At 42.4% G+C, this 72089-nt stretch overlaps 1 protein-coding gene across 2 annotated transcripts; it reads left to right on the top strand.

The window, feature by feature from the left end:
• Positions 1-16444: 16444 nt before the first annotated feature.
• Positions 16445-52723, top strand: LOC147611791 (mitochondrial pyruvate carrier 4-like). Of its 2 annotated transcripts, XR_015263593.1 has the most exons (6): positions 16445-16622; positions 31025-31123; positions 31324-31376; positions 51183-51256; positions 51430-51595; positions 52510-52723. XR_015263593.1 is itself a non-coding variant. In XM_086783622.1 (5 exons), the coding sequence occupies exons 1-5, from the start codon at positions 16568-16570 to the stop codon at positions 51479-51481; spliced, it is 333 nt and encodes a 110-aa protein (XP_086639748.1). In that variant the 5' UTR covers positions 16445-16567; the 3' UTR covers positions 51482-51757. The 2 variants fall into 2 exon arrangements, 1 of the variants encoding a protein (XP_086639748.1); XM_086783622.1 differs by lacking the exon at positions 52510-52723 and having other exon boundaries at positions 51430-51757.
• Positions 52724-72089: the final 19366 nt, after the last annotated feature.

Here is a 72089-nt window from a genome sequence, read left to right as displayed (position 1 = left end):
GCCCATTCTGTATCCTACACAATATTTGCAGAATCTGCATTTGTAGAAGCATCCGCTATTGTGGCTGCATTTGACTCTTTCTTCTTTGCCTCTTTAGCCTTTAGCTTAGGGCAATTCTTAATGACATGATCATTTGCCTTACAATAGTTGCACCTGGTCTTTTTCTTGCCTTTATCAAGAGCCTTCTCAGACTTATTGTTGCTACCTGTGGAAGGAGAAGAAGTTGCAGACCTACTAACAGGAGAAGAAACAGTGGAAGGGGCTGCCTTACCACTTCTTCTCTGCTGCTGGGCAGCAATAAATGCTTGATCAACTGCACGCTGCCTGGCCCTGTTTTGCCTAGACTACGCTTCTTGTAAGAGCTTGTTGACTAAAGTATCATACTTGACAGCATCAGGTCTGTCCTCATTAAGAAGTCTCCACGTGGAAGCAAAAGTCTGATATGTCTCAGGTAAAGCATCAAGAACAGTCTGCACAAGAGAATGATCAGGAATAATCTCACCTGCAGAAATCAACTGTTCTTTGAGATCTTTAATCTCAGCAAGAAAAACATTCATGTCATCATCTTCTTGCATAATCTTCAATTCTAGCTCTTTACGTAGGTAAGCGATTTTTGCCTCGTTACGACCTGCATATAAACCAGCTAGAATATCCCAAGCCTGTTTTGCTGTTTTAGCTGAACGAATATGTGGGGTGATGTTACGTTTGACAAAAAGTGTAATCAAGGCATGAGCATGTGCATCTTTACCATCCCAACGAGCTTGTTCAGCAGTGGGTAAAACAGTAGCCACAGTAGAGCTGCTAGAACCTGCAACATCTTCAACAGATCCTACATCCACAGAACCTGGACGTACATCCGTACCCTGCACAATGTTCCACACTCCTTTTGCAACCAAAACATGCTGCATCATGTATGCCCAAAGTGGGTAGTTGCTGTCTCCATCCAGTTTGTCTTCAGCAGACAACATGCGAAATACATCATTGCTGTTATCAGCCATGGCCACTGACTGAAACTGATGCAAAAGCTACCTATAATGAAGCAACGACTGAACAGAAGACAACTTGTGCTATGTAGCACGGTCCACAATAGAGCACGTATTGCAGAAAATTGCACTGTCGAAATTTCTGCAGAAAATGACGAAAACACCTGTGCAGAACTTGAAATGCAAAAACGGAGCCCGAAACGACCTCAGATGCAAATTCTGAGAACGCCTAGCCCTTCGGGATTATTTGTAGAGTATAGGGACCTGCAAGCGCTCGTGAAAACTCACCTCAATCGGAGAACGTGAGTCGGAGGGTGCTGGCGGCGTAGCCCTGGGAGCCGATGCCTGCTCTGATACCAATTGTTAGAATTAGGGTTGCAGGAAAGCACACAAAGCTTGGAGAAGAAGAAGCAAGAATGCACACAACACAAAGTGTATTAGATTGTGTCAATGTACAAAAGATAAGTTAGCCCTAGAGTGATGGGCGTATATACAAGCCGGGGGGAAAAAAACTCCTAAAGAGGGAAAAAGTGCCCCGGCGGTCCTAAGTGTGTTCACACACATCACTGCCTATATATATATATGGCAACAATATTTGATTAAAGATGCAAATTTGATGTGTATATATATTGTATGTAAGCCCTGCCACCCACAGATTGTTAAACATTTACAATATTTAAGAAGCCCATTTTTCCCATCACCAATGTGACATACTAAACTCGTCAAATTAGTGAGTGGTGGTTATCTAAGATTAATGGGTCACATGGATAAAGTGCACCATCAACCCATAAGTCTACATGTTTCTTTCCTTGAGTCCTAAGTAAAGAAGTGGATGCATTATCCAATGGTTGTCTTATGTAAGGACATTTGATTGATGCATATTCCTCTTCTACACAAATATGAAGATCTATCTTATGATTTTTTGTCTTAGTAATATCTTCTAAAAGGAGGCATGGTTTAGACTAAGGTCAGCAATGAAAGAAGGATTAGAGTAAGATAAAAGGATGATTAAAAGAAGATGAGGTAGTTATTGTTGAAGATAACCTTAAAATGATACTTCTAAGGGTTATATATGATTGAGGGACCCCTTTTTTATTAAAATTTATTAAAATGTCAAAATTTCAAAAAAAAATCCAATTTCAGGGTCCCTTATACCTGTGTTTTCCAAATTTGGGAAAGAGAGAGCTGTGGGAACACATATATATGCATGAGATATGATGGAAAAGATATGGGGCTTGAAGAGGTAGTATTTTGACTGAAAAATCACCTTGAAAAGGTACTCTTGGAAGTTACATATGATTGAGGGAACCTTTTTGATTTAAAAATGTTAAATTTTAAAAATTAAAAAACCCTAATTTTAGGGTCCCTTACATCCGCATTTTTCAAATTTGGGGAAGAGACAGATGTGGGACCACATAAAAAAGGCAAGTGGTCCAACAAATCTCACACAAAAATTTCAAAAATGAGAATGGACTCTAGAAATAGTGGCAACTTTTCAAAAAGTGAGTGGACCCTAGAGTAACAATAGGAGAGGATCTAGGAGTTACTAGTCTAAAAAGGGACCCAAAAGTAGGGTATTCATTAGCTTGTCCTCTACTATGGATCCAAGTTTAGCATTCTAAACCCAAAAAATTAGCAACTTAAGCTAATCCTTACATGGCCCTTTTTGTACTCCATATTTTCCGTGATGGAGAAGGAACACCTTGAGGTGCTGAAGATGCCCCTAAAAGTGCTTGGCAAATATGGTGGAGGGGATAGGTAATCCCAAGCTCAACAAATTTGAGCCACTTGAGGAAGTGTGAATAAGCTTAGAGTTAACTGAGATAATGAAGTGATTAGTCCTAATGAAGTAAATATTTGGCTAATGTGAGCTAAAAGTAGTGGTTAAGCTTACAAAATGGAGAAGCTCATGAGAGGAGTTTCTCTAATACCATGTTGAAAAACATGAGTGCCTATGGCTATGGAAGTTGTGAACAAATGTGATAATGCAAAACGCTAGGCTAAGGTGGATGTAGCCTAAGTACACTCATAATCATGAAGGATTAACACTCATTAATCTTAAACTCAAGTTTAGTTAGGTTAAAAGATTGAGACTCATACTCATAGAAAGACTTGAGAGCTTGATTGATTTGATGGCTTGAAAATGACCCCTTTTATATGAGGTGAGTACAACACTTGGCTTTGTTAGCTCATGTGGGATATTTTATATTTGCTCATGTGGTTGTTTGCTAGACTGACACTCACTTCTTACCTTCCTTGTACTCCATGGCACCATATTTCTCAACATAGGTCTCTATATCAAAGAGAAAAAAGTAGCCAAATGCTCTCTTTTTATTCTGATGCAAGTAGCCTACCCAACATTCAATAGAATGGAGGGGGATGAGATCCTAGACACACTGTAAGTCAAGAGGACTAGGTCTTGGAGGATCTTGCAAGGATGTTGAGGATGCTAGCAAAGATGTAAAAGAGGGTGACAAGGAGCCACCCTCGTGCACTGTCACTGACAAACAAAAAGACACTGAAGCATTCCAGAAAGCTGGAAGAGAACATGGAGACAAACCATTTATATGGTTGTCATGCTAAACTTGGAGCCATGGCAGCCATATAAGAAGGCAAGAGCGACAAGGAGGAGGTTGAGGTCCCACTACAACCAGATCAGAGAACCACACCACAATAAACGTGAAACCCCCTGCATGCCCCCCCCAAACTTGTTTTTTAGAGTAGAGGATAGATTTTCCAAAGAGATTCCCAAGCACCTACCCGTAATTCATGAGACTATGATGAAACCATTTACAGATTAGCCAAAGAATCTTCCCCACAAAGAGCCTATTCATGGCATTCATAGACTTGAGGTCCCACTCTGATGCACCTATACCTCGAGCAACCCTTCAAGCAATGGTTGGAGAACACCCAAATTGAAGAACCCCGATCAAAGAGCAAGGTGGATACATGAGGCTAGTGGATGGTAATTAACAACACAGAGATGAAGAAACAACCCAAGTGGGGGCTTTGCTACCTCCTAAATCCTGACTGCTAGTTAGGCAACCTACATAATAGTGGGAAGCCAATCCAAAGCTTAAAAGTGGTGCAACACTTCTACATGACGATGTCATCTCGTGAAGATATGCTAAATTTCCTCTCATTGACAAAACCCATCATTCATAGCTTCCAAGGACAGAAGCAGGTCTAGGCAAGGGGGGCACTCATTCCATACATCTAAAATCCCTACTTCTATCCCAGGAATATTTCACATTCTATATAGTAATGGGCTCAATGATGTGTATCAAAAGCCAGCCATAAGCCTTGTATATATGGGTAGAGATAGGCAATGGGAACCCACTTAAGTTAGGCAGTTGGGCAAAGCCCACTTGTATATATAAAACTTTTGATAATGTAAATGGGAGAGTTTAATCATTTCTCAAGTTCAAGGCTTTCTTCTCATCTTGAGCTCTTACCTTCTAGTTTGCTTGGTTGCAGGATGCATGCTTGTGTGTGTGATTGGAATGTGTTGAGTGTGCATGCCTGCTAGCTTGAGTAAGAGTGGAGAAGAGGGTGGTCCAAGCTTTCCAGCTTAACCATTATTTTGGAAGGATTACTTGGGAGATTGAGAGTAGAAAAAGGGCTCAAACAAGAGAGAGGGATTGACACACCTCTTAGCCTCTTTTGCCTCTCCAATAGAGACTTCCACAATCCAAGACAAGAGATCTGACCACTAACACTATGGCCTATGGTTCCTTCCTACAGAGCAAGAAGGTTCTTGACATGAACACAACTGCACTTGCCTCTCCAAGACAACCATAGAATGACAACTTTGATGTATACAATCTGTTAACAAATATTTATGATATCCATAGAGCAACAAGCTCACACAAATATTAGAGCTATCCTAACTGTGATTTATGGAAATTGGTGGCATCGTGGACATCAAAAATATGCAATTTGTAGAAGAATGTAAAGGTCTAGTCTAGCCCACATTGCAGGAGCATATCCCAAGCCTTTACTCAAAGCCTTCATTAAACTATGTGTATTGAGATATGATAAAATGAGGACAAAGTGGCCCCTTTCACGAGACCTTATGAGGGTGTGTTATACCTTTTTAAGAGTTGTATATGTGTTATACCTTTGTAATAGCATCATGAAAGCCTACATGCGACTTAAGTAAAAATTAGACATCTATCATAGGGACTGTTATAGAAGCTTGTTTGGTACCCGTTTTCAAATAAGGCCAACATATCAACACCATCACCCACTACTTGCTGCTCTTTGTCTAATTCTTTTGCCCCATCACTGCTTTTTCTCTGGTTCTACATGATTTCTAACATTTGATAACTCTATACAATCCAGTGCCTTAACACCCAAAGTGACAAGGGGCATACTTGGACAAAGGGGGGAAGAAGAAGGTTGTGGCAACACTCCTGGAGGCGTTCATAAATCTAAGCCCCTATCTTTAGTAGGTAGTAGGGTATATAGTGTTGGCACCACCCTCTTTACTTTTTCAAAAAAAGAAGAAGCCCCATATTCACTCCCATCACTTATTCCTTTCTTACACTTCAACTTTATTGACATAACCTCGGGGAAAACGGCTCTTAAAAACATCATCAATGTTTGTTTCACTAAAACTATACAAGACTAAGGTGAAAAAGAATGTAGATGCTTGTTTCACAAAAATAATACAAGACTAAATGGAAAATAGAGCCAATGCATTGAGTTCCAGCCAAAGAACTAATAATCTACACTATTATTCTCACTATTCTTGCCCTTGCCATATCATTCACCCACATGTCACTTTGTGGCCATATCATTTTACCATGTGCAAGAAGGGAGAGTAAAATAATGGACAAGCTTTATTCCCATTTCAAATTCAAATTTTAGTGTAAAGAGGGGACAGTGTTGTAGGTAGAGTTAAAGAATGAAGGACAAGCTTTATTCCCATTTCAAATTCAAATTTTAGAGTAAAGAGGAGACAATGTTGTAGGGAGGTCACTTAAATAATAAATCTCTCTCTCTCTCTCTCTCTCTCTCTCTCTCTCTCTCTCTCTCTCTCATTGTTTAAAAATAGAACACCCTATAATTATATGTAAGGTGCATCTATTTGAGGATATAATAAGTGAGCACACCTCACCACACATCTCCACTATCTGGGTCACGAAAAACGCTACAGAGGTACTTCTGAATTTACCGAATCGAATCACTAACATATATATTACGAATATTACTCAATGTTATGAGAATATCCCCCTGGTGGGCCAATATGGCATGATTAATATCTTAGAGAAAATCTGTAATATGGTTATTAAGAAAAGATCATGATATGGCTTTAACAAAATATCACTTTAGAAGACGAATCCTACATGGGTGAAAAAATATACTTGTAGCTTTCCCCTGATTCTTGATTACTTTGATCTTCAAAATACTATGCAATGGCTATTTAATAACATTATCATCCAGCTTGGAACTTGCTACTTCAGACAAATGAAGGGCATACCTATGGGATTCTCTTGCTCTCTTGTAATGTGTAATCTTTACTTTGCATTTTTTTAGCATAACTTCTTTGCCACACATGCAGACATTAAACACAAAGCAACACTAGAAAGGTTATTACACTCTTTCTGCTATATGGATGATATTCTTAGCATCAATAACCCAAAATTTAATCACATAATAAAGGACATTTACTCGATGGCTGTGATAAAAATAGAACCGACATTGGCTGAAACACTAATGATTGGAAAGGAATCTTTTGTGGTTACAACTACGTATCTTAATCTTGAACTATAACTAAGACCACCCTTTACAGGACAATTCTTAGTAAGGTACTCTTGGAAAAGGGATAAACTTCCCATTATCCCTATTGAATTCAGTAAAAGAAAGAAAAATAGACCATTTGTTCAAGAAATTAAGACAATAATTGGAACGTTCCATTTAATTATTTACTCTTCTTATTATGACCCATTTGCGGCATTCGAAGACTCGATTAAACTTATAAATAAATTTTGTAACAATGAGTTCATAAAGAAGGATGCTATAAACTTACTAACAGACACCCTGTCATTTATAAATAAATTCTGTAATGGGTTCAAAAAGAAGGATGTTATAAACTTACTAACTGATACCCTAGCACTAAATAACTGGCCAGGTCTTAAATTTAATCTGTCTTTACTCATCACTCTGATGAGGCTGTATGTCCATACTCGTGTGGCCTACTACCTCTATTTGAGTATGGTGCCTGGGTTGGGGTGGGCACACACACACACACACACCATTTGTGCTCATATGACACAAGTAATGGCACAAATGGAATAATAGCCTACTTTGCTAGGGTTCTTTACTTCTGTAAACTCTTTCACATTGGACCTATTGGATGTTGCGACTTTGTCGCGTCTCTGTGTTCATCATAGCCTTACAAGAAGGGGTGAGGAGACGGGCAATTATGTTTTTGTGGCACCGGCTGCATACAGGTTGCTGCGACTCTGTTGTGCCTTTGTACATGATTGTTTATCATGATCTCACAAAGGATGGTGGTGGGTAGTAACATTCTTGGTGGTACTTGCTGCTATGATGGAGATTCCTCCGCTCTGCCCATATATTATATTGGAGGTGGGTTCTTTCACTAACTTAGCATGTCTACTTTCTTATTGAAACATTGTGCGATGTCTCCCACCCTTGCCTCTGCAGGGGGTCCTTCTGTGCCCAGGTACATAAGTACTTTTTCATACTTGAATAAGCCAAGTTTTTGCAAGAAATTAAACTAATATATGGAACTGTATTCATGGGCATCATTATGTGTTTTAGCTATGAGTACTGCTAGATTAATACATTGTTTTAACTATTCTGCATGGTAGAAATGAAAGAGTGTTGCTTAGAACTATGAATACACATCTTTATGAACAAAGGTTTATTATGGCCTTGATCATCACTTTGTTTAGGCTACATTTGCTACAGATGGGTATGAGTTGCCCAGCCTAGGGCATACAACAGATTTACAATCTCTGTTGATATAGTCCAACACCTTACCCTCTTCAACTTAAGTCAACTGATCCTCTGAAATGTCTTCTTAGGTCAGATTTGACTCTAAGCAACCAAGATCTTCAATCATATCTCCTCAGCTAGCCTTCTCTGATAACCTGCTGGCTTAAACTAACTCCAGCTAACTCCCTACCTGACTGAAATCTAATTCAACTAAATGCTATGTTGACCTATGTCACACTCTGGTCCTCAAGACCCTTAGATTTTCCTCCAAAACTAGCAATCTTTAATCCCCAAATCTCTAGCTCTAGAACCCTATTGAATATGTCAGTTTTCCTCTATTGACTCTTATTTGACAAGTCTGAATAAACTGATTCAGCTCTCCTCACCTTTGTGTCCTTTGACACTCACAGACCTTCAAACACTTCATATCCTATAAAGATTAAGCACTATAGTCTCTTACCTCACTTTAGCTGACCTTCAGATATCCTCTGAATCTCTACTAATACAGTTCGACACCTTACCCTCCTAAAGTTAAGTCAATTGATCCTCTCAAATGGCTTCTTAGGTTAGATATAGCTCTGAACAACCCTGATTTTCAACCCCATCTCCTCAACTGGCCTTCCCTGACAACCTACTAGCTTAAATTGATGCCAACTTACTCTCAGCTGACCACTACTTGATTGAAATTTGATTCAACAAACTACTGCATGCTGACCTCTATCAAACTCTTATCCTCAAGACCCTCAGATTTTCCTCCCAAACCAACAATCTTCAATCCCCAAATCTCTAGCTCTAGAACCCTACTGAAATTGTCATTTGTCCTCTACTGACTCTTATTTAACTCAAGTATGAATAAACTGATTCAGATCTCCTCACCTTTGTGTCCTTTGACATTCACAGACCTTCAAACACTTCAGTTTCTACAAAGATTGAACACTATAGTCTCTTTCCTCACTTTAGCTGACCTTCAGATATCCTCTAAATCTATGTTGATACAGTCTACCACCTTACCCTACTAAAGTTAAGTCAACTGATCCTTTAAAATGGGATCTCAGGTCAGATATGACTTTAAACAACCCTGATCTTCAACCCTATCTCCTCAACTGACCTTCTCTGATAATGTGCTGACCTAAACTCACCTCAACTAACTCTCTGATGACCACTACCTGACTGAAATATGATTTAGCTAACTGCTACTGAGCTCTGTCAGTTTCATGTCCTCCAGACCCTTAGATTTTCCTCCAGAACCACTAATCTTCAATTCCCAAATATCTAGCTCTAGAACCCTATTGAATATATCAGTTGTCCTCTATTGACTCTTATTTGACTCTAGTCTGAATAAACTGATTGAGATATCCTCACCTTTGTGTCATTTGACACTCACATATCTTCAAACACTTTAAATTCTACAAAGATTAAATACTACAATCTCTTACCTCACTTTAGCTAGCCTTCAGATATCCTCTGAATCTACCTTACCCTCCTCAATTTAAATCAGATGATCCTCTCAAATGGCTTGTCAGGTCAGATATGACTTTAAACAACCCTAATCTTCAACTCTATTTCCTCATCTGACCTTATTTGATAACTTGCTAACCTAAACTGACCCCAGGTGACTCTCAACTGAAATCTGATTCAATTAATTGTTGTGCTGACCTCTATTAGTTTCCTTTCCTCTAGACCCTCAGATTTTCCTTGAGAACCAGCAATCTTCAATCCCCAAGTATATAGCCCTAGAACCCTACTGAAAGTGTCAGTTGTCCTCTACTGACTATTATTTGACTCTAGTCTGAATAAACTTATTCAGCTGATTCAGATCTCCTCACCTTTGTGTCCTTTGACACTTACATACCTTCAAATATGTTGGATCCTATAAAGATTGAACAATACAGTCTCTTACCTTACTTTAGTTGACCTTCAGCTATCCCTTGAATCTCAGCTGATACAGTTCGACACCTTACCTCCTCAAATTGAATCGGCCGATCCTCTAAAATGTCTTCTCAGGTCAGACATGATTCTGAAGAACTCTGATCTTCAACCTTGTCTCCTCAGCTGACCTTCTTAGATAACCTACTGACCTAAACTGACCCTAGATGACTCTCAACTGACCACCTGATTGTAATCTGATTCAGCCAATTGCTCCTAACCTCTGTCAGATTCTTGTCCTCCAGATCCTTAGATTTTCCTCCAAAACCAAAAATCTTCAATCCTCAAATCTCTAGCTCTAGGAACCTACGGAATATGTCAGTTATCCTCTGCTAACTCTTATTTGACTAAATTAATCCAGCTAATTCAGTTGGTTCAAATCTCCTTACCTCTGTGTCCTTTGACACTCATATACTTTCAAACACTTCAGATCCTACAAAGATTGAACACTACAGTCTCTTACCTCACTTTAGCCGACCTTCAGCTATGATGGCTGCATGAGTCTTATCTTGTTCAATTGATTGATCTGACTCACATCTTTTCATTTATAATATAAGTTCTGTACACACAGTAATTAAACATGGTGACTAGTTGTAGGAACTTGGTCTGATGCTACTTGGGCTATTGGTTGAAGTACTGGTTATGCTATTGATTACTTAGGCTACTGGGTAAAATACTGAATATGTTGCTATAGGTGTTGATTATAGATTTTTTAAAAACAAAACTACAATACTGTAGTAGATGGGGCTATTGACCTTGGCTTAAAATCTGTATATTGTTCTTAAAAAATTATGCTTATTGCTGGACTGAATGAGCGATGTTTCCATATGATGGTTGGTCTTAGAATAACTAATGTTGAAAGCATTCTGATGTTGCTCGGCACCATGAACATAACCTATGAGGTAATTTAGACTGGGCTGTTTTGGCTTCTAATCTGCAGACAGCTGAACACTGAATAATTAATCTATAAGGATGCATTGGTAGGTTTTGCCTCTACATAAATACCACAAGATATGTGTGCATGGCACTATAATGAGTGGTTTTGGCTTGCTAATTGGGCTGGTCCCATGTGCTGTGTTCAATACTATGACTTATTGTATATTTAGAGCACATACATCCTCATGAACTCTATAGGGTGTTACTCCTGAGATAAACAGCTCATCACAAATCAATTATAGCAGGGATGGCTGGATATCTTGGTCAAACCTGCCTCATATGATGTCAGCTATTAAACATGATGACTCATAAAATATTCATAAAGATCTTGATAATTTTGGGTTATTACATAACAACTTGATCTACTAGAGGTCATAGTTACTTAAACTTACATAATCATGCTTGGTTAGGTTGGTTGTTTAACTGTAAGGATAGGGTGACATCTATAACATGGGGATAGGTCCATTGACACCTGTAATACACATTCAAGTTAATAAAATGTTTTGTTTGTTTGTATGGATGCAGGTAATAAGACCTATCCTGTCTTCTCTTGTAGTTAATTTCAAATAAGCTTCCCTAGCTATTTTAAGTTTATTTCCACTAGATGTGTAACTTGTCATCATTGGCCCTAAATTGTACATGACTCATAGTTAAACTTGTTTCGTGTATAACATTTCTCTAAATCAAGATGGTATGGGTTTATGAATAGTTTTGTCTATTAATCTATGGATACTATATATGTTTTAAAACTAGCAACACACATATGCATGTATGCATGCACACAGAAGTGTTTGTGCATGCGCACACAAATATATACATATACACACACATGCACATATATATACATGTGTATCCACACACACAAGCACATACCTCACACAAACACGTGCACACACACTATCCACACATATACTCGCATGCATGTGCACACAAAGTTGGTGCACACACAGTTGACACACACATGTATGTCCACGTGTATCCGTGCATGCGTGCGTGCACACACATGTACATTATCTGAGCGCAAAGGTCTATACCTATAGTAGTATGAGAGAGAGTGTATGTGTGTGAGAGGGTGCACATGCGGGTGCATACGTGTGTGTGTGTGTGTGTGTGAGAGAGAGAGAGAGAGAGAGAGAGAGATGTGTGAACCTACACACATGAATGTGCACACATATATACATATCTATACAGGATTAAGGGAGAGTGGCCCTCCCTCCACGTGGGCAAAGGAGGGGGGCCTATTTCAAAATGGCCACTCCTCCTTCAAGCGTGAGGAGGAGCCAAATCTCACATCTTCCAATGCAATTTTGAATTTGAATCTAAGAAGATCTCATCTCACATCTTTCAATGAAATCTTTGTATACATGCTTACATACCTATAGATACACACACTTATATATATTATGTATGTATGTGTATCTATAGGTATGTAAGCATGTATATATAAATAGTGTACATGTGTGTGTGTGTGTGTGTGAGAGAGAGAGAGATTACATGAAAGATGCATTTATTTGAGAGTGAGCACACCTCACCACTCATCCTTACCATTAAAATTTAATCTAAAATTTAATTAATTAAAATTATATATGTGTAAATCTATTTAAGTGTGTGTGTGTGTGTGTGTGTGTATGAGAGAGAGAGAGAGAGAGTTTCTATGTGAGAGAGTGTGCGTGAAGAGAGAGAGTATGTGTGTGTGTGCATGAGAGAGAGAGTATGTCTGTGTGTGTGCATGAGAGTTTCTATGTGAGAGAGTGTGCGTGAAGAGAGAGAGTGTGTGTATGTGTGCATGAGAGAGAGTGTATGTGTGCATGAGAGAGAGTGTATGTGTGCATGAGAGAGAGGGAGAGAGAGAGAGAGAGAGAGAGAATTTCTATGTAGGAGATAGTTTGTGTGGGAGGAGATAGTGTGTGTTTTCATTAGTGTATGTGCGGTGTGTACATGTGTGTGTGTGTGTGTGTGTGTGTGAGAGAGAGAGAGAGAGAAAGAGAGAGACGGCAGATAATTTCTACGTAGGAGATAGTTTGTGTGGGAGGAGAGAGTGTGCGTTTAGATTAGTGTATGTGCGGTGTGTACATGTGTGTGTGTGTGTGTGTGTGTGAGAGAGAGAGAGAGAGAGAGAGAGAGAGAGAGAGAGTATATGCATGCATGTGCGTACATTTGCATCTATGTGTAGAATGTGCTTGAGAGAGAGAGTGAGATGGGGTAGACCTGGAGAGAGAGAGAGAGAGAGAGAGAGAGAGATGTAATGAGGGAGGGTGAAAAGAGAGAGAAAGAGAATAAAAAGTATCTTTTAATAAAATATATATTAAATAGAAAACATATATGTATATGTGTGTGTATGTGTTTTTATTTACATTTATATATACATACATACATATGTATGTATATATATATACATATATATTTGTGTGTGTGTGTGTGTGTGTGTTTAGATGTGTGTATGATATATCTATCTATATATTTAAAAGTGACCACAACTTATCACCCATCTCCGCACATTAAAATTTAATCAAAAATAATTAAATTATGTCGATGTTTGTATTTATATTTTTAAACACATGTATATATGTATAAGTATATGTGTCTATGTATAGGTTTATGTATCTAAAACATAATATTGTAGGGGAAAATAGTATTTTTAGAGATAAAATGAGCGTGCTTTTGAGAAAAAAATAAAATATTTGATCATTTAAAAATTTCTCTAAAAAATGAAACGCTGTTTTTCTTTTAACAATTATGCCTCAACAAGATCAAAAATAGTTAATTACGACGAAAGATTTTCTTTTTTTTAAGGTATTTAAAGAAAAAACATGTATATATAAATAGTGTGCATGTGCATGTGCATATAGGCAGCAGTAGTAGCCATTAGGGTTTTTGAGTGTTCAAATTTATAGGCAAGCATTAGGCCATTAGGGTTTTATATCTTAACCATGGACATTAGGTATGAAAACCCTAATATAATGATTAGCTAAATGAATTTTTATTTATGTCTACACCTATATGTTTTATACATTTTCACCTATAAGTATTGGCCATACGATAAAAATATCATAACATCAACTATTTACATGAGATAATTAACAAAATGGACATTGAGTCATATACAGGATTAAGGGAGAGTGGCCCTCCCTCCACGTGGGCAAAGGAGGGGGGCCTATTTCAAAATGGCCACTCCTCCTTCAAGCGTGAGGAGGAGCCAAATCTCACATCTTCCAAAGCAATTTTGAATTTGAATCTAAGAAGATCTCATCTCACATCTTTCAATGAAATCTTTGTATACATGCTTACATACCTATAGATACACACACTTATATATATTATGTATGTATGTGTATCTATAGGTATGTAAGCATGTATATATAAATAGTGTACATGTGTGTGTGTGTGTGAGAGAGAGAGAGAGAGAGAGAGAGAGAGAGAGAGAGAGAGAGAGAGAGAGATTACATGAAAGATGCATTTATTTGAGAGTGAGCACACCTCACCACTCATCCCTACCATTAAAATTTAATCTAAAATTTAATTAATTAAAATTATATATATGTGTAAATCTATTTAAGTGTGTGTGTGTGTGTGTGTGTGTGTGTGTATGAGAGAGAGAGAGTTTCTATGTGAGAGAGTGTGCGTGAAGAGAGAGAGAGAGTGTGTGTGTGTGCATGAGAGAGAGAGTGCGTGAAGAGAGAGAGTGTGTGTGTGTGCATGAGAGTTTCTATGTGAGAGAGTGTCGTGAAGAGAGAGAGTGTGTGTATGTGTGTGTGTGTGCATGAGAGAGAGAGAGAGAGAGAGAGAGAGAGAGAGACTGAGAATTTCTATGTAGGAGATAGTTTGTGTGGGAGGAGATAGTGTGTGTTTTCATTAGTGTATGTGCGGTGTGTACGTGTGTGTGTGTGTGTGTGTGTGTGTGAGAGAGAGAGAGAGAGAGAGAGAGAGAGAGAGAGAGAGACGACAAATAATTTCTACGTAGGAGATAGTTTGTGTGGGAGGAGAGAGTGTGCGTTTAGATTAGTGTATGTGCGGTGTGTACATGTGTGTGTGTGTGTGTGTGAGAGAGAGAGAGAGAGAGAGAGAGAGAGAGAGTATATGCATGCATGTGCGTACATCTGCATCTATGTGTAGAATGTGCTTGAGAGAGAGAGAGTGAGATGGGGCAGACCTGGGGAGAGAGAGAGAGAGAGAGAGAGAGAGAGAGAGAGATGTAATGAGGGAGGGTGAAAAGAGAGAGAAAGAGAATAAAAAGTATCTTTTAATAAAATATAAATTAAATAGAAAACATATATGTATATGTGTGTATACATGTGTGTATGTGTGTGTGTTTTTATTTACATTTATATATACATATATACATATGTATGTATATATATATACATATATATGTTTGTGTGTGTGTGTGTGTGTGTTTAGATGTGTGTATGATATCTATATATTTAAAAGTGACCACAACTTATCACCCATCTCCGCACATTAAAATTTAATCAAAATTTATTAAATTATGTCGATGTTTGTATTTATATTTTTAAATACATGTATATATGTATAAGTATATGTGTCTATGTATAGGTTTATGTATCTAAAACATAATATTGTATATACTATATATTTACATATGTGTGTGTGCGTGAGAGAGAGAGAGAGAGAGATTGAAAGAGAGAGAGAGAGAGAGAGAGAGAGAGAGAGAGAGAGAGCACTTCTATGTGTGGGAGAGTGTAAGAAGAGAGAGGGAGTGTGTGCATGTGTGTGTGTGTGTGTGTGTGTGTGTGTGAGAGAGAGAGAGAGAGAGAGCAGGTGTGTATATGTGTGTGCATGTGAGAGAGAGAGAGAGAGAGAGAGTTGCAACGTTTGAGAGTGTGTGTACGTGACAGAGAGAGGGAGAGGGCATGTGTGTGTGTGTGTGTGTGTGAGAGAGAGAGAGAGAGAGAGAGAGAGAGAGAGAGATGGTTGTAGAGAGGGAATAGTTCTTTTCTGGAACCTTGGTCGGCCGCAGCAACGCGCGGGTGCAATACTAGTACATATTTATAGTAGTGTTCATCTTAACAAAACATATGCACATCTCACACTGTGAGTGTATTTGCACATACAGTCACTCACATTCGAATATAAGCTCACACATATAGGCACTCACATTCGAATAATAAAAGCTCACAAGTTGGTACATAGTGCAATTAAAATATTATTTCGAGGTGATTGCTAAGTTTTGTTTCTATGTGCAGGTCCATAACTTGCGTGCTCTCTCCTGCCACATGCTCTCTCTTCTGCCAGATGGCAGTAGGAGGGCATGGCCTAGGGGTGCATGAGCTACCACGTGGAAGCACTATAGGCGGTAGCCGCTCGAGCAACCATGCAAGAAACTAATCCGAAATCTACCATGCACGTCGGAAAGTTCCTTTGTAGCCTCGTGCTGCATGGCAGTAGTGTAGTATCAAGAGGGCAGAGTGCATGGCAGTAGTGTAGTATCAAGTCAAGAGGGCAGAGTGCAGACCACAGTGCGCGGTTCAAGTACTAGTAAAAAGAGTGTTTCCTATTGTATGAGCACCAATGGCTATTTATGCTGCCTCCGTAAAAATTTGGATCCTACATGTCAATTGTATATTGGTTTCTGTGGATCCATGTGAGCCCAACTGACTGACTCACTCCAACCGTGTCCAACGCCAATAACAAATAACAAGGAAAGAAAGAGTCAAGGTGCGTTTTGCTTCTCTCCCGTTAAGCCAGGTGTAAATCAGATCCGCTGTGCACGCTCGTTTGGCTCTGCAAAATCCATGGCGACCTCCCGGCTGATGGCTCTGTGGAACCATCCCGCTGGCCCCAAAACCAGTGAGTCCCCTGTCTCGGTTAGTTTAGGGTTTCTTATGTTCTTAACAAAGCGTTTAGACGATGCTGCCCTCATTTGAGGAGGAGGCACCCCCCCTCCCTCCCCACCCACCTCCCCAGGGCCTCACTCCCTCGCGCACTCTCCCATCACACAGCCCCACGGTTCAAATGCTTTACAAACATACTATTATAATTTCAATGGAAAAATCCTGTTTCTCATGATGAATGTCTTGTTATTCTCTTCATTTAATGTCTAGGGCATGCCAAGTGAAATGGGGTGTTTATGGTCTTCTATTTCCCATGCAAGTGCATGCCAAGAGAAGGGCTCTATTAAGATTTTTGTGACTTCACTCGTGGCATGACAAGGAGAACGATGAAGATCACATATGGTAGAAGGGTGGTACATAACTAGTGACAAAGATTATGTCTTAAAGGTTTGAAGGTGGTGTAGAACGGGTGAATCTAAGGGATGAATGCTGAAGCCTGCCGTTATCTGCTACTGGACCATGCCTTGCGAGCTATGTATAGATTGTGCACATGACTCAAGAGTGGAAGAACCACATAGTATGAAAAACTATGTCAGCCAACTTTTTGATGCAATGTAATTGATTTTTCTAAAAAGATCTCCAAATATGCCTAGATGCTCTTATATTACATAGAGCTTGCGTTGGAAGCCCAAAATAGATCACCCTTAACAGCCAATTCTTGCAAGAACCAACTGCTAGTTGAATAGTAGCCTAGTCCACCTAATTGAGCGGCAGGGCAATCTGATAGAGCCTTGTAGGTTAATGTCGATAAAATCGACATTGAGAAGATGAAAGATGTCCCAGAGATTCCTCAGGAGGAGCACGATATATATGCCATATTGTACGAGGAGTTATGGCACCTGCTCATGCCACACGAGCATCAACACCAACATTATCAAGAGGTGCTAGTACCAGTGCAGCAGCTAAGATGAGTGTGGCAGCTGAGGTAGCACTGTCCTCTTCTGAGAGTGACGCTGAGTCAACTGAGGAGGCTGTTGATGAGGACATCGAGGATGTTGAGGATTGAGTGCCTAGACTCCTGATTGAGAACTCTAGTCTTTGGGGCTATGAGGCTCCTCTAGTTTGTTATGCATGATTGCATCTATCCCACTGGATGACTGTGGGCTCCCTCTGTGGAAACCAATTCTCGCCTAGTAGCCTCCGCAGCCATACAACCTCACAAGCAGCACCACAAGCAGCCCGATACTCTGCCTCTGTCGAAGAAAGGGCAATAGTTGGCTGCCTCTTGCTGCTCCAAGAAACTGCTCCTGAGCCGAGGGTAAAACTGTATCCTGAAGTAGATCTCCTCGTGTCTGGATCTCCTCCCCAATCTGAGTCACTCCATCCTTGGAGCTTGACTCCATTCCCTCCTGTGTAAAAGAGTCCGAGATCCTTCGTACTCTGTAGATACCGCAAGATCCGCAATCCTGCGTCCCAATGAGACTTCAATGGCATCTGCATAAAAGAGCTCAACAGCCCCACGGAGAAGCTCAAGTCCAATCTGGTGTTCAGCAACCAGATCAATGAACCAACCAACTTCCGGTATTGCGAGGCATCAACTGGCTCACAAGGATCTGTAACGGTTAACTTTGTGTTCGGGTCCATCGGCGAAGTAATAGGCTTGCAGTTCTCCATCCCAAAGGCCTCAAGCAACTCATGAACATACCGCTGCTGAGAGACGAAAAACCCCCTCTGGGTCTGCTCCTCGTAGTCGATGCCTGGCCGCTGAGCATAACCTTTAGCCACAAGCATGGCTTTGTGTTTGTCCACCGACCCATCAAACGCGTATTTGGTCTTAAAGACCCATTTGACACCAATTACTGACCAGTTCGACGGCCTCGGTACCAACTCCCAAGTGTTGTTCTTCTCGATGGCATCAAGTTCCACCTGCATGGCTTTCCTCCAAGTATCCTGTGAAAGGGCTTCCTTTACTGAAGTGGGGTCTTTATCCCGCATGATACGAGACATCAAAGCATAGTTCACCTGAAGAAGCTCCGCCGTGTTGCTTTTATCTCGGACTCGATGTGATCTTCGAGGGCCGTCCTCTGTGGTCCACTCGGAGGGTAGCTCCGTGACACCTGACTCCCGAAGGGTGTCTAACAACCACCTAGGTACTCGAACAGATCGTGGAGCCTCCTGTGGTCGCGGGGGCTCTACTCCAGCTGTGGGCTCAACCTCTTGTGATGACTGAGGTGGATCAACTGGAATGATAGACTGGGAATCATCATCAGACTCCTCTGGATCTCCAAGAAGTGGCGGCTCCTCGACAGTGGATGCTGGAACATGCTCGTCAAAGACCACATCCCGGCTGACAACAATCTCATTCCTCTCTGGATCATACAACCTGTATCCCTTGGAAAGAGAGTTATACCCCACAAATACCAGCTTGCGGGACTTGGAGTCAAGCTTCCCCCTCTGGTTCTTCGGAATATGTACATACGCGTCACTCCCAAAGACACGGAAGTGCGAGACATCGGGTTTCCTGCCAAAATATGCCTCAAATGGAGTCATATGGGGTACAGAAGTCGTCGGAGAGCGGTTAATGGTATGGACAGCCGTTGCCACAGCCTCACCCCAAAGTGGACGAGGAAGATCACGATGCTCCAGCATGGTCCTCGCCATCTCCACCATAGTCCTGTTCTTACGTTCAACAACTCCATTCTCCAAAGGCGATCCGGTATTGGCCAATTCCCTTTTGATGCCATGATCTGCACAAAATTTAAAAAATACAGTCGAGGAGAATTCACCTCCTTTGTCAGCCCTGAGAGTCTTGACCTGAAATCCAGACTCTTTCTCCACCATCACGTGCCAATCCTTGAACCGAGCAAAAGCTTGGTCCTTCTGGGAAAGAAAGTAGACCCACGTGAATCTGGTACAATCATCAACAAGCAGCATAAAGTAGAGAGATCCTTCCAAAGATGGTATCTGCTGAGGTCCACACAAGTCAGTGTGAATCAACTCCAATGGTTTCGAAGCCCGCCTGGAAGCCTGCTTCGGAAAGGATTCCCTGTGCTACTTACCACGTATGCAAGAACTGCAACGTCCTTGCCTACTACCAACATCTGGCAAGCCAACCACCATCTGGTCCCGGAAGGCGCGCCTCAAAGCATCCACATTTAAGTGGCCAAAACGAAAGTGCCACAAATCTCCGACCTGAGAACCTGTCAATGAGGAGAGTGCAGAGAGCTTGTAGATTCCATTCTCCACACCGCCTTCCCAAACAACTTTGCCAGTCTCACGGTCCCTTAGAGCAACTGAATGCTCCTCAAATTCCACCCGAAAGCTAGTCTTGCATACCTCATGCACTGACAGAAGATGAAAACCCAGAGCAGGGACATAAAGAACACGGGAAGCATGCTTGCCCCCCTTGCCGTCGGGAATAATCTCCATCCGGCCCTCACTATGTATCGGAATAGTGGAGTTATCGCCAATAAAGATACGACCTGACTGCCGTTTCAGATCCAAAAAGAAGTCACGGGATGGAGTCATGTGCCTGGAAGCACCACTGTCGAGAATCCATTCCCGGGTATCCTTCGCGGTGAAGCCAACTGCCTCCTCGCTCGAAGAGATGATGAAGCATCGGAGTCCCACCATCTCTAAGTGCACAAATGCCGGAGTCTTTGCAGCTGAGGCTGAGGAATCAGCACTCTTCCCTGTCCGCTTAGGGCACTTTCTCCAGTAGTGGCCTTTCTCGCCACAATCATTACAAGATCTTTCGGCCTTCAGCTTCTCTCGTTCTGGATCAGGCTTCTTCTCAGAAGACTTCTCCGGTGAAGCCTTCCCTTTGTCCTTGTTATTCTGGCCTTTCGATCGTTGGCCAGTTAAGGCCTCCGAACCTCCACCGTGAGGAGGGTTCGTGAAACGTTCCTCCTGGTCCAAGACCATTGGCACAAGCTCCTCCCAAGTAATGGTGCTGAGCCTGCCACTCGTGATCAACGAGGAATAGAAAGCAGAATACTGACCAGGCAAGTGGGAAAGCAAAGTGATGGCCATATCTTCAGACGATATCTCTTTCCCAGCTTGTAGGACTTCCTGCTGAAGGGCCTGCAGCTTGTTGATGTTTTCCCGCATCGTCGAAGACTTTGCAGGGTTCATAACCCGCATCTGCACTTCCAAGGAGATCCGTTTCATGGGTGATACCTTGTTATACAAAGAAGCCAAGTGCTCCCATATGCCTCTCGCCAGCGTCATGTGCTTCACATGATTGATCACTTGTGGTGTGCAATTGAGGAAAATAAACGACCGGACCCTGGCGTTGACACGATCCCACATGTGTGCCGGTGCCTCACGGTCCTTCCTCGTCGATAGTAACTCCCCTTCCTGAGCTTCCGGCCGTGGAACCCCGATGATGATAAAATCAGCAAGGTCATATGACTCCAGCACCGACTCCGTCATGACCTTCCAGATGCCGTAATTGGACCCGTCCAACTGACGATCCACTGGGAACGTGGGGAGAGTCGGAATCTTCACGTGCTTCTCAGCCATCTCTAGTAAATCTGCCATCGCGGAGAGTAACCTGAAAGGGTGGGTGGGTGCGGAAAAAAAAATCTGTAAACCTGCAAGTGGCTGTCCAGCACCTTAGCCCGCCTTCGTCTTGCACCTTCTCTTCCCGTTCAGCCCAAAACAGTCCACCAATCAGCAGCCTAACGCACCCCCTCTTGCTCAGAAAAACTCCCAAGATCTATCTCGAGCCTAGAGCTCTGATACCATGTCAGAATATGCAGCAGAAATGATAACCAAACTTGGGTAGACCAGAGCAAGTAGACTGCAGAAAATAAACAGCACAAGAAACACAGAGAAATAGGTGTGTAAACTCTTCTCTATACACAAGATCCCGAGAAAACTGAATGAATGAGTGGTGGGGGCAAGGGGCCTATATATACATCCCTGGGAGAGCAGTCGGCCAGCATAAAAGGTGCCCACGACTGCTGAAAATGGTCCCACGACTGCATAAATGCAGTCGGCCAGGAGACAAGTGCCCACGACTGAGAAACTCCAGTTGGCTAGCAGTCCAGTACCCCACGACTGAGAAACATGCAGTCGGCCAGCACTGGAGTGTTCCTGGCATCCTCTGGCAACCCTCCCACCACTAGGAAAAATGGGAAAAAATAGGGGAAAATAGGGGGAGTGGAAAAATGATAAAACACCTTATATAGGGCGGGCACACCCACAACAGAGGCCCTGGTGTATGAATATAGACAGGAGATGACTTCTAACACCCCCTCTTAGCTCCTGGCCTTGAAACCAACCCAAGGGAGCTGGAGTGCCGCCTGAGCGTAGCTTGAGGTAGAGACTTCGTGAAGAGGTCCGTCGCATTGTCCTCCGTCGAACAATAAAGTAGCAAGATGTCACCAGCCAAGATCTTCTCACGTACAAAGTGATACTGTATCTCTATATGCTTGGTCCGGGCATGGAAAACCGGGTTCCGAGCAATAGCTATACAACTCTGGTTATCGCACTGGATGACTGTGGGCTCCCTCTCTGGAAACCCAATCTCGCCTAGCAGCCTCCGCAGCCATACAACCTCACAAGCAGCACCACAAGTAGCCCGATGCCTCTGTCGAAGAAAGGGCAATAGTTGGCTGCCTCTTGCTGCTCCAAGAAACTGCTCCTGAGCCGAGGGTAAAACTGTATCCTGAAGTAGATCTCCTCGTGTCTGGATTTCCTCCTCAATCTGAGTCACTCCAACCTTGGAGCTTGACTCCATTCCCTCCTGTGTAAAAGAGTCCGAGATCCTTCGTACTCTGCAGATACCGCAAGATCCGCAATCCTACGTCCCAATGAGACTTCAATGGCGTCTGCATAGAAGAGCTCAACAGCCCCACGGAGAAGCTCAAGTCCAATCTGGTGTTTAGCAACCAGATCAATGAACCAACCAACTTCCGGTACTGCGAGGCATCAACTGGCTCACAAGGATCTGTAACGGTTAACTTTGTGTTCGGGTCCATCGGCGAAGTAATAGGCTTGCAGTTCTCCATCCCAAAGGCCTCAAGCAACTCATGAACATACCGCTGCTGAGAGACGAAAAACCCCCTCTGGGTCTGCCAGATCTCCAATCCCAAAAAGAAGTGGAGTAAGCCTAAATCGGTCATCTCAAACTCCTTTGACAAGACAGCCTTCGTCACTCCAATGTGCTCCACATGACCGCCGGTGAGAATGAGATCATCCACATAAAGGATGATAAGTGTGACCATGCCCCGTTCCCGAAAGAGATACAGGTTCGGATCTGCAACCGATCTCTGAAATCCAGTCCGAATAAAGAAGGAATCAATCTTCTGATTCCAAGCCCTGGGAGCCTGCTTAAGACCATACAAGGCCTTACGTAACCTGTAAACCATCCCTTCCGATCCTGGAACAATAAAGCCTGGAGGCTGCTCAACGTACACCTCCTCCTGCAGGTCACCATTGAGGAACGCACATTTTACATCCATTTGATACACGGGCCACCTCTGAGAAGAAGCAAGGGCAAGAACGGTTCGAATCGTGGACATCTGCGCTGTCGGTGCAAAGGTATCCTCGTAGTCGATGCCTGGCTGCTGAGCATAACCTTTAGCCACAAGCATGGCTTTGTGTTTGTCCACCGACCCATCAGACGCGTATTTGGTCTTAAAGACCCATTTGACACCAATGACAGACCGCTTCGACGGCCTCGGTACCAACTCCCAACAAGTGTTGTTCTTCTCGATGGCATCAAGTTCCACCTGCATGGCTTTCCTCCAAGTATCCTGTGAAAGGGCTTCCTTTACGGAAGTGGGCTCTTTATCTCGCATGATACGAGACATCAAAGCATAGTTCACTTGAAGAAGCTCCGCTGTGTTGCTTTTATCTCGGACTCGATGTGATCTTCGAGGGTCGTCCTATGTGGTCCACTCGGAGGGTAGCTCCGTGACACCTGACTCCCGAAGGGTGTCTAACAACCACCTAGGTACTCGAACAGATCGTGGAGCCTCCTATGGTCGCGGGGGCTCTTCTCCAGCTGCGGGCTCAACCTCGTGTGATAACTGAGGTGGATCAATTGGAATGATAGACTGGGAATCATCATCAGACTCCTCTGGATCTCCAAGAAGTGGCGGCTCCTCGACAGTGGATGCTGGAACATGCTCGTCAAAGACCACATCCCGGCTGACAACAATCTCGTTCCTATTTGGATCATACAACCTGTATCCCTTGGAAAGAGAGTTATACCCCACAAATACCAACTTGCGGGACTTGGAGTCAAGCTTCCCCCTCTGCTTCTTCGGAATATGTACATACGCGTCACTCCCAAAGACATGGAAGTGCGAGACATCGGGTTTCCTGCGAAAATATGCCTCAAATGGAGTCATATGGGGTACTGAAGTCGTCGGAGATCGGTTAATGGTATGGACAGCCGTTGCCACAGCCTCACCCCAAAGTGGACGAGGAAGATCACGATGCTCCAGCATGGTCCTCGCCATCTCCACCACAGTCCTGTTCTTGCGTTCAACAACTCCATTCTGCGAAGGCGATCCGGTATTGGCCAGTTCCCTTTTGATGCCATAATCTGCACAAAATCTGAAAAATACAGTCGAGGAGAATTCACCTTCTTTGTCAGCCCTGAGAGTCTTGACCTGAAATCCAGACTCTCTCCACCATCACGTGCCAATCCTTGAACCGAGCAAAAGCCTGGTTCTTCTAGGAAAGAAAGTAGACCCACGTGAATCTGGTACAATCATCAAGCAGCATCATAAAGTAGAGAGATCCTCCCAAAGATGGTATCTGCTGAGGTCCACACAAGTCAGTGTGAATCAACTCCAATGGTTTCGAAGCCCGCCTGGAAGCCTGCTTCGGAAAGGATTCCCTGTGCTGCTTACCACGTATGCAAGAACTGCAACGTCCTTGCCTACTACCAACATCTGGCAAGCCAACCACCATTTGGTCCCGGAAGGCGCGCCTCAAAGCATCCACATTTAAGTGGCCAAAACGAAAGTGCCACAAATCTCCGACCTGAGAACTTGTCAATGAGGAGAGTGCAGAGAGCTTGTAGATACCATTCTCCACACCGCCTTCCCAAACAACTTTGCCAGTCTCACGGTCCCTTAGAGCAACTGAATGCTCCTCAAACTCCACCTGAAAGCCAGTCTTGCATACCTCATGCACTGACAGAAGATGAAAACCCAAAGCAAGGACATAAAGAACACGGAAAGCATGCTTGCTCCCCTTGCCGTCGGGAATAATCTCCATCCGCCCCTCACTATGTATGGGAATAGTGGAGTTATCGCCAATAAAGATACGACCTGACTGCCGTTTCAGATCTAGAAAGAAGTCACGGGACGGAGTCATGTGCCTGGAAGCACCACTGTCGAGAATCCATTCCCGGGTGTCCTTCGCGGTGAAGCCAACTGCCTCCTCGCTCGAAGATGATGAAGCATCGGAGTCCACCATCTCTAAGTGCACAAATGCCGGAGTCTTTGCAGCTGAGGCTGAGGAATCAGCACTCTTCCCTGTCCGCTTAGGGCACTTCCTCCAGTAGTGGCCTTTCTCGCCACAATCATTACAAGATCTTTCGGCCTTCAGCTTCTCTCGTTCTGAATCAGGCTTCTTCTCAGAAGATTTCTCCGGTGAAGCCTTCCCTTTGCCCTTGTTGTTATTCCGGCCTTTCGACCGTTGGCCAGTTAAGGCCTCCGAACCTCCGCTGTGAGGAGGGTTCGTGAAACGTCCCTCCTGGTCCAAGACCATTGGCACAAGCTCCTCCCAGGTTATGGTGCTGAGCCTGCCACTCGTAATCAACGAGGAATAGAAAGCAGAATACTGACTAGGCAAGTGTGGGACAGCAAAGTGATGGCCATGTCTTCAGATGATATCTCTTTCCCAGCTTGTAGGACTTCCTGCTGAAGAGCTTGCAGCTTGTTAATGTGTTCCCGCATCGTCGAGGACTTTGCAGGGTTCATAACCCGCATCTGCACTTCCAAGGAGATCCGTTTCATGGGTGATACCCTGTTATACAAAGAAGCCAAGTGCTCCCATATGCCTCTCGCCAGCGTCATGTGCTTCACATGATTGATCACTTGTGGTGTGCAATTGAGGAAAATAAACGACCGGACCCTGGCGTTGACACGATCCCACATGTGTGCCTGTGCCTCTCGGTCCTTCCTCGTCGATAGTAACTCCCCTTCCTCAGCTTCCGGCCGTGGAACCCCGATGATGATAAAATCAGCAAGGTCATATGACTCCAGCACCGACTCCATCATGACCTTCCAGATGCCGTAATTGGACCCGTCCAACTGACGATCCACTGGGAACGTGGGAATCTTCACGTGCTTCTCAGCCATCTCTAGTAAATCTGCCATCGCGGAGAGTAACCTGAAAGGGTGGGTGGGTGGGGAAAAAAAAATCTGTAAACCTGCAAGTGGCTGTCCAGCACCTTAGCCCGCCTTCCTCTTGCACCTTCTCTTCCCGTACAGCCCAAAACAGTCCACCAATCAGCAGCCTAACGCTCCCCCTCTTGCTCAGAAAAACTCCCAAGATCTATCTCGAGCCTAGGGCTTTGATACCATGTCAGAATATGCAGCGGAAATGATAACCAAACTTGGGCAGACAAGAGCAAGTAGACTGCAGAAAATAAACAGCACGAGGCATAGGAAAGTTGCTTTTTATTGTCAGCTTGTTGAGCGCTCGATAATCTACACAAAGCTGGGAGGATCCATCCTTCTTTTTCATGAAAAGGATCGGGGCTACGTGTCATCAACCTGGGTATTTCCTAGTATGAAAGGGGTCTGGTGGACTCCAGGATGTCTAAATATTTGGAAAGTACAAGCTTTGGGAATGGGGGATTATCCTACAATACAAAGAATCACACTCCTAAATTTAGGATAGTTGCTATTTTTGGCCCGACTTCGATGGAAATTTTGTTCCCGTCATTACGTCTGGAATTGAGCAAATACCAAGAGTTGCCAAAGTACCTATGACAAATGGGCTACCAGTTGGGATATTTTTAGAGATAAAGTTTATGAAAGGACCCATCTCTTAGATTGCGACATGTGGCAAGAAAGTGGACCAAAGTGAAACAAGTGGCTTGACACTCGTTAGAAAGTGGATCAAAGTAAGACAAGTGGCCTCACACTTGTCACTGCAGCTATTGTGTGGCTCTCCACTTGTCATTATATCCTTCTCTTGCCATTTTAGCTCATGGGAGGCCCAAATCTATAAATTGGAGCCCTCTCTCTTCATTAAAGGAGGCTCTCTTGCTACACACCAGCCTCTACCACCGTTGCAGGTTGCCCTAATGATGGCTACTCTCTTTCTTTCTCTCTTGAAGGCTGCCCATGAAGAATACTGGCTGTTGGGGACTGTTTTGAAGGCTTCCATCGCGAAGAAATACTGAAGACATTTAGTCATTTAATTATGATTTCCAGCCATTGTACTTGTTGTCCTAGCCATTGTACCGGCTGTACCAACCATTTTACCTGTTGTATCAGCCATTGTACTTGTTGTACCGACTGAATGGAGAGTTGTACTTGTTGTACTAGCTCTATTGCATTAAGACCCATGGTTTTTGGGAAAGAATCAGTACCCACACGGAGGTATATGGTTTATATTGTTGGCTCGGCATTTCTACAGCTATGTGCCCGCTGAATTTTATGGTTGCCTCGTGTTGGGCTGTGTTATGGCATTTGTATATGGATAATCCTGCATCGAGAGTAAGGCCCTCAAAGCTTTTACACGATATTTTTTCCTTGGGTAATAAAATACTCCAAGGGAGGGATCGGCCCATTCCGGCCTCTATGCGGTGTCACACGTGCAAGCTCCATTTTCAACATTTGTGGATGTTTTGTCCAGCTCTTATGTTTTAAGCAAAGTGATGATGGATATGTGTTAAGGTTGTGGCCATGTTTAAATGTTTTAATATGCATTGATGGTATCAACAAGTGTGTCAAAGGCCCTAGTCCCCCGGGCACCACGAGTTACACTATGAATGGAGACAGACTAGAGCGTATGAAACTGGATTGCGGCAGTTCGTGGAGTTGATGAACCAACTACAGGCCGTCTCCATGTCCTTGCTCCGGTGGTATGGAAACTTACTTGGGGGGGGAGGGGGAGGGGGAGGGGGAGTGAGAACTTGGGAGGAGGTGTTTCTCCGGTCGAGATGGAGGAAGTTTGGGAGGCAACTTTTCCCGAAGAAAGATCTTTTGGAACCGGTCATGTAGGACCTTGTACAAGCACTCATCATTGTGTGGCTAATAATCGAAAAGTTAGGTATCCCTTGTTCACACTTCATTAGAGTTGTTGACACATTTCGGGTAATCTAGAACGTGTGTTGGTCCCAATCAATGTCTGGGGTGAACTTATGAAACCTCTGGATCCCTAAGATTATGTCTGCACCTACAAGAGGGGAAACCATGAAATCACACACAAATTCTGTGCCCTGGATGACTAATTTAGCCCGGCGAGCTTCAAACTTGGTGCTTGTTGTCATGCCCGTGCTAAATCCCTCCACTTTCTTATCTACCAAGGTCAACGAGAAACGGGCTCGCCAAGCGGCTTGTTTCGTGACCACGCGCTTTGTACTGTCGCTCTTAAAAAAGACGGCGACTCTTTGGCCACCTATGTGGCCAAAAGTCTTGAGCAATTCGTTCGCTCATACTCCAGGCCATGGTTGCCCTTCCGCCTATCTTCGAGCTCCCGGCTAACAATGGCGCCAATGTAGGAGTGGGAGCTAGAGGACTAGCGACAACTTGGGGGGTTGGTGTGGGAGGCTGGCTCACCACGGATGCTATCAAGCCCAGGGTGGTAGTTTGAGCAGGGGTCTTCTTAGGGCAAACCTTAGAAGTGTGTCCTTGAGTCGCTAAAGATAATGAGGCGGTAGAAACCGCTTCTTGAGGTCCTTGACAAATCGGTCCCACTTGTAGGCAGCAACTCCATAATTGGAATTGATGTGGGCCCAATGAGTCCAGCAAGAGATGGCTGCCCGTTTGATGTAGCAACTAGCTAACACCACCTTTTCTGTGCTTGACTTCCTACCAGTAGCAAAGTAGGCTTCAAACTGATGAATCTAGGAATAAAGAGTTGTGGGATCGAGTTTATCGTTCTACTTACTGAATTCACCTTCTCGTGAAGATGAGTTGAAGAATTCCCGGGTACTGTCCTTCGTTGAGAGCTACTAGGTATTACTTGTGCTCCACGTGTCGACATTGGTCCTCTAGTGCGGCAACGTGGGTTGCCACTTGTGTTAGAAGCTCTACCTCCCATACTTGCAATTCATGGAACGCACCTGAATGCTCAATCTCAATAGAAATGACCTTGGCGCTTTGTCTTCATGTATATGTTTCAATGGTGTAATTAACAAAGGAGATTGTAAATAAGGAAGGATGATTGTGTAAGGCTTGCATCTGGAAAGAAAGGAGACAAGTGAAGTCAGATATAAGGAGAGGATGATGAACTTTATGAATCTCCATGCACATATTGGCAAGATCACAGGAAAAAAAGCCTTTCTCAGGCACTTACCATTCTCTCTTTCAGACCAAGTAGTGCAAGTCTTTGTGGTGTATAGTGTGTTTGCATAATATCTATTTGCACGGGACCCGGGTGCATGTGTTTTCGAATTTGTCGATTCAGCCTATGTGCTGTAGTGAATTTAGGCAATTGATTAGATCATGTGAGGCATTGCATTTCAGTCTTATCATTACAACTACATAATTTTGCCATCACTTGTGAGATTTGTCTGTGGTGGGGGCATTGTTGGGCCAAATTCTCCCTTTGTTAACATGGCATTAGCCCAAGTGGTGTTTTTGCCAAGTGACAGGATTCCAACTTTTGACCCTGGATGACTTTCATCATCCTTTGTGACTTGTCTCGACATACGGTCTCCCATACCTGTTATCCTTCCCTTTCTAACAATCTTTTCACTATAAACCTTGCCTTAGGTTTGTGAATCCACTCAAAATCCGATGTGGAGATCTATGCATCTATTCCACTTTGTCCCCTTGCCTTCTTGCCCTGTCCTGAAACACAAACAGGAATCCTTCTTCTTGAAACTGATCTTGGCACCCTTGGCTCCACCCTTGGATGAACTTCATTCCTTGAAGTGCTCCATAAAATCTTCTGGGGCAGCCCCAACTGGCTACCAACTCTCATGAAACTCTCCCCTTGGGTTTGCCTGACACCAACCAGCTTCTAGGGCTCTTGACACATCCTGCGTTTCTCTCCTTCTCTTGGGACACCAACAACACTTAGCCTTGCTGAGCCTGATGCTGATACAATGTTGCTTGGTCACCACACCACCAAAAGATCAAGACACAGGTGATGGTTTCATCCATGCGCGATGTAGTAAGGGCGGGTGGTGCACTGGCAACAATATCTGAGAATCAGCCCGAAGCTTTGATACCATCACATGGGGAAGCTCTGGGAGTCTTCCGTCAGCCCTAAGCATTGCATAGGAACTCTTGATGCAAGAACAATCAATATAGACAGAGATGGCTGTCTTTTCAGTATATTCATAGATGTATAAAAGGGAACAATGTTTGTGGCCTTAGGCCTTTCCAAAAGGTAAACAAAAACCTATTCTATGATCTACTCCCTAAAGGAGTGAGATGAATCAAATGAATGCTGGGCTTAGCCTTTTATAGGCCCCAAACATACCCTAGAAGCTGGCCGACTGCTGGTTGGTCAGCAGAAAATCCCAAATAATGCTATATGCTGCCAACCTGCTCCAGAAGCACCCAAAAACTGGCCAACAGGGTCTTTCTCCTCTGGACTATTTTCTGTACTTGTTTGGCCTTGGCATAAGCTCTAATCTAGTTGTTTATCTTCTGCCTATAAGGGTTAGACTTGGATTATGAACCATGACATGTAGAATTGTAGATGTGTTGAAAAGAGGAAGGAGAATCCAGGAGGGAAGATATTTTGGATTCTGCATGGTAAGCATTATTTCAATTAAGGCACATGTGCTGAAATCCATAGCGATTGGCGTACTTGGAGTGGCTTGCCATGGGAGTGGCCTCGTCGAGAGAGGCACCGAAGTAGGAGTGGTGGGGTGGACAGGTGGCAGCAACGCTAAGAGGCAAGGAGGTGGACCTGCAGTGCAAGGTGAGGGGGGTGAGGCAGCCACCTATAGTGGGGGGGAGGTGGGAGGGAGTTGGAGATGGGGCTCCATGAGTGGGTTCTTTTTAAGTTAGGGAATTACTCTGCACTTTCCTTTAATACTTTAATATACTCGACTGCACACTCTAAAACAATAGTTAATTACTTGTGTTGAAAAATACACATTTTTGAACACCATTGGCTCATAAACTGAATCAGTCTATACTATTAGTGTTGTCAAGCTCTTTTAGAAGTTGGTAAGCTGTACTGTGGTTTTCGTCTTATTGCAGTCCATTTCTTGCACCGACATTAAGCTGTACTGTGGTTTTCGTCTAATTGCAGTCCATTTCTGGGCACCGACATTCAAATGGGGTATCAGTATAGCGAATGTTGCTGACTTTGCCAAGCCTCCTGAAAAGATTTCTTACCCTCAGCAAATGGGTAGGAAAGAGTTCTACTCCCATTCTTGCAGTTTTCTTCTTCACCATTTTTTCTGCCAGTCATTGGGTGTTACTTTGCAAATTGAGTTCTTTTTTGGTGCAAGCTAAGTCACGGGTGCATTCTTTGCTTTTGTATTAGCTACACCTTGTTATTGTTGGTGGCTTATCTGATCTCTTCAACTTGACTTTGTGTGTGGACAGCTGTCTCTGCCACCGGGCTGATTTGGTCACGTTATAGCATGGTCATCACGCCGGTAATTTTCTATGGTTCACACCTTGCTTCATGCTTGCTGTCCTGTGTGAACTCTTGGTGGTGGCAGATGATGCATACAAATAAATTCCTTACTCATTGGGGAGAAACATGTTTATGAAATATAAGTTCTCTGGAAGTCTTCTTGTGGTGCAGTTAGGGTTTTGGATGGCAGGGAACGTGTCAGGATACATCATGTTCTTACAGTCTTGTGTGCAGTGTATGCTCTTTTGCAACGGCTGTGAGCTTGCTTTTTGTCAACATGATGTGGTGGCAAAGACGCTTCAGAATCCTGTCTTTTAAGGGGTTTTATGGTAATCCCTCCATGTGTCCGAGAAACCTGGCTTTTTTCCCCTCTGGGCTGATCTCCTCACAGTCACCCAGATCACGTGTTTGTGAAATCCAATCCATGGGGGCCTAGAGGCTGCTAACTGTCAAGAGGTCGTGAGGAGGACTCCCTTGGGGGAGGCCTCTCCAAACGTTTTCTGGTACAATGCTTGTGTGCGTTCAGTGCTGGTCAACGTCCTAGAAGAAGGATGTGAAGAGTGTCTGGCTCTGGTTTCCTTCTTACCCCTACCTCTGAGTGAGTTTATCCTCAAGTCTTTGTACTTTATACAGGATTAGTGCTACACATCTCACTCTGTGCGTGCATGCACGTGCTTGTGTCTGTGTATGGACATGATAGCCAAGCTAGTGGACCACATATGCTCCATATGAGGATTTTAAAGTGCAGGGGATGGGATTTGAACCATGGATCTCTTGATTCTGTGTAGATTGGATTTTGAAGTGCAGGGAATGGGATTTGTGTGCGTGCATGCTTGTGCATACCTGCCTGCATGAGACCAAGCCAGTGGATTACATATGATCTTTATGAGGATTTTGAAGTGTAGTACACTGAATGGGATTTGAACCCTGGATCTTTCGATTAGTGGCCTTAATATGTAACCGCTATGCCAACACTTGTTAGATTGAATATCATCCATATGACAACATCAAAGTGCAGCCAATGGGACTTGAACAAGGATCTCTTGATTTGGACCTTGATGTGTAAACCCGGTATTTCTTGATTAGAAGCATGATGTGTAAACTGCTACCCATGAATTTTTTTGGAAGCTTTTCACACTTTATGGGTTGCCTTCCGATATTGTAAGGGATAAGGACTTCAAAGTTTATTAGACATTTCTTGCAGTTAGTTTTGGAGACTACATTGAGTATGAGTTTCTTTGATCATCCTCTATCTGATGGGCAAACAGAGAGAGTGAATCAGGTTTTGGAGGATATACTTCATGTACACAATGCATGGTGGACACCATTTGATTGGGAGAGGTACATCCCTATGGTTGGGTTTGCCTACAACAGAGCTAAGCATACGACTAGTTTATGCTTATGTATGGCTATGGACCCTGATCCCTTGCGACCTTAGGACTTAAGGGTTTGAAACTAGATGGGGCTAGAGATTTTTTGCTTGATATGCGAGAGATGCTTGCGTGTGTGCTAGAGAGACTATCAGCAGGAGTGCTCAAGATAGAGCATGGTTTATGTTGATAGGCAGAGTTTGTTGGAATTGCTATGGAGAGGAGCAACCCAATAATTATGGTGGATCAAAATAAACACACTTCATTATGACGAGAGCATAATTAAGCAAGGACAATTAGCACTTAATAAAGTCAAAGCTAGAGCATGAAAGGGGATAATCACATGCAATTTTGTTAGTGGAATGATGTCTCTTTTTATAGGCTCAAGTACAATAGATGAGACATCATTGATGATGTGAGCAAATGCCTAGATCAGCTTCTACATTCTCTTCCTTGATGCTCTCCTTGATTCTAGCCTCCAAGTCAACATAGTGGGTTGCATTAAATGCAAGAAGATGCTCTAGAACTTGTGGGAATTTCTCCGCAATTACTAGTTGATAAAGCTGGGAAATAACCTTAGACCTTTTGTGCCTTTGCCCCAATGCTCCATAGGCATGAATATGGAAGGTGTGCTCCAATACCTCCTCCTCCCTCCCCAAAAAAAAAAATAAAAAATAAAAAATATTGGCAATGATGATGTTAAGGTAGCTATCATAGACCCAATAGGTTGTGCCAGTTATTGCTTACAATGCTGGTACCTTTTTGGTCTTATCCAGTTACGATGACAAATGTTGGTCTCACCATGTGAGATTCTAATAAAGCTTACCATGCAAACATTTATGCTTAGAATTGTTGGAGTATGCACATGCGGAAGCATAGACAAAGGAAGAGAGAGAGAGAGAGAGAGAGAGAGAGAGAGAGAGTAGACAAGATCACTTTATTGATCAGCAAGAGGCTAGCAACGGTGATAGCCAGGAAACGAGCATTACGATGTCCTTGAGGATATGTGATAAACAAGTGTTGAGAGGAGGCCGTTATAAAGGAGGCTAGAAGTTGGCGACTGCTACCATGAAGCTGGCTAACAGGCTTAAATCCACCCACGACTACAATAAATATGAAAAAATACGTGTGTCCAATAAAAGGGCCAGTTCCCCACATAGCGTGCAAAAGTCTGAAGAAGATTAAGCCGATGAAGATGCAACCATGGACACTCCAGTATTGCGCAGTACTGGATACACCTCGGAAAGAGCACTAGGCATGGTGTCAGTGTCAAATTTTTTAATTTTAAAAAAGAGCAAGAATGATTGGCCAGTTTCATATGCCGTTTTACCATACATTAGCAAACGTTTGCTTCACCAATCATACGATTATGATATGAAATATGGTGTGCAATGAACTCCAAGTATATAGAATGATGAGTTGTCGGACAAACCATGATCTCCCAAGTGGACAAACCTCGAACAGTGAACTCGCTGTGTGAAAACATGCCCAAACCTGTTATTTTTCTAGCCCAAAAGGGTATTTTTTGGTATTTTTCTTGTCTTTGCTGTTGCCCGACAGCTCACCCTGATTGACGAGCAGTCCTACTACATATATATAAGAAACTCAACATAACTCACAAAAGCAACCAGATATCATAACTCCGAGTCTTGCATAATGGAGTTGATAGTTATATAGTCTTGTGGGTTGACTACCATGAGTATAACATGCATGTTCCTAAAAGGTGGGGCATGTTCCTGGATTCATCTAGGTATATAATTCAGCCGTACTAGCGGACATCCAGATTTCACATTCTGAATTTTTCGTCCGAGTTGTGGCCAGTAGATATTGTGCTAATTCTTTCTATCTTTAGCGGTGCATTTGCCCTATCAACTACTTATTTGCTATACTAATTCTTTCTATTTGCTACTTTCCTTAGTGCTAGGCTTCATTATGGTTGAGTCTGCCCTTTATCTCCGGAGGTTTGACAGAAACTCAGTACCAAGGCCTTTGTGTGAATATATGCTCTTATGTGTGTGTGTGTGTGTGTGTGGAGTGCGTGTGTGAGAGCATATCTTGATATAGAGTTCTACACCCACTATTGGGCATTGATGACGTTAGTGGGGATGTCGTAGTATCTAGTCCATACTATGCATAATGGAGTTGATAGTTATATAGTCTTGCTGCAGTCGGTGCTTCTTCATCTACAGGTGGCATCATTACCTTATGCTGCTGCTTATAGGCTTGTGGGTTGACTACCATGAGTAAAACATGCACATTCCTAAAAGGTGAATTTGGGCATGTTCCTGGATTCATCTAGGTATATAACATAACTCCGAGTCTTGCTGCAGCCGGTGCTTCTTCATCTACAGGTAGCATCATTACCTTCTGCTGCTGGTGGTGTTTTCGCATCTACAGGCTGTGCATCCTCTCCTACTGCTGCCGCCGGTTTTCATCCTCTTGAGGTTGCGTTTTTTACCTACAGCTACTGTTCTGTAGTAGCCCTCGTCTACAGTATATCAGCGTTTCTCTGGCGTCGTTTTGTAGTAGCTTTCGCCTACAGTATATCAACGTTTTTATCTACAGCACATGGGACAGAAGCCCTCTCTGCTACAGTAGAGCTTTCCAGCAGTTTTACTTCAGCATCTACTACCTCAGGATCGCGGCTCTCTCTGCCCTCATCTATCATCACCGGGACAGCAGCCCTCTCTGCTCCTTTACCTCGACATCGGGACAGCAGCCCTCTTTGCTCATTTTTTCAGAACAGCAGTCTACCATCTGCCTTGGATTGTGGCCTTCTCCACCCTCAGCATTATCATGGGACAGCAGCCCTCTGTGCTCCTTTAGAGTCTCACATTGAGCTCGTGTACTGGATTTCATCATATATACACTCACTCATTTCATGCTGTGTTGATTTGCTCTGATCTCTCATACATTTGGTCCTTTCATCCTTCTGCCCTCACATGGTATCAGAGCTATCGTGAGCAAAGGGATTGAAGACCTTGAGAGCACACAACATGGATTGTCTACCCACGATTCTAGAGGACCAGCCTTTCTTACCAGATGTTGATTCTCCTTATTCAGATATAGATCACACGAGGATGGGACTTCTTATTCACTGGAGAGCCCCGTTCGAGGTCTTTCATTGGGGGACGACCATCCCTTTTACACCTATTCACCCTCTTTACCCTTGGCATCTCGTCTTTCTTCTCCAAGCTTATCAGACTTTCCAGAGGAGGATACATGCCCACATCCAGTGTGCAAGTATTGGACCCAGGTATCCAGCCTCATCCGGAGAGCCCTGCTGCTCAGTCTAGCCGACAGCCTGGACTTTGGTATGGGACTTTTTCTTAGGAAGGACAGGTACCTCTTCGGTCCTTCAGAGATCCATTGTCATCAACCCTGCTGGTGAACCTGACTGCGTTAGGTTTATATGTGCCTTTGAGTACTTTATGTTCCTAATTCTTCCTAGGTGTCTTCTTCTGTAGCACAAGTTTAACATATGGTACCCTCAACTACCCTTGATCCCTAGAATTATGTGAACCCAAATAGAGAAGGGTCCAAGAGCATAATTCACTCCCAGATTTTTGGTGTTCAAGGAGATAACATTGTTTTCTCTTTTGGTTCACCTTCTGTTCCTGCTCCTAATGTGTTTTGGAATACTGCACAACCTCAAGCATAAAACCCTTCCACCGAACCCATGTCTCTTCCTGCCAGTGTTGGCGTGCAACCATTACCGGCTGCACCCCCATTGGGTCTTGCATATGGGTTTTACCCAACACAGGTATCTATCAACACTATGCCTCCTGGCACTGTGGTGCCACCCAGCATTCCGGGGTATCAGGTTGTTTACCAATCCCTCTTTGGCACTACTCCTTTTCCTGCTTGTGTGCCCACTCAAGGACTTGTGCCTCAGCAAGGTATTCCACCTATGCCGAGTGCCCAACCTTATATTCCATCTTATGGAGTACCCTCGCCAGGTCCTACACTTGTGCCTAGTATTAGTGGATTTTTTGGAGTTCCTCCTCAATCTTTACACTCCGGATATGGGTACCAGCTATCCTGGACCCCCCCCCCCCCACCTCCATCCTTTCACGTCTCTATGTCCAGAAATGCTTTCATAGAAAAGACTCATTTCAATGGTCTAATTACATCACCTGGGCTAATCTTATGGAACAAGTTTTCACTTCTCAAGGTTCCTGGAACCTGGTGAAGGGACTTGAACCAAAACCCCACCCCTCACTAGCACCTCTTGAAATTATCCGCTATTGGGAGGCTAGGAATGCCACTGCCATAGTGGAGCTTATGCAATGCCTTCTGCCGGAGTTTCATTCACAACTCCAGCAGTTTCCTTATGTCTTTGATAGATGGGCACACCTTGCAAAGAGATATGTAGTACGTGATCGCACGAGTCGCATTGATCTCGAGCATCAAATCCAAATTTTCTCTGTAAAAGAGAGTGATGACCTGACCGTCAGCCTTCTAGTTTCTTTACTTTTTGTCACACAGACCATTAGTCTAGAACCTAACCTATTTGAGGGTGAGTACCAACTCCTGCGCTTCACTCGGTTGCATGCCCAGTTTCATCCCAAGAAATCTTCCTCCTCTACCCAAGAGGGGGCCCTTGTGTCCAATACCACCTCTTCATGTTCCTCTTCAACCCCTTTTTCATTTTCTCTCATGGTCCCCTTTTGGCCTGAGAGGGGGTGTGTGAAAACATGCCCAAACCTGTTATTTTTCCAGCCCAAAAGAGTATTTTTTTGGCATTTTTCTTGTCTTTGCTGCTGGCCGACAGCTCACCCTGACCGACCATAAGTCCTACTGCATATATATAAGAAACTCTACATAACTCACAAAAGCAACCGAATAACATAACTCTGAGTCTTGCTGCAGCCGGTGCTTCTTCATCTACAGGCAGCATCGTTACCTTCTGCTGCTGCTGGTGTTTTTGCATCTACAGGCTGCGCATCCTCTCCTACTAGTGCTGCCGGTTTTAATCCTCTTCAGGTTGCGTTTTTACCTACAGCTATTGTTCTGCAGTCTATCAGCGTTTCTCTGGCGCTGTTCTGCAGTAGCTTTCGACTGCAGTATATCAGCGTTTTTATCTACAGCACATGGGACAGCAGCCCTCTTTGCTACAATAGAGCTTTCCAACAGTTTTACTTCAGCATCTACTACCTCGGGATCGCGGCCCTCTCTGCCCGCATCTATCATCACTGGGAACATCAGCCCTCTTTTCTCCTTTACCTCGACATCAGGACGGCAGCCCTCTCTGCTCATTTCTTTGGAACAACAGCCTACCATCATCTGCCTTGGATTGTGGCCGTCTCCACCCTCAGCATTATCACGGGACAGCAGCCCTCTCTGCTCCTTCAGAGTTTCACACTGAGCTCTTGTACTGGATTTCATCATATATACACTCACTCATTTCATGCTGTGTTGATTTGCTCTGATCTCTCATACATTTGTCCTTTCGTCCTTTTGCCCTCACACTCAGGACACATCCTCTCCATAGTCTCTGCTACACCAAGCAATGAACCTGGAACACATCTAGTTCATAGCTCCCAAAGCTGACCTTGTCCTTCCAAATTTTCCATGCTTGTAACTCGGACTCATGGTTTCCACGCACCAAAATGGAGCTGCTAACAACCCCCTCTCCCGCCCACAAGCCTTCTCTGGCTGGAAGCACATGGAGGGAAACTATTTGTATAACTAGAGAAGAACACCATCCTGGTTCTCCCGAGCTGGAAGCACCCTGGGAGCCCTAGATGAGTCACTAGAAGCACTGTCTTGTAACTTGTCTCTACCCTTCTTCTAGGATGAAGACTTGCCCTTGCCCTTGCCCTTGCCCTTGCTCTCCTTCTTGGACAAGCAGTCCTTAGAGACTAATGTCCTTTCTTCCCACACGAGTAGCAACGACTCCGACCTTTCGTCTGTACTATAGCAAGTGCCTGATCCTGATCATTAAGAGATACCTTGATCTTGCCTTGTGAAATGAGGACGGACTCTTCTTCCAAGAGAAGGGAGCTACAACCATCAAAATCCAACTTGTTTTCTGTGACCTGGCACTGCAAAGCCGGAGAAACCACATCGTTCTCCGGAGAAAGCTTTGTGAGCAGAGAAAAATTGTCAGTAATTGGTCATGGATAACCTTGGCCTTCATTAAAAACGACTGCTTCGAACTACGAGCAAGAAATACCAAACTGTAGAGTTGCCCTTGTAGAGGAACTGCCCTCATTGAGGAATCTCGAGCATAGAGATCCTCCAACTTGGACCAAACTTGATGTGCATTGGCAAGAGTTTACACGGCCGGTGAGACCTCCTTCGTAATGGTCCGCACAAGCACCGAGTGCGCCTTCAAATGATGATCCTCCTAGTCTTGTAATTCTGCAAGGAATTCATCCTACTAAAGCTGGGTCCAACGCCTCGAGTATTGAGGACGCTCGGGCTTCTTCTCACTGCCTTGAACAATCTCCCAAAGACCCTTATGAATAAACTATACCCTCAGGCAAAAAAAAACCCGCATATCTCAGCACTCCAAGACTTCACGCGAGCACTTTCCAATGGAATAAGGCACAACGATCAATCAGCCCCCTCTCAAATCTGAAAGAGAAAGGGTCTGGACAGCAGCAAAACAGTCCACCAAAACTCACCAGAAACACTCAACTGGAGGGGAGCGAAGCCCGGGAAGAAGCAGAACTGTCGAGGCCGCTTGTTGGGCTGCACCACACGTGAAGAAAACACCTCCAACCACTGTCTTGACTGTAAAAACAGCCACCACACCACCAGCCACTGCAGAAAAATGTTTAGAAAAGCAAAATGCAGCCACCTTGGACTTGCACCTTGTCACCTTGCAGGGGTTGCACGAGGCAAGACCACCATAGGAGAAAAATGCTAATGTGAAGAGGCAATCGAGGAAGAAAATGCAGCTGCAGAAGAGAACACAGCCAGCCACCTACTTGCTTCTAGAAACGTAGGAGGGAGGAGGGGATGAAAATGCAGATGATGGCAGCCCCTTGAACCTAGCAATTGATACCATGTTGGAGTATGCACAGGCGGAAGCATAGGTGAAGAGAGAGAGAGAGAGAGAGAGAGATTGTAGACAAGATCACTTTATTGATTAGCAAGAGGCTTACAATGGTGATAGCCAGAAAATGAGCATTACAATGTGCTTGAGGATATGTGATAATTAAGTGTTGAGAGGAGGCCTTTATAAAGGAGGCCAAAAGCTGGCCGACTACTATCACGAAGCTGCCTGACAGGCTTAAATCAGCCCACGACTACAATAAACATGAAAAAATACAGGTGTCCAATAAAAGGGTCAGTTCCCACAACACAAAGAGATGCACAAAATTCTAACAAGAATATGGGAGGAAGGGCATGGCTGCTCAAGATGGTCTAGAATTGTCACGTGCATGCCCCTGCCATGGCTAATCTTCGGCATGAACTGTCTTACTCCCTAATTAGTGCAGCAGTTACGAGTTAGCAGTAGCATCAGCATCATCATCAACATCTTCATCAGCATCATCATTGGCATCATCATTATCTTCATCATAAACATCATCATGGAGGGTAATGCCCAGTCGGTAGCCAGTAGTGCAGTCAGCTGCCTTTGGAGCATCCCACCAGCCCGTCGGCTAGGCCCCAGGTGGTCGGGCAGCAGTCTAGACAAGGCACCCAATCAGCATAGCATTTAATGAAGAAAAAGGCATTTATTTCTTGTCCAATGCTGGCCGACAGCAGTACAGCTGGCCGACCAGCACTCGAGGAACATATATAAAGCATAAATCATAATTCAGCAGTTAATCACCAAGTAGTTCATAATTCATCCATCATAGTCATCAGCATAAGCTATGTAGAAGGGGCAGGGTCAACCCTTTGGGGCTGACCAAGGCCCTAAACCTTGTACAAGCATTCATGTAATCTTTTTGTACCATATTAATACAGAAAACCCTGACACCCAATCTCTCTCTTCTTCTCTCTCCTCTGTCTTAACCTTGTTAATTAGCATCAATGTTCTTAATTAGGCTTAGGGTTGTGGATTAGTACAGCAAGGCTTCCGTGCATGCAACATTGGTATCAGAGCATTCAGGCTCAGCCCACTAAGCATAGTTCCAAGGAAGGTGTAGAGTTCTAGCAGAAAGGATGGAGTAGGGTAGCAGATGGAGTGGTCTGCAAACAGGCGAAGCCAGAGGAAGTATTCCTTGAGGGTAGGTACGCATACCCAGTACCTCATTAAGCTCTCAGATCATTTCTAAAGGCCTAGCAACAGGCATGATTAGTTCAGGTGACCCACCGTTGTGTCAAGGTTAAGGGAAATCAAGCATGGGGACAACAGTGAATATCTTCATCAAGACTTGGAAGTGGAGATCATGACTGAAGGTGTTGAGACAAAAATATCAGTCAGTAAGGTCAAAGTCAGTAGCAGTTCAAAGTCAGTAGAAGTCCAGGAAGGAAGGATGATAGAGTGTCCACCCTGTCATCAAGTTTAGCAGAAGGGAATGTCACGTGCACGCTCGTGCCATGGCTAATCTTCGACATGAACTGTCTTGACTCTTAATCCTTGATTAGTGCAGCAGTTAGCAGTAGCATCAGCATCATCATCAACATCTTCATCAACATCATTATCTTCATCTCATAAACATCATCATGGAGGGTATGGCTGCCCAGTCGGCAACCAGTAGTGCAGTCGGCTGCCTTTGGAGCATCCCACCAGCCAGTCGGCTAGGTCTCAGGTGGTTGGGCAGCAGTCTGGACAAGGCACCCAGTCAATGTAGCATTTAATGCTGCACTAATCTTCGACATGAACTGTCTTGACTCTTTAATCCTTGATTAGTGCAGCAGTTAGCAGTAGCATCAGCATCATCATCAACATCATTATCTTCATCATAAACATCATCATGGAGGGTATGGATGCCCAGTCGGCAGCCAGTAGTGCAGTCGGCTGCCTTTGGAGCATCCCACCAGCCAGTTGGCTAGGTCTCAGGTGGTTGGGCAGCAGTCTGGACAAGGCACCCAGTCAATGTAGCATTTAATGAAGAAAAAGGCGTTTATTTCTTGTCCAATGCTAGCCGACAGTAGTATAGCTGGCCGACTAGCACTCCAGGAGCATATATAAGCATAAATCATAATTCAACAGTTAATCATCAAGTAGTTCATCATTCATCCATCATAGTCATCAGCATAAGCTATGTAGAAGGGGCAGGGTCAACCCCTTGGGGCTGACCAAAGCCCTAAACCATGTACAAGCATTCATGTAATCTTTTTGTACCATATTAATATAGAAAACCCTGACACCCCCAATCTCTCTCTTCTTCTCTCTCCTCTGTCTTAACTTGTCCAGACTGTTGCCCGACCACCTGGGGCCTAGCTGACTGGCTGGTGGGATGCTCCAAAGGCAGCTGACTGCACTGCTACAAGCACCCAGTTAGCGTAGCATTTAATGAAGAAAAAGGCATTTATTTCTTGTCCAATGCTGGCCGACAGCAGTACAGCTGGCTGACTAGCACTCCAAGAGCATATATAAGCATAAATCATAATTCTGCAGTTAATCATCAAGTAGTTCATCATTCATCCATCACAGTCATCAGCATAAGCTATGTAGAAGGGGCAAGGTCAACCCCTTGGACCTGACCAAAGCCCTAAGCCATGTACAAGCATTCATGTAATCTTTTTGTACCATATTAATACAGAAAACCTTGACACCCAGTCTCTCTCTTCTTCTCTCTCCTCTATCTTAACCATGTTAATTAGCATCAATGTTCTTAATTGGGCTTAGGGCTGTGGATAAGTACAGCAAGGCTTCCGCACATGCAACAAGAATGCCCAGTGAGCTTCAGCAAAGTTGGCCTTGCAAGAGACCGTCTTCTTCATTTGAGTTTTGTCCCTCTACTAGATCGGGCCTTTTTCCTGAAAAAACAGTCTTTTTCAACATGGTTAGGCTTTCCACAGAAATCATATGTTTTCTTTGGAAAATCTTTGCTAGGTCGCTTCTACTTTTGTTGAAGTGGGCCTAATCTTGGGAGAAGTCTTCACATAGTTACAAGTAGATAAAGCTAGGAAATAACCTTAGACCTTTTGTGCCTTTACCCCAATGCTCCACAGGCATGACTATTGAAGGTATGCTCCAATAGAGTTTTCTCAGGGAATGTTGGTATATTTGAAGGTACCCAAGAGTTCTGAGACTTTGAAGACATGGAAGTATGTGAAACTATCCCCTAGGTGCTGGGGACCTTAGAGAATCTTGAAAAGGGTCAGTGAGGTTGCTTATAAACTTGAGTTGCCTCCCTAAGTGCAAGTTTTACCCGTTTTTCATGTGAGTGGACTCAAAAGAGAAGGGTGGTGAGGATAACATTGTGTCACCTTAGTAACTTGTTGATGTTGAGGGCTTGTCCTTTGTTCCACATGAGCCGGAGTTTATTGTTGATTTTAGGGAGAGGAAGCTTAGAAATAAGTTGATTCTTGAATATAAGATTAAGTGGAAGGTAGGATGGAGGAGGACTCAACTTTGGAGACAGTTGCTAGTTTGATGCATAGATTCCTCGACTTCATTTCAGAGGAGGTAAGTGTCTGAGGAGGGTGTTAAAATATTGCATCCTTCTATTTATGCTGTCGTGGAGCTATCGGCCTGTTTTCCTACAGCCGACTGCTTCATGCACAAGTATATAAGAGGTGCTCCCTTTATTCATTCTATCATATCATTCCTTGCCCTATTTGCTGGCTCTTGTACTCTGTAACCTCAAGCTAATAAAGCTCAGTTCTTGCTTGCAATCTTTCTCTCTCTTATGTTCATTGCTTCTGCTTGTGCACATTCTTTCATGGTATCATTCGCCTAGGCTCTGGCTGTTGCACAATCTGTTCCTCTACGTTTTCTGCTTCCCTAGATTCTCCAGGCTGTAGATCCTTCAAAACAGTGGCTGCGTTTCTCTTTCTTAGCTGCGTTTTTTGGTCTACAAGCTCTCCAACTGATGTCGGCCAGCCCCCAGGCTGCATTTTCTTCTACAAAGGCAAGTGGAGGAGTTCTAGCTGTAGATTCAGTACGTGCATCAGACAGGTGGCACATCAGCTCCTCTCCCTCCAAGATCCCCTCCCTCTTCCAGTAGGAGTTCCCGGTGGTGTGTGTATGCGTTTCTTTTGCTGCTGTCCAGCCTTCATCTTCAGAGGGGGCTATTAGTCCCTAGTTGGATCCTGTGGAAAGGTGCTTGAGAGAGCACGTGGATTGCTTAGCTACAGAGGTTATCTGAGACATAGCTTCTTTGAGGCAGACATGGGTCCCCCCTGCACGAACAAGGAGGACAAGCTCAGTGGTACAAACTATGATCACTGGAAGCTATAGATGAAGGTCTGGTTCACACACAAGGGTCCCTGGGAGATTGTTCAGGGCCACGAACGAAAGCTCGAACGCCCTACCAGCTCTAGGAAGTGGACTCAGGACCAGGAGGATGCCTTTCTCATCGAACTTTCAGCTTGGGAGAATCAATACTCAAAAGCTCACTCTGCACTTGTACGAGCCATCTCACCAGAGGTCTCCCCCGCCGTGCAAACATTGGATTGTGTTGCTTGTGTCTGGAGAGAGCTGACAGACCTATATGCACGAGACTCTACAATGCGGTCTGTCAACCTATTGGGTCAGCTCTTTTCTCTGGAGTTTTCAGCAAGGACTTTCATGCAGTCATTTGTGATGAAGGTTAAGGTAATTCATGACCAATTAGTGGCAATGGGTAGTGCCCTGACCTCCTCTCAGTTAGCTGCTCTCCTCCTCATCAGGCTTGTTGCAGATTATGACATGGTTTCCCGAGCTTTGCGGGTTTAGATCACAACACGTTCCCTCGAGTTTGATGATCTGTGTACTCTCCTCTTGGAAGAGGAATCCATCCTAGTTTCTCAGGGGAAATTGAAAGTTTCATGGTCTGTCGGACCTGACGAGGCACTCTCGACAGTGCAGAAGAAAGTTCGGAGTCGGTGTTACAAGTGTGGGAAGAAAGGCCACCTGCCAAAGGATTGTCAGTCAAAGGACAAAGGCAAAGCCAGGGACAAGGGCAAGTCTTCAAGGAAGGGCAAAGACAAGTCACATGACACTGACACAGACTCGTCTAGTGATAACCCGAGCTCTCCCAAGGCGTTACAGTCTGGAGAGAACATGACTGGTGTCCTGCTCTGATTCTAAGGGCATCCCCCGCGTGCCGTCTTCCAGAAACGGCTTGTGGGCGGGTGAGGGAGCTTTCAAAAGCTCTCTTATATAAAATCAGGAGCATGGGACCCGTGTGTTGGAGTTCCAAGTATAAAGACAGGCAAGTTCACTTGATGGTCTGGATGAGTTCTAGGATCAACCAAGTTTCCTTCATGGTTCGGATGAGTTCCAGAACTATTGGTTAGCAGATACTATGGACAGGATGTGTGTCAAGTGCACAGTGTGTATCTACCGTGTGCTACACGCACGCAAGACTAGTTTCGAGGCTTGGGGAAGCTTGGAGCTAGGCAGGCTGATTGACGAGCTGAGTTAGGGATAGACTAACGGGCGGGCACCCAAGTATGGACGGGCGGGCGCCCAAGTGTGGACGCCCGATGACCTGCCAAGAGCCTATAAAAGGGTGGCCAAGGTTAGTTATTGGGATATAGAGAGTCTCGCGAGTTTGTGAGAGCTCTATGGTCTTGGAGCCTGGATCTAGTGCAGACGTGCACCTGCTTTACGCAGCCGAGGCCGGCAGCAATTTCGAGGCCCGCGAGGGTAGCTTCGTGGCGGTATGGGATGTCGCGAGGAGGAGATTGGTCGGTACGTACCCTAGTTAGCTCAGCTCGTGGCTCGGTGGGGACAGCCAAGACTGTGGGCTTGCCCACGGCTGTCATGTTTGGGAGGTGAGTCAGGCTTGCACCCCCTTGTTTGTTTGTTTGTTTGTTTGCAGGATTTGAGTCTCGTACCAAGAACGATCACGAGGAGATCCGTGGGGATTTGACAGTGGTATCAGAGCATACCTCGTGAACGAACAAGTCGGTAGGTAGAGAAGATGAGGTCGAAGAAAGGTATGTGTTAAAAAAGCTTGTTGTTTTTTCTGTGCATGAACGTAGAGAGAGAAAACAGGAAAAAGCAAGTTTGCTTTTCGTGAATGAGAGAGAGAGCACGTTTGTGAGAGGAGGCGTTGGCGGGGTGTAGCGTTTGGCTATCGGAGGCTGGCAGCCGGCCAGGCCTCTGTAGGCGACCCTGCAGGCGGGTGCATGGGCTTGCGTAGCCAGGCGGCCAGGCAACCAAGCCCACGTAGGCGCCTAGGCTAGGCGGGCAGGCGCCCAGGCCAGGCCAGGCCAGGCAGGCGCGCCCAGGCCATGTGGCCTTGTGGCCAGACCTTTAAGAAGGTGGTGCAGGCCACTGCAGGCTGCCTATGCGCACTCAGGCGCCGGCAGGAAGGCGTCCACCGGCAGCAGTCGACGACGGCAGCGTAGGTTGACGTCAGCAGACAGCAGCACACCGGCAGGTTAATCCAGGAGGAAAAAAAAACACGGAAAGCACTCGCCGATTGGGCCTGCTTTCGTTTTTTTTTTTTTCAGTTTAATTTTTTTTAAAGTTTAAAAGTCCCCTCCTCCAAGGTTCAAAAGTGTTTTTTTTAAAAAGAGTTTAGAATATATATATATATATACACACACACACTAAAAAAAAAAACACACAAAAGCAAAAGCTCAAGAAGCTTTTGGGGCAGGCTATATAAACCCCTTAAGTGGGCTTCTTGCCACACATCTCTCGAGCTTTCAAGCTCTCAAGCTCTCAAGTTCCCTTGCACTTTCATTGTGCAAAGATCGAATTTTCTCTCCACTTGCCCTCTTCACGATGTCGACCCAAGAATCAGAGTTGGAGCCCCTTGTGGAACGCGAAGGCTTGCCAGCTACGGAAGGTACCGATGCCGATCTTTTTGACGATTTTGTGTCAAAATTAGATTTCCAAGAGTTCAAAGTAGCTCTCGAAGCTTCTTCATCGGAACGTCAGGCACAAATCGCAGCCCAGATGCAAGCTTTGCAGAACTCCATCGCTCTATTGACCATCGGGTATGGATACCTTGGCGTCTGCTTTAGGCCCCAATATTACTCCGGAACCGTTCAGGGGCACCCTCTCTACTCTATCGGGTATGGATACCTTGGCCTCTGCTTTAGGCCCCAATATTACTCCGGAACCGTTCAGGGGCGAGCAAAGCAGCGCACCAAGGAGACCGTGGACACTTGGCTACATAAGTGGCAAGTTCACTTGGGGAGCTGAAAAGCCCACTTAATTCATAATTCAATGCTCTTTTTTGTAAAAGTGGCTTGTTCTAGCTTAGAGTAGGGTTTGTTGTCTTCTTTCTCGCTCTAGCTTAATATAGACTTAGTTTGGTTCTTTCCTATGCTTTGTGTTTCTTTGTTGTTATACCTAAGAGCAGACTTTGAGTGCTAGTCTCTATCATGGCTGAGTATGCCCATCACCTCCGGAGAGTGATAGAAACTTAGTTCGTTGGTTTTATAAAGCATGTTCTTTTGGACTAACCTTATACAAACTTGCACCTACTCTTGGGCACTGATGACGTGAGTAGGAATGTCATAGCTTATTGTCCACGCTATGCATGATAGAGTTGATGAACCTACACTCCATGTTCGGACAGACATTGAAGTTAATGGTTGCACTTCTGAGTCCAAGTCTTTTTTAAAGTTTAGCTTAATGTTTGGTTTTGGCTCTTAAGTGCTTTAGGTCTAGAGTTTACAGTTCTCTGTTTTGCTATTTTATGTTGTTGTTTAGTATCTCAGCTCAAAAGGTTTAAGTTCTTATTAAGAAGAAGTGTGTGTATGCTTTTGTGTGTGTGTGTGTTGTGTGTGTTTTGTTTTATTTTTATGTTTTTTGTTTTTTTGTTGTCTTTTTTTTTGGGTTTTTTTTTGGTTAATGTCTTAATTAAAAGTCTTCGTTTGATATTATCTTTTGATTTCCTCTCCGTAGTAGCTAGGTTTGTTAGTTTATTTATTTTTTATCTTTCAAATGCTTTGTTTTTATCTTTGTCCTTCTTCACTATTATTTCTTTCTCAAATCTCTCAATTCGTAAGTTCAAATTTTTTTGACCTTATGAAGGTATATATATAACTGAATGATCCCATAAGTATAGCTTTAAAGCTTTATAAGTAAGGGTTATGAGTGGAGTGGGTCATTGAATTATTGTAGCCTTGTGCTATGATTGTCAGTACGTGGGCCATGAGAGTGCTAACCCACTCTTGCTAGTCCATAGTGATTCGGGCAGTCCACCATTGGTCCTTGGGGACGGCTCACGAGTCATGGTGGTATGGGACATGAGGGTCTCTCGGTTGGGTCTGTATGGACGGGAGCCTTGACCCCTATATTGGCATCCAGGATCACACATATGCAGCTATGGAGGATGAAAGATATCCATGATAGGTGTGTAGGAGGAGAGTGCAAGAAGAGAGTTGAGATGGAACTGCAAGCCATGATAGGTGTGTAGAAGTAGAGTGCAAGAAGAAAAAAAGAAAGAAAGAAAGGTATATTAAGCATCTACTAAAGATCCAATGGGCCTATGAGACCAAAGTGTTACAATAATGTCCATGGCATATCTCATCATGGAACAGAAAATAAAATAGAAACAAAACAAAGCTATGACAATGATGCAAAGAGAGAGAGAGAGAGAGAGAGAGAGAGAGAGAGAGAGCACAATGGAGAGAGATTAGACAACACAGTGATGAATGAATTATGATAATACTTCCACCTTGTACATTGCTTTCATAGGCATCGAGCCTCTTCTTTTGATCTAGACCTTAATCAGAGGTCAGCTCTTGCCTCAAATGACAAGGACAGCCTACATCAGCATACCAAAGCAACCGCCCTTGCTCTAAGAAGGGTAAAGAGGGAATGATGGAGCATCACAAAAAAGAAACCCAAAATATTCATATTTCAGGGGCACATCCCGGGCAGAGAACCCATAACTAATAACATAATAGGAATTAGAAGAACTTTTGGGAGTTTTAGAAAAAAACTCCCCACGCTGGCACAATGTCGATGAAGATCTTCTTTTGACGCTGTTGCCAAGCGATGGACACTTGGGCCATCTTTTTATGCTCAAGGGCCGAGGCAGAGAACTTGTGTATGCGCAAATTGGGAGCAACAGAGGGAAAACCCCAATTTTTTGTCGATGCAAAAGCTCCGATTTGATGTTAGAGGCTTAATGTTGAAAAACCCCAAATCCTTGCGGGCATCGGAACTCCAATTTGATGAAATTTCTCCATATTGGAGAAAGCCCCAAATTTCTCAAGTTGCAGAATGCTAGTTTGTCATTCAATCTGTGAAATTCCCAAATCTCTTGAGGGCTGTAAAACCCTGTTTATATTAACCAATAGACTTGCAGATGGTGGGAGTCATGGGCTGAATGTTGGCCCCTTGAAGTAGACTCTGCTGGACAGTTTCTATGATGTGCAGTTTGCTTCCCTAGGCTGTTAGATCAACGCTGATTTGGGACTCTTGTTGACATCCTATGCTTGTGTTTAGGGCTGAGGGCTCCCTTCGAGCCAGTGGTTGTTTGCAAGAGAATGATGAGATGATGGCAGCTCAGTTCAGAAAAAAAACAGCGAGGCTTAATGGAAGAAAATGCAGGTTTGATGGTGGGGCAGCAGAGAAAAGGCAGAAACCCTAAAAAATGCAAAAAGGTAGATGAGCACGATGGCTGCAGGTCAGCAGAAAACGCAGATGTGGTTCAGCCTAGCTTTGATACCACATTGGCATCCAGGATCACACATGTAGCTATGGAGGATGAAAGATACCCATCATAGGTGTGTAGGAGTAGAGTGCAAGAAGAGAGATGAGATGGAAGATCAAGCCACGAGAGAGAGAGAGAGAGAGAGAGAGAGAGAGAGCACAATGGAGAGAGAGATTGCGCAACACAATGATGAATAAATTATGATAATACTTCCACCATGTACATTACTTTTATTCAAGCCTCATCTTTTGACCTAAATCTTAATAAGGGATGTTCACACCCTAAGGGGGTGTCACACCAATGGACACACTATTGGACTCCGAAATACTCAATACCTCGGGTGATCTGACGTTTTTGGATCTACTGTTGGGTGGTGAGCCTGAGCATGTTGTTATTAATTTGACCAACACCCTATGCAAGAAGGATGATGTGACGTTTTTGGATCTACGGTTGAGTGGTGAGCCTGAGCGTGAGCATGTCGTCATTAATTTGGATTAACCATGTGCTTATGTTGTGTTTAGGGGAGAGGATTCTGTCATGATAAAACCCTGACAGCCGGGGATGCATTGCCTGCAGTATAGATCAAGCCCTTTGAGGTATGGGGGCATATGCCAAATAAATCTGTAATGATGGTCTGAGATGAGTCCTCCCGATTCTGTCTCTCATAGTGCTGCCTCAGTACTGCCTCTTTCTATGGGGAACATGCCTAGGGATCTTTGATCCTTATATTGCATCTCACCCGTGAGAGTGGACCAAAACTGTCTCGGAAGTGACAATGGAATCTCCCTTGGATCTCATAGTAGGCCGGGCATTTGAATATGTAGTGCTTCTCATCCTTCACCTCTCCTGTAGTGCATTCTATGCACATCCAGTCCTTCCATGAGAACCAATCACTATCCGCATGGCATGTGACGTGTGAGTTCTATTAACGTCTGGAAAAGACCGAAGGGTCTATGAGACCAAAAGTGTTCTGATATGTTCATGAAGCGACTGAATCATGGAAAATCATTAAAAAAACCCAACTAGAGCTGAAAGAAAAAACAGCCATGCAAGTGCTACTGGTACAATGATACAATGTGATGGGATCAAAGTGTGTCCTCCGCATCTGTATAGAGGCTCTCCACATCCACTGCCTTTGGAGGGGCATTCTTGTGTCTCTGGAGGATCTCTTGGACATGAAGCTGTTGAGTGGAGCATTTGTCGCCAGTGGGTCTTGGCCATCTAGCTCGCTGCACCTGGATCGCTCTGTCTAGGGAGACGCCTGGGGAGGTGGGTTGGCACATGGGTGTGCGCTTCCTGGTTCATTGAGTACGGGCATCTGGGTAAGAGCTCTCTTGTGGTTGTCGGCAGCGGGGGCCTCCATCCTTGGATGAAAGAAACTCGTGATGGGGGGATGTTAGGTATCTAGGGTCTACATCTGTACCTCTCTGCATAACTGTTCGGCACAGCTACATCCCAGGCATTGCTGGTCAGTGAAATCAATGACCTGAGACAATGGGCAAAATCTCTTCCTGAAGAAGCATGGAAACCTTTCTCGTATCTCATACATTGGGCATCTGAAAAGATAGTGCTCCTTCATCTCAACATGAGAGAGAGAGAGAGAGAGAGAGAGAGAGAGCTTAGTTAAAATGTTTATAGTTACTTTTCTTGCATTACATGATGGTGCACATAGTTTATGATTATTCCGTGTCTCTGCCAGCATGTTTTAGTGATGCAGGTTTTCTCTTGACACAAACACTGACTTGTTTGGAGTGTGGTGGTCCATCACAGAAAAATTGGAACCTGTTTAGTGTGAATGTTGCTATGGCGGTTACTGGAATCTATCAACTGTCAAGGAAAGTCATGTATGACACCCTATCAATAACATGTTTACTTTGTAGCTTGGTTGCGTATAGATTTGAAGTCAATAGTAACTACACATGCTTGGGTGTTAGTGAACATATTTATGTTATATTGGCTAGCCTTCTCATCTAGTTGAGGCTTGACACATTGACTTTCACTTGTGATGACACTGCAGGTCTGATTACGCATCTGATGTTGGTGACAAGGCTTTGGAAGATCACCATTGATACTGTCAGGAACTTCAAATAGATGATGACGAAATATGGCCAGCTTTTAACTTTTTTTCCCCTCAAATAACATGCAACTTCCAATATTATGGGGATCACGTACATTGGCGTCAGGTCTTCATTTTTTAAACCTCCTTAATAACTTGTCATGAGCTAGTGCATGTGGCACAGCATTGTGCAGAGGATCTACATGTTGATGTAGAGCGAAATAGCACTGTGATGAACTTTTTGAGAGTTAGGGAATGAAAGCGTCAAACCAAAGTATTAAGTTCACAAGGGGTGGTTTTTTTGGTGCTTATGCCTTTGTTCACTGCTGAGGGGTAGGTTGGAAGGCCGTGTGCTCTTATATGCTTAGGTGAGAATCGTTTCCTGGAGTGCGTGATTGTTCTGTTTCTTAGATTAGTTCAGTTTCATTTTGTGTAGTTGATGTTTGGGGATGTCATTCGTTAGTATGCCTCTGAGATGTCTCTTCAACTTGTTTTTGGAAATATTCATCAATATCTTATGAAAGCAATCAACCATTTTGGGCTTGAAGAATTGACAGGGCTTTTAGCATCATAGCTGCCTCTTGGTAATAGAGAAATGCAAGACCTTTTGGTCGAAGAGCACTCAATAACACGTGAGAAATGTGAGACATTTTGGTTGGAGAGCATTTGATGATGTTTGATGATGTAACACGATGTAACACGCAGCATGCGTGTCGGCAACATGAATCTTCACACAAGATACACACTTCCATCATTCTAGGGGGAGTTATCATCTTTGAGTAAGAGGACGTGTTTTCAAATGAAGCTTTTGTTGCAAAAGCAATAGTGTAAAGTGTCAGACACGATGTTTTCACAGGAATGAATTTGTGTGGGGACTAAGGTTACAGGACAATAACACTTTACTTCACTTTTTTGATACTACACTATTAATATCTAGTCCTTTTTTCATCAATTGTAAAGTTCTCATCTACAATATTTGTGGAGGGTCTTGTCACTCACGTTACAAAAGTGGTGGCTCTTATTTTATATTTCTCTATGCAGGTGGTGTTGCATTGTGGCTTTATTTTGTGGATGATGGGTCAAGAAAAATTTGGAGAGCTTGGATATCTTGCTCTGAGCAATAATAATTGTACCTGTTTGAACATATCTCTTGCTGAGATGTCAAAGCAATAAGGGGGCATTTTATCATCTCAAGTGTTAACTGAACATATGATCTCTTGCTGAGAAGCCAAAGCAATAAAGGGGCATTTTATCATCTCAAGTGTTAACTGCTGCTAATATCGACTTCGTATTTCCAGCATACATGGAGCTAGGGTGCGTTTGTAGATTTGTGAAGCCTATTCTCTGTTTTGGCCCTCTTCAAGAAAGCTCCCAAGAACTCCAAAATCACCATGAAAACTCCAAGAATGCCTTCTTTAAGCTCCCAATAGCAATGCTAAGCTATGGAAGCCTTCAAACCTTGCACCAAGCAATTGATGGATGTGAAAGAAACCTCATCATAGGTTGAATTCGCTGCAAGCTCCTAGTGGGATTGGGGAGTCAAATTCACATATAATATGGTCACAAAAGCAAAGATCACTCATAATATGGTGTGCCTAATGATTCTTGAACAAATTGGAAGCTAGAAAACACCATTTCTAGGGTTTCTTGACTCGAGGGAAGAGGGAGAAAAATAAAAAAATTCCAAGCTTCAAAAATATCTCAAAATGGTGCTCTATGTGTTGCTAAAGATGTCCCTGACCAAAGCCCCAAGGTTGTGTGTGAAAACGGTTACTGTGTTGAACCCTAGCCATGGAAAGCTTGAAGAAAAGTGGAAGAGAAAGTAAAAACATGATTATCAAAAAATTATCACTAATCACTCCCACTTAGTTTAAATTTGGTCCACAACATTTTAAAATTTGGTCCTATGCTTAGATTTGGTCCAAGAGATTGATCCGATATCCAGATCTTGTCCATACGTCTTAGAAATTTTTTTTTGGAAGAAACAAAATTCATGCAATCTCACCATCTTCCATCTTCTTAATATTTTTTTTTCAAGAAAATCAAGAAAATCCAAAAAATCAAGAAAACTCAAGATTTTCAAGAAAGTGGATCAAAATCAAAGCTCTGAGACCAATTGAAATGGAAATCAAGCTATAGAATATCCAAAAACTCATCGGATTTGGATGAAACTTAGTGTGTGAGCTTGTGAAGATGAGTACTAACTATGCCTAAGAGGGTTTAACCAAAGTCAAAGTGCAAGTATGCTTTGTTTTGACTTTTGGGTCAAAGTCAACTACCTAAGTTTGACTACCCAAACGATATTGAAACGGAGAGGTTAAAGGCTTTTTATGTAGGTCTAAGGGAGTAATATGAGCTTATGTAAACACCTAAACTTCAATCCTATTGGGCTTTGACTGAGTTAGGGTTTAGTACCTATGCAGGCATTGTCAAAAGTGGTTCCATTGGGCTCATATTGCACTCCAACTTGCAATGCACTGCCTCTTGCTCTCCCCCAAGTGTAGTGACTATTAAAAGAAACTCCATACATCACTTGTGTGCCATCAATGCTTTGATATCAATTGAAATGGATCTAGACCAAATATCAAGAAATCAACACATAAAGTCCGAATCTAGCATCCATTTGATGAGCATCAAACACATATGAGAAATCCATGTCATTATGATGAAAAGAGAAGAAATCCATATGCACATGTAGCAAAAAAGGTATGTGCATAAGGCCTAAGTGATTTAACCTCTGGCCCCATGAGGATGGCTATCAAGCTTGCCATGAGCCCTAGACCATGAAAGGCCATCTCCAAGAAAAGAGCCAAGATAATATGTAAGTGTCCAAGATAGGAATGACCAAAAGATCCCTACAATGAACTCATGGCTCTATTTATGGTAGCCTTGCCCATGACCCATTATTTACATGTTTTGGACATTAGTTTTGTTTCATTACACATGCTCTTCCAAATCTAAGAGAAAAAAGAGAAAAAATGGGAGGCTGATAATGAATAATGGAGGGCATGCCTCGAGAGACGGCTGCTCGATAAAATAATATCTAGAGAGGCCATTGATCTTTGTATATTAGTTGATCTCCACGATGTGGCCGAAATAGAAACACCTATGGAACTTGCTCATCTTGAGCTAGAGTTTCCCTACGAAGACCATCCAGAGGCATGGCCAGCCTTGGTGGTCACATCGGGGCCAGCCACCATAGCTTGTTATCTTGGGAGACGTGGACCTCATTAGGGCACCTGCCCTCACAACTTCTGCCATAACTACCATTACCGCGGGTAAATAATTCTCTTTCCATGACCATCAATTGTTTTAAAGTGGAGTTTCTTATTGGATCTAAACTTGCTTGTGTAAGTCTTATGTGATTCTCATAGAGCACCATCCTCGAAAGGGGATAGATGATGTGGCCACGGATTGTATCGTTAGCTGGGGAATAGGGGCCACAATGCTCAAGCTCCTCTTCAGAATGGTTATTGTACCTTTGGTGAACAAGGTCACCCTAAACCTATGAACATTCCAAGCCTTGTCATATCCACTTACATGCTACCACATCACATAACCTCTAACACTACACTCTCACATTGCCTTGCCAGCCACCCCCTCCAACCCTATGGGAGAACCAAAACCTCATCAACAGAGATAAAGACCACCCCCCAAACCTTAACCTCAACCACCCTTCAAGGTGGTCACCAAGAAGGAGTGTGTACCCACCAAGTATGCTAGCTAAGGTAGGTACAACACTCATGCAAGGACTTGACAACCACCATTTGGCCCAAAGCCCAACCATGAGTAGAGATTGCCAAGTATGAGTAGAGATTGCCAAGTATGAGCCCCATGCATCAGAGTTTTACCTAAACCCCAAGCCCCATTGAATCATCATCAAACTACTAGAAGCCCAAGGATTCTATGAAGGGAACCCGTCCATTTAGGTCCCAAGAACCTCACCATCTCTGCACAACCTCAGAAGCCAAAAATATCCAAGCGACAATTATGTGATAACGATGCACCTGGGTTCCCAGTTGTTGGTGGACCCACAAAATCTAAATGCCATTTGTCAAACGATTATTTCAAAATTACAAGGGCTACGGGAATTCAGACCTTCTTGTGGACTGTGGAAAACCTTTGGCATTCATCATAGCATTTGACAAACTCAACACCATTTCCGAAGTGTGTAGGCCACCAAAGTTCGGCCTAAAGAATCTTGTGGCGGGCAGCTGTGCCATCCCCACACCAAGTGTCCTCCACCTATGCCAGAATGGGATTAGAATCGCAACAAAGTCATCTTCATGAACACATTTCCTTGTGATGTTGTCTTGACCCTTTTTGTAAATCATTCTTGCTACTATCAATTGATAGGGGATGTCTTCCTAATGAGGCATTTGGCTCTATCCTTTTTGATGGGACAGTTCAAGGAAAATCCATTGGCCAAGAAGGGGTGATGTCTTCACTCCATTCTACTACATGGTCATTGTGGAATAGTGGAGCATCGAGAATATCATCTTTCACTCCTAGAGGGGTTTCTCCATTTGTAATTCTAGAAAGATGGTCAACATGGACCCCTTTCACATGGTAATCGTGACTGAACTCCAAAGTAATGAGAAACCATCCACTGATGCACCCTATGGTTTAAGGCTTATTCACCAAATACAAAAATGTTTGATGGTAAACAAAGAAAATAAAAATCTGGTAGGCCAACATATAATTCACAGCATTTACCATGGCCAACCCCTCTCTTCAGTTTGTGTAGTGGCATTCAACATCATTGAGTTGATGATAGCTAAAAAAAGTCACAGGAGATTTCATGGTATGCTCCCATGGCTATGATAACATGCATCTAATAGTAAATGCTGAAGGCATCAATATGCACATGGAAAATTAGATCCCAATTGGGGGTCTAGGATGGGTGCGCTTGCAAATACCTTTCAATTTTTTGTATGCGCATTGACATTCATCTATTTGTTCAAAGATAATAAGTAGCTTATACAAAGGTTTAGCATATATAGCATACAAGAAGATGAATTCTCTATAATACCTACATGTCCCATAAATCTCTGTAGCCCCTTGTAATTGACAAGTGGTGGTAACTCTAAGATCACTTGGGATCTTGTTCTCATCTATTAAGAAACTGTTCTTGGAGATAGTGTGTAAGGATGACGATGTTTAAGTGGTTGTACACGGTCCTTTGTGACAAAGCATTCACTAGAGACTAGCTAGCACCCATGATGCTAGATGTGCTCTCCCGAGGTTTAGCTCACTAGCTAATAGTCTACTCCTCCCTTGGACTCAAAAAAGAATCAAGGCTGGATTGCCAGCTATCACCTATAGATCTTCTATAGGCACTCGCTAGAAAATGTTGTGGATTGATAGCCCTCATGAGAATCGACACTTATACTCTCTCTCTCTCTCTCTCTCTTTCTCTCTCCCTCTCTCTTCATAGTATGTAATGAGATAATACGATCAAGAAGAACTGACATCGTATTCATGAAAGGAATCACCGTACATCTTATTGACAAATTCTTATAATGGTAATACCATAATCAAACCAAAAAGATAACTAGCCAATCAATATTCCACTTTTTAGAAACCCCTTTATAAAGTTACCCTCTAGGATCTTGGAAAACCATTGCAGGCTTACCATGTGTCATCCTATGGTTGAATATAATTATTGAAAAATGGCTCCTTCGGATACTTACATCCAAGGTTTTTGTGTTTCTCAATGTGTTAGTTGAATGTGCTTCTTCTTGGTCTTTACATTATGAGGTCCACTTAAGCTTGCAAGTTATGTAAGTACACTCGGCTTGGTGGTCTTGATCTCCTTGTCATTGCTATGACCTCTCGTAGACATGCTTTGGTCATTCCCATCCACCCTACTTGCTTCGCCGACTTATTATTCTACACATTCGGTCTTGGAACAACACTTCAGATTTTGTCAAGCTTTCAGTGGGTTTAGTGAGATGGGAGATAGAGTGTGCACCTCTCAGAGACTAGCAAAAGATGAACAAGATTCTCCTTCCACTTTGGAGTGCACACATAGGTCATCAATGAATATCTTCAAGATCTTTTGAAGAATATCCTTGAAGGCTATACACATTAAGCATTGGAAGGTGGCGGGGGAGTTGGTCATGCTGAATGGGATGACATGGTATGTTTAGGTTTCCCATTCCGTAACTATCATCACTTGGTTGTAGCCAGAGAAGCCATCCAAGAAGCTGTGAGCTTCCGGTGACTCTTTTCAACATGTGGTCTACGTAGGGGGTAGTGATCGTAAATTGTCGCAGAATTAACCTTTTCAGGTCTCTAAGCTTTTCGTCCTTTTTGGTGGCAACGATCACTATCCGACAACACTCACTTGGTATGCTTGATTTCATACACAAATCCCGCATCAATGAGCTCTTCTAGCTCCTCTTTTACCATTTAACCGTACTTGGGATTCATGTGATATGCTCTCTATTTGGATGGTTTTGTGCCTTCATGCAGAGATGGTGTGTTTCACCACTTCCAAAGGAATTCCCTTCATGCTAGTGTATTTCTAGTCGAACACATCTTAAAATTCCTTGAGCAAGGCTATCAATTCTCTTTCTTGCTTAGACGTTAGATATTTTGCAATGAATATTAGCTTGGGTTATTCACTTAGGCCAGTGAGAATTATTTCCTTAACCTTGGTAGGGTGGTCATATGAAGCATGTGGCTCTCCGCCCAGGCTTCTTTGGGCCTTCTCACCATGTACCACTATGTCCTCAATGTTATAGGACTTAAAGTGCTTGGGAACTTGCTTCTGATCTTCCTCTTGAGGCTCAGTGCTCTCTTTTATTTTTGCTTCCTTCTCTACCTCATCCTTGAACTTATTAAGCTTTTGTCTGGCCGCTTCTGTAGAGCTTAGCTTGTTTCTTGTCACTTTATAGACCATTGTCTTGGTCTGAATAGTGACATTGTTTAGGTCATCTTCCCACTGCTGAGTGTAAGTTTTGTGTGAGTCCATAGCCTCAATGATGCTGGTGAATATCTGTGGGGGATAAGATAATTCTTAGGCTTTCTATGCAATTTTCTCCTTCTTGGCCGGGGGTGACTGTGGGTAATGCAAAAGTTGACGATCCTTGTATAGAGGAGTCCTCACGAGATGAAATACTAGCTACTACTAGATCAAAGTCATTGTTGGCTCCCAAAAAAGGGATACTACACTAAGCAGGAAGAGGGAGGTGATTTCCATCCTGTCCAATAGTGCAAATCTTATTCCAAGCTTTTGTGAAAGAGTGTCTATGGTTGCTAGGACATGGACCCAATCCTCAAAGTCGTCAAGCTCTAAGAGTCTTGGTTCTCATCTTCACTATCCAATAACCTATTATTGCAACATTTACACATGTTGGCTAAAGTGGTTCTCAGACTATTGTGTCAAACTAATTACCGAGAATGCCTCAACCCATGGGATGAATCTTCGTCGTATTTAGGTTTATCTTCAAAGGATTGGTTTCCTTTGCATATATAAATGCGATTGGTTTTCCAATCATGAACCATCCTTGCTTCTCTCATGTAAGGTCTTCCAAGGATCATTATGTATGACCATTTTCTCTGGAAAATCCATCACCACACAAATGTGTGGTGCAAGGTTAATCCAAAGTCATGATTTTTTCTCTTGTAAGACAACTAAGGGTTTGGTTGTGTCTCATCTCAGCAAGCTTTCCCACAAGGCTTGTGCTGCCTACTACGAGTGGACTATGAGTGGAGAGCTTCCCCAGGCCTCCCAATAATCCTTGGTGATTATGCTCACACCAGCACCACCATCCAAGATCATGGAGACTGTAAGGCCCTTGTACAAGATAGGTGACATTGCATTCATTTTTTTGCTTTCAAAATAGTGTCAAGTAGCTTGTCCATGCAAATTTTTGGGTGTCCTTTGATTTTGGCTAGGGAGGGAGGGTGCTCAATGGGGCACGGTTAGTCCTCCTCCTCCTTAGCTTAAGGTTCATTTGTATGGCCCTTAAACGCCTATTCATCTAATGTGACAATTCTCTGGAAGTTTTAATTTCCTCACAAAAGAGAACTTATTGAACTCCGACCTCCAAGGACAAGAAGGTTGTGAGGCCTACTATGTCCCACGAGCAATATTGACTCTGAGGTGGGATTGGACCTAATAACGTATAAGGTGTGTGCATTGATCCTTCCCTAGGAGGTGGTGCCTTTGAAGGTGACGAGATAAAGTCATCAATCATCTTGAAGAATATGTTTCATTGGCTATGGCAACCCATGGAAGGCCAAATTTCACCTCCCACTAAGTCCTCCCTCACTGTATTAAGAAATGTGGGGCTTGGATAGATTGGTTCCAAAGAAAGAGGCCCCATAATAGGTTATGTTTGTGGATAAACTTTGAGATTCCCTCATCAATGGATCTATGATTGGCTCAAGAATAGGGTCTAGGATATACTCTAGTGGGGTTAGTGGTTTATACTCGACCACTTGCTCTAGCACTAGAACCTGTACCTTCCTCGCAAAATAAGCTCTTGGGCATGTGCCATTCTTTCATTTTACAACATGGGGTGGGGTTCTCCTTGTTGAGATGTCAAGCTCAACATGAGCTAACACTCATGAGGTGCCTGCATGACCGTTTGACATTTATATCATTGGCGAGATTGGTAGCTGGCATCGACATATCTTCACCAGAGATTCTACAACTAGACTACACCGACTAGTCCACATTTACCCACTCCTCTTAACGTGTTCACATTATGGACCGTTTGTATATAATCTATTATGTGTGTTAGTCACTTTATCTTCTTTGTAGACCTCTCTTGTTGTGTGAAGAAGAAGAAGAATTTTCAGCCTCACCTTGTGTGCTCTCTTCTAGGGTTTGTTTGTGTGAGTGTGTGTGTGCTTGCAAGAGCTCAAGCTCTCTTCTCCCCTGCATCTTTTCATGGTATCAGAGCCTGGTTCATGCCAAGGGCTGAGCAGCAAAGCAAGAGAAGCACAGGAAGCGGTACAAGGGTAAGAGCTTCATCTACTCTTCCCCCTTTGTGTTGGCTACTATACCCTTGTGGGGAGCTCTTTGGGAGGCACCGGCAAACGAACTCCGATTGAGGATCTTTCTTCATGGGAGGAAAGCTACACGGCAACTATACCATCCTATTGGACAAGATTTTTTGGGTCGAAAATGCATTCGGGCGCGTCTGGACCTCCGTTTCTCAATTCGTAGGCGTTCACAAGCACTGCTCTGCGGGTGAGTTTCGATTCTCTGCATGTTAAAACCCTATGATCTCTCTAGATAATTGTTGTGCATAAACATGCATAAATCAGGTATAAACTCAAATCATATATAAACTCATCCACCCAACCACCCCCGAGCCCAAGGGATGCACACATGAATTACAATGAAGTACCTCATACCTTTACCTTGATATCCCATACCACTAAGAGGTATGACTCCAATCCAGCAGCATATAGCTATAGTGTGAAATGGTAGGTGAGTAGATATAATGCTCTACAAAAGAGGACATAACATAACCTAGCCTCAAGATAACATCCCTTAAGTGTGCCCCATGTCCCTATTATATAGGAGGACCCTCAAGTGACTGTTGATTCTTCATTTCCCATGTGTGACCCTTGGATGCTTGACCCTAACCTCAACCCTTAAGGTTAGTCCTAACCCATGCTCCACTAGAGCTTGTTCCCATGCTCCCATACTCACAAGCCTAATGTGGGTTAGCCTCCTAGTATATGCACACATAATGTGCATATAACATAATTTCCCTCTCTCAAAACATTGCACTCTTGCAATGAAAAGAAAGAAATCTATGCTGAACATTCTTAACCGACCCCCACGTCGAATCCTCTATTTCCCTATCTTTCCACCTAATTTTAACCTCAGGGATTAGTCAACTATGAAGTTTCCTTTCCCTGAATTCAAGTACCTTTTAGGGTTCATGTGGATTATAGGATAAATATTTGATTTCAACGAGTTCTTTGAGGAGTAATTGTGTTTTCCTTACCTCCCAATTTCCCTTTCAATCTATTGAAAGACTGGATGAACTCTAACATGTGGAGACAATTTTAGTTCATACTACATAACCGTGCCAATCTGATGTATAACTTGAAATGGACCACATATCTAGGAGATAAATTCAAGAATTTTCCTGTTGACAAAGTCTGAGAGTCTTTAGGAACTTTTAAATAAACCAACACTCTTGGTTCAAAAGATCGAGTTGAGCATCCTCTATCAGCATCATAGAATCGTGCCCTATCCTAAGCATTCCTGATAGAATCTCGAGCTTCGGTCAGCATTTCCTACATGTCATGCAAGAAATCCCTCGATCCATCAAGCTCAATGTCCTTAAGACCAACATCAATAGGTGCCCTGGGTTGATACCCATACATAAGCATGAATGGACTAAAAACAATAGCCGTATGTGTAGAACTATTATAGGCAAATTCCATCATTGGAAGATACTTTTCCCAATTTGATGCTTTTCCAGAGACATATGCACGAAGCATATTCTCTACAATCTGATTCATATGCTCTGTTTGCCCATCAGGCGGCGCTGCGGATGATCAGAGGAATTCATACTGAAAGTAGTTTCCTTGTTGTAAACCATTCGGAATAAAATAGGAAGACATAGCAGGAACCAGGGATCCATAAGTGGCTCGACATATTCACATCTGCACAGAGAATCCTCGGCGTCCCGAGTTACCCATATCAACATAATGAGTCATCGTCTCGATGAATCACATATGTTCATCCGTAAACCATCACGTGGACTGTATAAATCACCTAAAGTACGGAACTAGAGAAAGAAATGCCAACAAAGGAAGAATCCAAAATTCCTTAATCCGAACACAATAAGATAAACTTGTTGAACTCTAAAGAAAAATATTTCAAGTGAATATGCCGACGAGATTACACTCATCAAAACATGCAGGCTATAGATAAAAGAAGTTTATCTAGAGAATTCCTACACTACAACTTCAAGTGAATTAAAAAGAATGAGATTGTCTTTGAATGTTGAGGTCAACATGCCAAGTGATGTTAGCAAAGCAACAATCTTGAGCCCAAACTATCCCATAAGATAATATATGCGAGGAATCGCTAGCGTCACATACCACCATAATACCACCCATACATACCTTACCAATTTGAAACTCCCTAGTATGTCGTCTAGGAAATATGAATAAAATCCTGTATAAAAGGAATAACATGGCCTTATCCTAGACCTTCACATACTAAAACATGTCTATATATACCTGAGACCACATCAAGGAATAACTCTTTTCGAGTACATAATTAGAAAAGAATTTCCTACCATATTCTAGGAATTACTTGTTTCATCCTCACTTAGCAGCATACTAGAATTTGTTTCATCTTCTGACTTTCTTTGGATCATCAGGTTTTCATTATGTTTACCCATGCGATGAGAACAAACTTTCTTTTGGGCTTTTGGGCTTTTGTCTTCTGTGTCGCACATGTGGGTGTTTTTTTTGTTATTATGTTTCTTATACAGAATCCCTACCTACTCTAAGGTTTTGCAACCATAATATACTAACCATAAACCCAAAACCTATTTCTCTACCATTGTTAACCACTCCATTAGTTAACATGGTTTTGCTCAAAATTATGTGCAAAAAACGAAGGCAAATGCTACCTTCAAAGCACATGATATTATCCAAAAGATTAAAAGATCCTTATAAAACAATGGATAAAAGCATAGAAGCTCCTCAAATCCATGAGAACCATAGTTGATCATAAAAATCAATGCATGCTATCTAATGGTCATTAATCATGCCAAAAGAAGCATTAAAATTGGTGGCCAACTCATCAATCCGGAGTATATAAATGTGGTGTTGTTCAAACAAAACTCCAAGTAAAAAAGTGAAACACATGTGTGTAGCACTCATTAAAAAAACCCCTAGATACAAGTGATCTAGGCAGAACCTGATGAGTCCATATAAAACTTGGAAAACATCCAATAAAATCCACCAAAACAAACATATCAACTAACCCATGATAGAATTTATCTTAGGCTTAAGAAATTAAGCATAGACCACACTTAAACAAGTGCAAAATAAATTATCATGGACAAGTGTCAAAGGTGAGACACTCTTTGAACGTAGATTCTAGCCATCATTGAAGAAAGTAAGGAACATGTCCAAAAAGAATGGCTAAACAATGGTAAAAAATCATGAAAACATCGTTTAGAGTTAATCCAAACAAAAATAACTACTAATACAAAGTACAATTGTATTAATGATATGCGAATAACTCGCATCTATCTAATGTCAGCACGTGAAAACGTACTTTAACATTAAATAACCCTCAAAAATATTAAATTCTTCGAGAAAAAAGAATTATCATGATTTTTTTATTTTTTCCTAATTTTCTAGGGCCTAAAAAATAAGGTAATTTTGAATTCCATCGAACATATCTTATGGCATTCCAAACCTATATTTTTTTCAGAAATTTTTTAGCAATTATATTTGCCAAAATACCATTGATATTTTAAAAATACCAATTTCTAGGATTTCTAAAAATAATTTCTAGAATATTCCTAAATTTTCATGAGAATCCCATCGTTCACACGAAATTTCCAATTCCGCTCTACAATTCTCAAATCCAATGAAAATTTATAATTTTAATGGATTTCTTAAATTTTGGGGTAAAAAATAGATTTTTAAAGAAATTTAAATGGTCACGGGTGTCCGAATGGACACACCACATGCCAATCACCAATCCCACATTTTCCAAAAATTTAAAATAATCTTTGTCTAAATTTTCACTAATTTTCAAGAATTTTTTGAAAATTTTAATTTACCCCGAACACATTAGAATACGAACGGTCAAGAATTTTGGAATCCCAATGGTTTCCTCGGAATACGGAAAGCCAACAGTTCCGAGAAAATGAAAAGATTAAAAAAAATCGAAATGTGAAAGGTCAAAAGTTTCCAGAATCCGAAAGGTCAAGGGATGTTGTATTTGATGAGATGAGTAGCTGGTATGCGGCTCAAAAGAATGTTGTTGGGGCATGTAAGTGGAAATGTGGTTGCACAAAATGCAAGTCAGCAATCACAGTCATTGAGTGGACCAGGAGAGTCCTCATCCAGTGGTTCTGTTGATAAACCATGGAGTGGCAGGTTGCATCATAATACCAGTCCTGAAAATGTAGTTGGAACATCACATAAAGGCAAAGAGAAAGTAGATGGCAATTGTGAGAGTTGTGATTTGCGGTGGCTGCAGCTAAAGGATGGTTTTTACATCAGATGGATGTAAAAAATGCATTCTTGTATGGTGACTTGCAAGAAGAGGTGTATATGGATCAGCCACCAGGTTTTGAGGATACAGGTCACCTAGAGTATGTATGTAAGCTTCGTAAGGCTTTGTATGGGCTGAAGCAAGCTCCACGAGCATGGCATGACAAGATTTCTGAGTATCTTGTCACTATTGGTTTTCATATGGCAGATGCAGATCACTCTTTATATGTGTGCAAGAGTGATAAGGGTATTGTGATCATCACCATATATGTAGATGATCGTATTGTTGGGATGTTATCACATTCATTCACATCCTATATCATTCATTTACATCCTGATTCACATGTTATCACATTCATTCACATCCTATATCATTCATTTACATGATTCACATGACATCACATCTCATCACATTTACCTCTCATTCTCATCACATCTATTCTCATCACATCCATCCATCCTTCCATTCCCATCTATCTGATTCGCATCACATATCATCACATCTATTTACCTCTCATTCTCATCACTTCTATTCTCATCACATCCATTCTCTATTCATTCTCATCTATCTGATTCATATCACATCTCATCATATCTATTTACCTCTCATTCTCATCACTTCTATTCTCTATTCATTCTCATCTATCTGATTCATATCACATCTTATCACATCTATTTATAGAATGTAAGAGAATTCTTATTTTTGATATAAAGATTCTTTACTCATCTATTTATGCATAAGAACAACTTCAGTGGGAAATAACACTTTTATGCATAAAAACAACTTCAGTGGAAAATAACACTTTTATAAAAATCTATTTATGCATCTATTTATGCATAAATTCAATTTTAAGGAGAATAACACTTTTCGAAATAAAAATAAATCTTTTATGCATCTTTCTATGCATGGACTCAATTTTAATGAGAATAACTCTTTTGAATTAAAAAAAAAATCTTTATGCATCTTTTTATGCATAAAATCAAATCTGATGAGAATAACACTTTTGATTTTATGCATAAAATCAAATCTAATGAGAATAACACTTTTGAAATAAAAATAAATTTCTTTATGCATCTTTCTATGCATAAAATCAAAATTGATGAGAATAACTCTTTTGAAATAAAAATAAATTTCTTTATGCATCTTTCTATGCGCAAAATCAAAATTTGATGAAAGTAACACTTTTATATAAAAAAATTCTTTTATGCATCTATTTATGCATAAATTCAATTTTAATGAAAGTAACACTTTTATAATAAAAAAAATCTTTTATGCATCTATTTATGCATAAAAATCAATTTTGATGAAAGTAACACTTTTATAATCAAAATATTCCCAATATGCATTTGTCTATGCATAGAAATTAATTCTAATGAAAATAATACTTTTATTATAAAAATATTTCTAATATGCATTTTTCTATGCATAGAATAAAAATAACACTTTAAGAATACACAAGCGACGGGGATTACTCTTTTTGAATAATAAAAGATAAAACTTATTTCACAAAATTTAAGAAAATTTTGCCATAAGCTCCTTTGTATGGCTGACCATTTTTCAATTTTTTTCATTCTCAAGTTACTTAGAAATTATCCCAAATTGTTTAAAGCATTCTAAACTAATCAAATTCCACTTTCTAAACTAATCAAATTCTCAAGTTACTTAGAAATTATCCCAAATGGTTTAAAGCATTCTAAACTAATCAAATTCCACTTTTCAAAGAGAAACAATATGAAAAGTTTAATTCTAACAATTTGATTACACATCTAGGATAAAGAAAGGCTGAATTCAAGAATGAAGAGAGGGGGAAAGCCTTTCCAACAAGGCATAGCATCATTTTTCATTTGAAAGAAAACAAAAATTAGAAAACCATTAAATGGAATAAAGAAAAAGTAGGATTTCTAGCTTACATGAAATTTTTGTGAGCTTTCCTTTGGCTTGATGGTTTGAGGGATCTACTCTTGTTTGCAACAGGAGTGGCCACCAATTCTTTTGAAGAGGATTTAATGGTCAAAAACTAATGAGTTATCAATAAATTCATTGTTTTTGGCTCTGGGGAGGAGTAGAGTAACAATGCATAAAACTCTATTAACCATTTACAAAGGGGGAGGCTTTATTTATAGGAAAAAGTGAGCCTCTAACCAAGCAAATTGATTCTAGAATTTTCCAGATTAGTTTGGTCAATTTTTGACCATTTTTAGGCCAGTTTAGCTTACTTTTTGGATCTAGTTGAAGCAGGAGAGAGGAGAGATGAAAATATCTCATTATTTGTGAGTTTAAAACTCAACCACACATGTGAAACATGTGCCTCCTTCATGAGGGAAATTCTCCCACACTGAGGTTTCAAAAATGCATCATTTCTTCTAAATATTTCTTCTTTTTTAACTAATAATCTTGTCCTTAGTTAACTCTTCATGTTATGTGAGTATTTACTCATTTTTGGGGGGATTTCCTTTTATTATTCAATTTATCTACTCCCTACATTTGGATTAATCTAATTGGTCCATAGGAACCTTAATTCAAAAATTTCATAAAATCTGGACCCTTAGGTTAAGGTCCTTTTTTCCTGATTTCAATTTATTCCAATTGCACATTGGAAATTTCTTTTTGAATATCACTTTGAGGGGAAACCATTTTAGACACTAGGAGGATTTTTTTATCCAAAAATATCTCAATTTTGAATTACCTCCCTCTAGACATTTTCTCTCTCTAGGCCAAAACAGGGTAAAATAGGATCTTTCTTTTATTTCAGAGAGGGGAATAATTATAAGATCAGAAGGGGAGGTTTTTACACCTGCACACCTCAAAAGCCGGAGGGAGGAATCTTACATCCTACCCCACTTAAAAAACGCGAGATGTCCTCATCTCGTGCAAAATTAGAGGAGAACTCTTTTCCTTAAGATCCAACTGATTCTGGGGTTCCTTATAGTCTGGTGAACCCAACAGAATTCTGGGATAACTTAGATTCCTTATATCAAACTCATCATCAGATAATAATTCACTCAGATGGTATCATTCAAATCCTTATTACAATAATGGTCCATTAGACCCAAATTTCTATCTGAACAGTCCTTCATGGAAATTTTCTATCTGAACAGTCCTTCATGGAAATTTTCTATCTGAACAGTCCTTCATGGAAATTTTCAATTATACAGATTTTTAATTTGACATCCCTTAACTTGATCCACTTGGTCAAGTGTTAACAGGAGCAATCTACCAGCACAATCCACTAATCTCATAGTGATTTACTGAAGTCATTAACGTCATTCCAGTCACGAACATCATCCACAGGGACTCGTCCCATTCATTCTCATTGTGGTTTTGCTTAGTTTATTACATTTCAAACCAAAATTCAGGAATCTTCATTTTTCAATCAGAATCCAAATCAACTCATCAGTTCTCAACCAGAATTTAAAATCATATCAACCACATTCGAATTCATTGTCTGGATAGTATTAATGCTTATAATTCCAAGTCTTAGATTTACTCGTATATACTGCCAGTTATATCCTCGGTATATACGGGTAGTCACAGTTCTTGGAACTATAAGGTAAATACCATCATGTCTAGGCCTCAAGCAAGTCAGGGATTCCATACAATTGCGGTACTTCCATCTGAAGACCCAATTACCAATTTACGAATTTAAATTTGAATATCAAATTGTATGAATTTTATCACACAATTACAACCTTTTACTGCTTATTCATAAAATTTTGACATTTTTGGCTTCTCGGTTGATCCTCATCAGCCAATTTGCTGTGATACCAGCTGCTGTAAGGTCCCTATCCCCACCGTGCAATGAATTCAGGGGTTCTAGCAGTGGAAGTAGCACTTCTTGCACGAGGCAGGGTCTCACACTCGGGGCATGTGGACAAGAGACTAATCCATCGGTTCTTCCAAAACCGATCCTGGAAAAACTTCCCTTGCCCGGAAAGCATGGGCGATTCCTCCAGGATAGCTTTTCTCTAACGTAGTCAAAAGCCTTAACTAACTGAACTGATTTGACCGAACCCATAAGTCCCAAGTCAGATCACGGAAAAGATTACACTTGGATCATAGAGACCAACGCTTTTTTCCTCAATGAGAGGCACAACCGTTGATTCTTTTCCATAGAACAATTTTTGTCCGGGATTTACTTCATCTATCGTACCATAACAGAATTGAGTCTCAATTTAAGGATTCATCAGTCCAGCCTAAGTCCCATGGGTTAGCCAACCACCCAACCACTGTAGTGATGGGATCCAATTAAGAATTTGGTTAGGTTTTGTCCCGGGTACCAGGGAAAAGAGTTCCCAGGCCCCCTAGCCGGATATTCATATAAACTTAAAAATAGTCACACCACTTACACACCTAATATGAAATTGCCTTTTTCTCAGCATCGGCTATCTTTAAAACAATCATTTAATAAAATCATTGTGTCACTGATCACAATCCTCAAAATCTTCGGTTGAATCCTTATTTCCAATCATTTCTTCATCGGTGTACCTATGGCATCATTGGCAACTAGAACGCTCACCACCTGTTCACTCAGGGGCCTTTTCGATAGTTCCTAGCTCATAGTAACCGGCAATATATTCACATATCAAAATGGAATCTCCGTTGAAGATGAGCAAGATCAACCAACGGATCCATATAAAAGAGCCATGGACTCATCCGTTGTTGAGGACTAGCAAGGTCAACCAACGGATCCATATAAAAGAGCCATGGACTCATCCGTTGAGGACTAGCAAGGTCAACCAACCAGATCCATGCCCGAATTCAGAAAACAACTCTTACTCCTTATTCCAATATCTTCCCCGACGTACATGTGGGTATCTTCAACGACCCAGAGCCCGAGCACCGTATGGTCAGCACTCTCTAAGATCCTTTGCAGGTCACTTAGCGCTTCACTCATAGGTCGCTTCCTTGGTCCCTCATCCACTGTACCGGAAGCTCACCATCATTTAAATCAAACCGAGGCTGGTCAAGATCTTGGCCGACCTTGCTACGCATCTCAGCATCAGCTATCTTTAAAACTAGTCACACCACTTACACACCCAATATGAAATTGCTACGCATCTCAGCATCAGCTATCTTTAAAACTAGTCACACCACTTACACACCCAATATGAAATTGCTACGCATCTCAGCATCAGCTATCTTTAAAACTAGTCACACCACTTACACACCCAATATGAAATTGCCTTTTTCTCAGCATCAGCTATCTTTAAAACAATCATTTAATGAAATCATTGTGTCACTAATCACAATCCTCAAAATCTCTGGTTGAATCCTTATTTCCAATCATTTCTTCATCGGTGTACCTATGGCATCGTTGGCAACTAGAACGCTCACCACCTGTTCACTCAAGGGCCTTTTCGATAGTTCCTAGCTCATAGTAAACCGGCAATATATTCACATATCAAAATGGAATCTCCATTGAAGATCAGCAAGATCAACCAACGGATCCATATAAAAGAGCCATGGACTCATCCGTTGAGGTCAACCAACCAGATCCATGCCCGAATTCAGAAAACAACTCTTACTCCTTGTTCCAATATCTTTCCTGACGTACATGTGGGTATCTTCGGTGACCGAGAGCCCGAGCACCGTATGGTCAGCATCCTCTAAGATCCTTCACACAGGTCACCTAGCACTTCACTCATAGGTCGCTTCCTTGGTCCCTCATCCACTGTACCATAAGCTCACCATTTAAATCAAACACCGAGGCTGGTCAAGACCTTGGCCGACCTTGCTACGCGAGACGTCCTCCGTTGACTCTCCGTGTCAGTAGTTGCAACTTTAACAGATAGGTCTCCACGACCTCATTCACAAGACGGTAAAAATGCTTCCCCAGCATTCTTGACATAAAACAGTCATTTAAAAACAGATTTCACATACAAATACAGTTCCAATAATATTTCCATTTTTTCTCATCACTCCACATACTTTCACATTAGTCCCCATCTTTTCTCATCTTCCCACATTTTTTTTCTTCATCGATCCCTATCACATCATATAATTCCCACATCAAATCACATCCAATCGCATCATCCACACATCAATCCACATTATCCATACATCCATCCACATCATCCACACCAATCGAGATCATCCATACATCCATCCTTATCAATCCACATTAATCCACATTATCCACTCATCCATCCACATCAATCCACACGTCAATCCACATTACCCACACATCAATCCACATCATCCATACATCCATCCACATCATCCACATCAATCCACACGTCAATCCTTATTACCCACACATCAATCCACATCATCCATACATCCATCCACATCAATCCAGATTATCCACTCATCCATCCACATCTTCCATACATCCATCCTCATCAATCCACATTATCCACACATCAATCCACATCATCCATACATCCATTCACGTCAATCCACATTACCCACACATCAATCCACATTCATTTCATAAGTATTCCCATTCTCATCTAATCACATCTTTTTCTAACTCATCACTTATTTACTCATTTATCCTCATCAGATCACATCTACTTGCATCTACCCATACATCTCATCACTTCACATACATTAACATCTATCTAGTTTACATCGCATCTTATCACATCCATTTCACATCACATCTCATTCATTCACATCCTGATTCACATGCTAACATATTCATTCACGTCCCTTATTGTTCATTCACATCCCGATTCACATGTTATCACATTCATTCATGTCCCTTATCGTTCATTCACATCTTGATTCACATGTTATCACATTCATTCACATCCTATATCATTCATTTACATCCTGATTCACATGTTATCACATTCATTCACATCCTATATCATTCATTTACATCCTGATTCACATGACATCACATCTCATCTATTTATTCACATTTATCTGATTCACATCACATTTCATCACATCTATTTACCTCTCATTCTCATCACATCTATTCTCTTCACATCCATCCATCCTTCCATTCCCATCTATCTGATTCGCATCACATATCATCACATCTATTTACCTCTCATTCTCATCACTTCTATTCTCATCACATCCATTCTCTATTCATTCTCATCTATCTGATTCATATCACATCTCATCACATCTATTTACCTCTCATTCTCATCACTTCTATTCTCATCACATCCATTCTCTATTCATTCTCATCTATTTGATTCATATAACATCTTATCACATCTATTTATAGAATGTAAGAGAATTCTTATTTTTGATATAAAGATTCTTTACACATCTATTTATGCATAAGAACAACTTCAGTGGGAAATAACACTTTTATAAAAATCCTTTTATGCATCTATTTATGCATAAATTCAATTTTAAGGAGAATAACACTTTTCGAAATAAAAATAAATCTTTTATGCATCTTTCTATGCATAGATTCAATTTTAATGAG

This window comes from Cibotium barometz, chromosome 46 (genome assembly GCF_041138505.1).
Source record: "Cibotium barometz isolate CiBa-2024 chromosome 46, ASM4113850v1, whole genome shotgun sequence".
In the NCBI taxonomy this organism is placed as follows: domain Eukaryota; kingdom Viridiplantae; phylum Streptophyta; class Polypodiopsida; order Cyatheales; family Cibotiaceae; genus Cibotium; species Cibotium barometz.
Note: the sequence above shows the minus strand (reverse complement) of the source record. Positions and strands in the feature narration are given on the sequence as shown.

What these genes read in the sequence shown, in the direction of transcription:
- LOC147611791 (XM_086783622.1), top strand. Translation starts at nt 16,568, where the DNA reads ATGGCGACCTCCCGGCTGATGGCTCTGTGGAACCATCCCGCTGGCCCC. An exon ending in TCCCGCTGGCCCCAAAACCA is followed by an intron (nt 16,623 to 31,024) that starts GTGAGTCCCCTG and finishes GTCTAATTGCAG; the next exon opens with TCCATTTCTGGGCACCGACA. An exon ending in TTCTTACCCTCAGCAAATGG is followed by an intron (nt 31,124 to 31,323) that starts GTAGGAAAGAGT and finishes GTGTGTGGACAG; the next exon opens with CTGTCTCTGCCACCGGGCTG.